This window comes from Phaseolus vulgaris, chromosome 3 (assembly GCF_051622355.1).
Source record: "Phaseolus vulgaris cultivar YP4 chromosome 3, ASM5162235v1, whole genome shotgun sequence".
NCBI lineage: Eukaryota > Viridiplantae > Streptophyta > Magnoliopsida > Fabales > Fabaceae > Phaseolus > Phaseolus vulgaris.
The window spans coordinates 37,454,600-37,526,688 of NC_143500.1; the positions used below are offsets into that span (position 1 = coordinate 37,454,600).

A 72,089-nucleotide genomic window follows, 5' to 3' on the forward strand; every position below is an offset into this window, starting at 1 on the left:
GATGTAAATACACACAAGAAAATACAAAATCTGACAGTCTCTCAATTAAATAAGAGATCATTATCATGTCTGACAAAGAAGACACTAGTAACGAGTACGATTGAAAGGCTTCCGAACAAATTCAGCAATTGGCAAAAGTTGTTTACTCGCTCAACAATAATGGTAAAAGTGACATGTTTATAAATGTTGCAGGTCTGTTTGTCCATAACTCGTCTATTAATTTTGCCTTTACGAAACCATGAATTTTGGATAGTGGAACAACCAATCACATGGCATATGATTCATAATTTTCCACACACAGTTCATCATCATTTATTCCAAATGTTAATTTGTCCACAGACACAATTAAATTCAATAACAATCACTCTCAAATATATGTTCTTTGTGTTCCTTCTTTTAATTTAATTTAAATATCATGTTCGTTAGTAAGATGAACAGTTCACTAAATTGTTGTCTCATTTTTTTTTCCACATGGTTGTGTTTTGGTTTTGCAGGACTTGGTTACAAAGAGGATGATTGGCTCGGGTAAACAACATGCAGGCTTATACTACATGTCCTTTCTTCCAAACTAAGCCCACGCATCTCCAATTTTGACTGACCCTGATTTATGGCACAAAGGCCTCGGAAATCCTTCTTCGGCCCGTCTACAACTTGCATCTTCATTACTACCTATTAGTCAAAATCCCATCCCTATTCATAATAATTGTATTATTTGTCCCCAAGTTAAACATGTACAAGGCTACCCTTTCCTTTAAGCACAGTAAAATCTCATTCTCCATTTAATTTATTGCATTGTGACATTTGGGTCCTCATAAAACCCCAACTCATCTTGTAAAACGTTTTCTCACTATAGTTGATGTTTATATTAGATGTACTTGGTTATTTCTTATGAATCACATGTCTAAAACCCAAGTAATTTTATTCGCGTTGAAAACTGATTGAAATTTATTTCAATGCATAATTTTTTCCTCAAAAAATGTATTGAATGTCAACACACTGCATCTACCCTCCTCAACAAAATGGAGTAGTAGAACGCAAATATAAACACATTTTAAACACACCACGAGCCCTCCTATTTCAGTGTTTGTAAGTGGATGTTTATGGTCACCCACTCTTCATGAAAAAAAATCATTTTTTTAAATATGGGTCATATATTACGTACTAGAACTGGTTACCCAGCCACAAGTTCCTCCACATGTATTGGCACACGCAAAACTTGTTACCCATGTGCCTATAATTGGTTACGTTTATGGTCACCCACTCTTTATGAACAAAATTCATTTTTTTTAATATGAGCCATATATTACACCGGTTAGATGACTTAGTCAGTGTAATATGGGTCATACTCATGGCAGAACTGACTCCCACCCTACCAGAACTGGTTACCCAGCCACAGGTTCCTCCACATGTACTGACACACGCAAAACTAATTATCCGCGTGCCTACAAGTGATCACTTTTGTGCCTGTGACGTTTATGGCTACTCACTCTTCATGAAAAAAAAAATTTGAATATGGATCATATATTACACCGGTTAGATGGTTTAACCAGTATAATATGGACCATTCTGAGTAAAAAAAATAATATATTACACTAATTATTACTAAAAACCGGTATAATATTTTATTTTTTACCTATTTTAAAGTTCGCACGTCACTATTCATTCTTACCTTATTTTAAATTTGTCACGTCACCAAACACAACAATATTAGTGTCCGAGTGTGTTAATATAATCTATTTTATGTTTTTGAATAATATTTAGTTATTCTTTTTATGAAGGTACATAGGTAGCAAAATAATATTAAATGGATATTGTATGTGTTGATAAAGATTGGTCTGGTTGTTGATAAACGAGGGACCACTAATAATTCAATAATTTACAGCATGCAAAATGTGCGACTTTGAAACAGTGTGCTGTTATGAATTTATATGTATCTATAAATTGTCCATCCCATCGATGACCCTGCAATACCTCAAACCTTCCCACGTCCTCTTATAACACCAAGGAGTGCCTCTCTAATTTTCCATTTCTTCTCTCCGCACCACATAACAAAAATTTCTTTCCACTTTCCACATTCTACGAATCAACCAACTAACATGTCTTCCTTTGTTCTTGGGACGACTTTCCTTCCTCTCTTACATTCTCATGATAAGCACTGCAGCTCCCCAAGTATTTCAACCATCACCACCAAAATCTCAGTCACCATTCCACAAAGGGTATGGTTAATGATTCTAGCACCATTAAAATTCAAAAGCTAAATTACTAGTGGAGACCAGGGTGGTAGCAGTAATTGGTATTTCATTCTCATTTTCAGATTAACCAAGTGATAGCTGCTGGAGGAGACAATGTTTGTGAGGAGGTGGACAACACAGTGCTGAAGAAAAGCTACGAACCAAATCAACTGTTGCGGAGATCTCTTAATTTCTCAGAAGAGAAGCCATCCACGCCAATACTGGACACCGTTAATTATCCAATCCACATGAAAAATCTATCCATTCAGGTAGCTAGAGAAGTATAATTCACTTGGAGTTGGACTTAATTAACTTCCTCCTTCTGCTTCGTCCTATCTCTACTCTCTTGCTGATTTTCTTTTCCAGTTTTTATGAGAGGAGTATTATTAACATGCGTAGTTTAATATCGTTTTTATTTCTCTTGATATTTGTAATTGAGTACAATAATTGTAGCATTATATTATAATCAGGAACTAGAGGAGCTAGCTGATGAACTCCGGGAAGAGATTGTTTACTCAGTGTCAAAGACTGGCGGGCATTTAAGTTCAAGCTTAGGTGTGGCAGAGTTAACTGTGGCACTCCATCATGTATTCAACACTCCCCAAGACAAGATCATTTGGGACGTTGGTCATCAGGTAGGTACCCAAAAGTAGTAAATATATAAATATTGGAGGACTATGAACTAAGTGGTATTTATCATATATCATATAGTTTTGATGTTTCTAACCAGTGACCAATGTGGTGGATTGGCAGACCTATGCTCATAAGATTTTAACGGGAAGAAGATCCAAAATGCAAACAATTAGACAAACCGGTGGACTTGCAGGATTTCCCAAGAGGGATGAGAGTGTCCATGATGCTTTTGGTGTTGGTCATAGTTCTACTAGCATTTCAGCTGGCTTAGGTAACAAACAATATATAATTAATTCTTGTCTTCAATTATAGTTCATTACGAAGACACTGAGTTGATGCATCTATAAGTTTAGACATGTGTTAAAAAATGTACAATTTATTTAAACATGAATAATTATAAACGACATCTGCGAAAGCGATGTTACGCAAGAATTAATTATTGCTTGTATGAGTGAGACATCCATGAACTTGATGTGTATTTGTCTTTATTATAGTACGCCATATTTATTTGTGGCCATTAAAACTGATGAACTTTTCATTTTTTAATGATCAATTATCACTTGAGTTTCAGGGATGGCAGTGGCTAGAGATTTGATTGGAAGCGATAACCACGTGATTTCAGTGATTGGTGATGGAGCCATGACAGGTGGACAAGCTTACGAGGCGATGAACAACGCTGGTTTTCTTGATACCAATCTTATTATAATCTTAAATGAAAACGAACAGGTTTCCCTTCCCACTGCCACCGTTGATGGCTCAGCTCCACCAGTTGGAGCTCTTAGTAGAGCCCTCGCGAGGCTACATACCAGTTCTAAGTTCCATCAACAACCTGAACTCGCAAAGGTATTGAACTATGAAGCTTGTTTTAGACACGGACGATATTTATTAAAGAAAAAGCTAAATATATAATAATTATATTGAAGAAGAAAAATGTATGCAAGCATAAAACATGACGTAGATAGTTCTACTTGTACTGGAACTAATATTTGGTGAGAAATGAACAGAGCACGGAGCAAATTGAAAGCCAAGCACATCAATTTGCATCTCAATTGGATTCCTACAGTAGAGGGATGGTAGGTGGTGCTGGTGCTTGTTTATTTGAACAGCTTGGGCTCTTCTACATTGGCCCAGTAGATGGTCATGACATGGAAGACCTTGTACACATACTGAATAGTGTCAAGGGCATGCCAACACTTGGACCTGTTCTCATTCATGTAATCACTAAGAAAGGAAAAGGTTATCATCCAGCTGAAGTTGCTCCTGACAAGATGCACGGTAAGTGACTACATATATATATCACTGCGTCCTCCATAAGATTTACATAGTGCAATCGGCGTAATGTGTTCTATTGTTTATCTGTGTAGGTGTTGTCAAATTTGATCCCAAGTCAGGGAAGCAGTTCAAATCCAAAACAAGTACGCGGTCTTACACACAGTATTTTGCCGAGTCTTTAATAGCAGAAGCTGAAGTTGATGAGAAGATTGTTGCCATCCATGCTGCAATGGGAGGGGGTACCGGGCTTAACCTGTTTCAGAAGCGCTTCCCAGAAAGATGTTTTGATGTTGGGATAGCAGAACAACATGCTGTAACCTTTGCTGCGGGCCTAGCTGCTGAGGGCTTTAAACCCTTTTGCACAATTTACTCTTCCTTTCTACAAAGAGGTTATGATCAGGTCAGGAGTCATGAAACTTTCGAGAACTGATCCAAACAATCTTTTTTTTCTTTCTTTAAGTTGTTTGCATGCTCGAAATTATTAGTGGAATCTACCCTTTTGACACTTTGGCCTTGTTGTGTTTAATGTGGTCCATTCAGGTAGCACATGATGTGGACCTTCAAAAGCTTCCTGTTAGATTTGCGTTGGACAGAGCTGGGTTAGTCGGTGCTGATGGTCCAACTCATTGTGGAGCATTTGACACAACATTCATGGCTTGTTTGCCAAACATGGTGGTCATGGCTCCGTCAGATGAGACTGAACTGATGCACATGATAGCCACTGCTGCGGCCATAGATGATAGGCCCAGTTGCTTCAGGTACCCAAGAGGGAATGGTATAGGTTCCATTCTTCCACCCAACAATAAGGGCACACCACTAGAGGTGCTTATTTCAACTAGTCCTTTTAAATCTCCCAAATTTTCTTGTATTTCCCCCCTATATTGCTTGTTTTTTTTCTAATTGACAAATGAAATGTAGGTGGGTAAAGGAAGGGTGTTAAAGGAGGGAAGTAGGGTGGCTCTTGTTGGTTATGGGACAATGGTCCAGAGTAGCATGGAAGCTGCTAAGGTTCTTGAAGATCATGGCATCTCAACAACTGTGGTTGATGCACGATTTTGCAAGCCTCTAGATGGAGATTTGATGAGGCAACTCGCTAGAGAGCATGAGATTCTTATCACAGTGGAAGAGGGATCTGTTGGAGGATTTGGTTCTCATGTTTCTCATTTTCTGGGATTAAATGGTCTTCTTGATGGTAATCTTAAGGTGAGACCTTTTTGTGGTACACTTCTTTGTGTGTATATGGATTGTGTATGGTGTATTAATTAACCAGTGGTTTTCTCATATGGAACAGTGGCGAGCCATGACATTGCCTGACATGTATATAAACCATGGATCTCAGAAAGATCAAATTGCAATGGCAGGGCTGAGTTCAAACCACATTGCAGCTACAGCTTTGTCATTAACGAATGTGAATTGGGATAGACGTTTGCTTCTCAACCTACAGATTTGAATCTTAACACAAGTTGTGGGCTGAGTCCCCTAAATACATGTACATTAGTAGCAATCATATCATAAATAGTATAATAATAAAGTAATAATTACAATGCTTTGTGTAAACAACGAACTTCTTTCTCCTTTATCATTTAACTCCCAGGTCATAAAGGATATATTTTGTATAATATTTGTGATAGAGTTTGATTTAATCTTTCTTTCCAACATAATGTCAATTTTATCTTTATGTTCAAAATAAACACATGTTCTAATTCTTCAAGAGTCATATCTCTTTACTCCACTTCATTTAAACGTTTCCTCAAAACTTGTCTTAATTATCATTTTAAGTATTGTGGCTTCTCTTGTCCTTTGTTGCTTGTTTATATATTTTTTTTTCATATCTTTTAAGCCAAAACTTTGTGTAGTAAAATACTTGGTACTTTATTATATAATTCTACGAGAACTTTATACAAGAAAAACACAAATGTTTTAAGTTAGTGTTTTATTTAAAGATAATATTAATAAATTATCTTATTAGAAAAATCATGCTTATAAAATATAAAATTTTGAATCTAAAAAAATATTAAATAAGACTTGTCTTTTAAAAGAACCATGCTTGTATTTGATAATAGTGGTTATCAAGCATGCTTATAGTTGATGTTGGTTTATGTATAATTGACATTTCATTAAAGAATGATTAAGATGATAATGAAATCTAGTCTTACACTGATAGAGTTCGTGGGGGAGACCTTAAGATGATTTTACATTCATGAATGAAGTTTTACCGTTGAAATCGGTCATTGGAGGTGAGTTCAAACCACGTTGCAGCTACTGCTTTGTCATTAACTAGCACTTGACCAGTTGTGGGCTGAGTAGCAATCATGTCACCAATAGTATGACAATAAAGTAATTACAATGCTTTGTTGTAAACAAAGAACTTCTTTGTCCTTTATCAGTTATCTCTCTCAATGAATGAAGGATATATTTTGTTGACAATTATCTTTTAGAAATAAATATATAAATTATATGATAATGTTGAGCTAGTAATGTGAGGCTATCAAGTAATTATGAGATGTCTTCTAATTGAGATTTCTAAAGCAAGTCAATGCACTTGACTTGATGTCTTCTCGCATTGAATTGACCTTTTTCATTATTCCATTTCCTTATAAAAAGATGATAAAATAAATTATGAGAATGTTGAGCTAGTAATGTTGATATTATGCTACGCGTTGATGTTAAAGATCATTATTTAGAATTATCGAAAACACAGACGTTGTTGTATTTGTGTATCTGTATTTTTCTCTTCAACTCAACTTTCATAATGATAAAAATTTAACATACATACATGAATAATTTTGGATGAGGCAAAATTTAAAAACAAAAAATAACATGTAAAATAAAAATGATTAATCAATCTATTTTTTCTTTTCCTCTAGTTTGAGTTTCTCTTCTTCTTTAAGGGTGTGTTTGTTTCCATGGGGGAGGAGGAGGGGGAAGGAGGGAGGGGTTGTTTTCTGTGTTTGTTTCAAGGGTTTTGAGGGTGGGGGAGTGGATGGGGGAGAGGGTGGATGGTTTTTTTCACTCTTAACAAAATGAAGAGATTTGGAGGAATTGATGTGGATTATTGTATTTTTACCAAAATATTCTTTTGCACTCATTTTATTACAATATATAAAATTCAATATTATATAAATTTATTTATTATTTATAATTTCAAAAATATTTAATTATACTATTAATAACAACATATAATTATAAATAAATAAATAAAAAATTATAATATCAACAATATATATAGTTATATAAAGTAACAAATGAATATAATAATAAATATTATTTTCATAAATTTTAATGTATTTGATAAATTTATTTCAATTTAACACAAAAATATTTTCATTATATTTTTTAATTTTTTTATTAAAAATATAAATAATTATGAATATTATATATTAAAAATATTTAATTAATTCAAACTTAAAAAAAATCATAATTTATTATTCAAATATTTTTTAATAACAAGGATAAATTTGTAAATTTACAATAAACCATCCTCACAAATCCACACTATCATCCCTCAATCCAAACAACCTCACACATCCTCTCTAATCCTCACAAATCCACTCCCTCCCCTCCTCACAAATCCCCTCCTCAATCCAAACAAAGCCTAAGTTTTTTCTCTTCTTTCATTGGTGGTTTTGGAATCCGAGAGTGTAATGATGTTCACAGGTTAGAATTCACTTTATCGTAGATACAAAAGAATGATGAATTTATCAAAAAATATAGTTGCTTGAAATGGAATGGAGAGAGTGATTGGAAATAGAGGTTATTTTATTTGATATGTGAGATTTGGTGTGAGAGTATGTTCTATCTTTCTTTATGTTATTACCTTAAAATAAAGAATTAAATGAATAATGAGGAGTAAGTTTATATATAAAAACAATCCCTTAACATTAATTTAAAAATTAAAAAATAATTTTATTTTTAAATAATTAATCTAAAATGACAAAATACTCTATTTGTTCTAATAAAATGAAATATATAAAATAAGAGTAGAATAAGAAAGAATTTGTTTTAAAAAAAACAATTATAAGGAGAAATTCTCTTTATATAAAGGTATAATATACAGAGTTACAATATTTATTTTCTTCCTTTTTTATCTTTTGTCTTTTTTACCATCAATAATTTTATTTATTAATTTCTTAGTATTTTTATAAGTTTAAATATTAAAACTGTTTAAATACATTATTTAAAAAAGCAATTATATATTAGCTATTATAATTATAATAAAAAAATTAATATTAACAATATTATTATTCTTATAATAATAAAACTATTATTACTAATTATAATTATAAATATAATAATATATTATTATTATATGACTATTATAAAAATGTATTTTTATAATAATATATTAACTATAATAATTATAACTAATTATAATAATATTTTTAATTATAATAATATTGTTAATAATATTTTTTTACAAGTATTAAATATAGCTACTATCTTTTTATAATAATATATTAATTATAGTAGTTAAAATAATAAAATTAATATTAATAATATTTATAAGACCCAAAATATATTTTAATAATACATTTTAAAGTGAATAGAAATTCTAGTCTATAAATTGAAGTTATACACTTATTTTATTAATTTATTATAAAATCTCCAATTAAAAAATTCTCTACATTCCAAGTAATTTATAAATATGATCTTAACCGAAGAAATTTTACCAAACTAAGATATAATGAGTTAAAGGAGTATAAATAATATTCAATCAATTGAACTCAAGTTTGGGGAGATTAAACCAATCATATTTTGTTTTGGATTTTCTTTATGTTTTAGAAAGAGGGGTTGTTTTCATGGTATGATTGATTTTATAGAAGTTTATCTAGATTGCGAGATGGTTGGAAGTTTTTTTTTTAAAGGATTATCGAATAGAAAATTAATGCGCATTAATTGTAATAATTGTCTACGCCACTCAAGCAATGTGTTGGTTGCTTAAGTGATGCATTCTATAAGTGTTGGCTCAAAGATAGATCGAGAGAGAAGTAAAGATGATTCTCTCTCCACTTAAAGCATATTGCTCAAGTGTTGAATAGAACACTTGAGTGATACAATTTGTGACTCAAATGTTATTCTAAATGCTTAAGCATGGAAGATGTGGTGTGCACATGTTTTGAATTTGTATCAATGAGTGACACATGACATGGGTGCTTAAGCATTGACTAAGCATCCTAAGACAATGGATGTGTCTTATGAAACTTGTTGAATTATTAACAATAAGGGATTGTTGCTCAAGTGTTGTCAATAACAGTCAAGCATAGTCTATAACATTCAAGCAACAACTAATCACTGAATAAAATAGAACATAGAAGGTTTTGTTCGTAGATTGCATTTCACTCAAGCAACAAGTATCTCACTTAAGTGAGATGGTTAATACTTTGTTTATGTAAAGATAGTTTCTCAAATAAGAGAAACTCACTTAAGTAATGGTACGTTAGAGTGATGATGATGATGTCATATTTTAGTTGATGTTTTTATATATGTGATAAATGTTTTGTTGATAGTATGTTGTATAAATACAATAATTTTATATATTTCTTAAAGGTATTGAAATACATACCATGATGTACACATGATATGTGCCATAATTGGATGGGTCTTCATGGATGGTAGACATTGTGATTGAATCACTTGTATACTTGTATATATGTTGGTATATATTTATATAATGTTTGTTCTGGATTGATTTTGGATGTCTGATATGCATGACCCTTGATGGTATCACACTTTAGGTATCGATGATAAACATGATTATAAATTTTAAGATTAATTTAAATTATCATTAAATAAAAATATTAATAATCTTTTAATTTCATTACCATATGCACGAAAATACTTTTATGTGTTACTCTTTTTACTAGATTTAATCTCCATTTATGAATTTTTTTTTTTTTGTTAAATTCTATATCAGAGTTACTAAAGTATTAAAAGATAATTGTGCATTAATAATACATAGTTACATGTTAATATATTTAATTTTCTATTTTAAATTATTGGGCTTTGTTTGTTTGATCCAACTTTCCTTTTTTGTTTCAGCTAGGTCTTAATCATTTTCTTATATATACACCATGTATTTTACTCTCTAATATACAAGTGAATAAAAGTTTCTTTTATATTTATTTTTCTCTACAATTAGGGTTCATCAAAACCTCTCTTTCTTCATTACGATTACGTGCGATTACGTACGCTACATTAAAGCATCACATCAGACAAGGAATATTCATCTTCATTTACTGTAATATGGTATCAGAGCTCTTCGAATGAAGAGTTCTGTTGCGCTTCTCTCTGATTTTTATTTCCCTCTTTGCTGTTCTTGGTTTTTTTTTTCTGTTCTCTTTCAAAATCTTGATTGGTTTTAAAAATCTTTTAGGCAATGTTTAATGAAAACCCTAGTCTTCATAGTCTTAATAGTAGTCACACTATTACATGCAATTTTTGTGGTAAATATGGTCATACTGAGGCTGTTTGTTTTCACAAAGTGGGTTTTCCTTCTGGTAATGTTAAAACCTCAAAGTTTTCTTTTACTAGAAAAGTCTGCACTTTTTGTAATCGTCTTGGCCACACTGTTGACACCTGTTATAAAAAGCATGGGTTCCCTCCTGGCTACAAATTCACCAATTGGACATCCCAAGCCAATAATATGATTATTACTGACACTTTTTCTGAGCTTTTTCCTAAAGAACAGGATGTAAAGGGGATTCAACTTACATCACAACAGTGTCAATTCCTTACCAACATTTTGCGTCAGCAAAACCTTGAGGATCCTGCCCCTCACACTCAAATTAATCAAGTCGGCACCATCTCTACGGATGAAATCCCCAATACTGAGCATTCTTCAACAGGTAAGTTTCTCTCTTCACTATCTTCTATAAAAGAATCTTGGATTATTGATTCTGGTGCCACTGATCATGTTTGTCACAATTTGAACGTTTTTACTACTTATACTAAAATTAAACATGTCTTAATTAGTCTTCCAAATGACCAAACTATTTATGCCACATATTCTGGTTTAGTACGTTTTTCTGATAAGTTTTATTTGTTTGATGTGTTATACGTGCCTCATTTTCAATTAAACTTAATATTTGTTTCTAAACTCACACACCAACTTAAATGCACTTTAACTTTCACTTCAACCCACTGCATTATACAAGACAATCTCACTCAAGAGAGGATTGGTACAGTTAAAGCCACCGCTGGCTTGTACCTTGTCACTACCTTGCCTGCTTCTAGTCATTCTAAACCGCATTATTTTGCTCCTTTTATTAATTGTAATATCACAGACAAAACACTATGGCATTATAGACTAGGACACCCTTCACATGAAAGATTACATGTCTTAAGCAAACAATACTCTTTTATTACTGTTGATACTCATCATGTATGTGACACTTGTAGTCGTGCAAAACAGAGAAAACTTCATTTCACTTTAAGTAATACTGTTACCTCTTCTATTTTTGATCTTGTACACTTTGATATTTGGGGACCATGTTCCATAATTTCTATGCAAGGTTTTCGTTATTTCTTGACTATTGTTGATGATTACTCGCGTTATACTTGGGTTATTCTGCTGCATAACAAATCTGAAGTTCGTCAGCACATCATTAACTTCACTGTTTTCGTTCAAAATCATTTCAAAACTAATATCAAAACGATTCGTACTGACAATGGTGTTGAGTTTGCTATGTCAAATTTTTATGCTTCAAAGGGAATTATACATCAAAAATCTTGTGTTGAAACACCACCACAAAATGGCATTGTAGAACGTAAACATCAACACATACTAAATGTAACTCGGACTTTACTTTTTCAAGCAAATCTTCCTCCTATTTTTTGGGAATTTGCTGTAAATCATGATGTTTTCTTAATAAATGTTATTCCTACTCCATTACTTGATAACATCACTCCTCATGAAAAGTTGTTTGGAAAACCATATAACATTTCCTTTCTAAAAGTGTTTGGTTGTCTCTGTTATGCTAGTACCATTATTGCACATAGGAAAAAATTAGATGATAGATCTATCAAAGGTATTTTTCTTGGCTTCCCGCAAAATACAAAAGGTTATATTATCTTAAATTTAAAGTTTCATAGCATAGAGATATCAAGACATGTAATCTTTCATGAAAACCACTTTCCATATAAATTGGACAGTGGCTTGCCTAAGGACCCTAACACTTTATCTCTCCCTATTTCTAATGCATATAATTCTGCTTTTGATTTTTTTTTCTGATACTGCACCTCTTGTCGAGCCATGTGCCTCTACTCCTGCACCCAATACTGTTCCTCCACCAGCCTCATTATCCTATGATCTTCCAACAAATAGTGTCTCTGCTCCTGCATCCAACATTGCACCTCCATCAGAATTATCACCGCCTGCATCTCCAGGAAGCATCTCACCCCAATTTCCAAGAAGATCAACTCGTCCTCACCGACAACCTGCCTATCTTGCAGATTTCCACACTGCAACCAACACTGTAAGTAGTAGATATCCTATTCATAATTACTTGTCTTACAATTCCTTATCTTCCAATTTTAGAAATGTTATTTCCTTTATCAATTCTCATCCTGAACCTCGGACACATAACGAAGCCTCCAAACATGCTTCTTGGCAATTTGCCATGCAAGATGAGCTTCAAGCTCTTGCTGCTAACAATACTTGGCAACTTACCCCTCTCCCTCCAGGAAAGAAAACTATTGGTTGTAAATGGGTATATAAAATCAAATACCATTTTGATGGCACTATTGAGCTCCACAAAGCTAGAGTTGTTGCCAAAGGGTTTACCCAACTTGAAGGACTGGATTTCTTAGACACTTTTGCACTTGTTGCTAAACTCACTACCCTCCGCCTTCTGCTTGCTATTGCCACTACCAAAAATTGGATTTTAAAACAACTTGATGTCAATAATGCATTTCTTCATGGTGATCTCCATGAAGAGATATACATGACCCCCCCACCTGGCCTCTCTCTTCCTTCTCCCCAGCATGTTTGCAAGCTTCAACGGTCTTTGTATGGCCTTCGTCAAGCTGGTCGCCAATGGTACGCCAAACTTTCTACTTTTCTTTTATCAAATAATTACTCTATTTTTGTTGCTGATCACTCTCTTTTTCTTAAATATAATAATGATAAACTCACTGTTATTCTTGTTTATGTTGATGACTTGCTCTTAACTGGTGATGACACAGAGGAAATCAATACAATTACTGCATCCCTTCACCATCACTTCAAGATAAAAAATTTAGGTAATCTCACTTACTTTTTGGGACTGGAAATTGCTCGCAACAGTACTGGTCTTCATTTAAGTCAACGCAAGTATACTCTTGATCTCCTTCAAGAAACTGGCATGCTTGACTCTGCACCTGTGGCCACTCCTATGACTCACACCTCCCGTCTCTCTCCCGACCAAGGCTCACCTCTCGATGCTGATGCCACTTCTCAATACAGAAGACTCCTTGGACGTCTAATTTACTTAACCAACACGCGACCAGACATCGCCTTCGCTGTCCATAATTTAAGCCAATTCATATCTGCACCTACAACTCATCATCAGCAAGCTGTCTCACGTCTTTTGCGTTACCTCAAGGGCACTCCTGGTGAAGGACTATATTTTTCTCACACTAGTTCACTTCACCTTTGTGGGTTTTAGTGACTCTGACTGGGCAACATGTCCTACCACACGCAAATCTGTCACTGGATATTCCATCTACTTAGGAGACTCCCTAATATAATGGAAATCAAAGAAGCAGCCAACTATCTCCCGCAGCTCCTCTGAAGCCGAGTATAGAGCCCTTGCCACCACCACATATGAGTTACAATGGTTGTCTTACCTACTGTAAGAACAAATCTGCCCTTCAAATAGCTTCCAATCAAGTTTTTCATGAACGAACCAAACATATCGAAATTGATTGTCACCTAGTTCGTGAAAAACTTAACTCTGGTCTCCTCAAACTACTACCCATTACTTCTGCAATGCAAGTTGCTGACATATTCACCAAGTCCCTTGCTTCCGCACAATTCTCTACTCTCAAATCCAAGCTGGACCTGACAAATATCTACTCCCCAGCTTGAGGGGTGTTAATATATTTAATTTTCTATTTTAAATTACTGGGCTTTGTTTGTTTGACCCAACTTTCCTTTTCTGTTTCAGCTAGGTCTTAATCATTTTCTTATATATACACCATGTATTTTACTCTCTAATATACAAGTGAATAAAAGTTTCTTTTATATTTATTTTTATCTACAATTAGGGTTCATCAAAACCTCTCTTTCTTCATTACGATTACGTGCGATTACGTACGCTACATTAAAGCATTACATCAGACAAGAAATATTCATCTTCATTTACTGTAATTTTACATAATTGATTATTACATAATTAACAATGCATAAATTATTCATAGTATTAATGTTCTACGACAACAATGTTTATATAAAAAATCAAAAGAAAGTATGATGACACTCTGGATGCTTAATGTAATCCATATCATTCACTGTTAATATTCATTGATGTCAATCATATTTAATAATACTTTTAAATTTTCATTTTATATCTCCTTGTTTTTACAATTTTTTAAGTTGGTTGTATTGTTTTTTCATTGTAATAATTACAATTTTATTTAAATATTATTTTAAATAAATACTCACATTAATCTAATTTTTTTATTAGTCATAAATAAATTTGACTTAAAGGATATTGTTGAGCAATCACTTATAGATTGTTTCGATGGAAATTTTTGTATTGGTTAGATACGAATATAACTATATGATTATTTTTATTTTTAAATCGGGTATGAGGATTCTGATGAGTTTGTATATAATTTTTATATTTATAATTGTTTTTATTTTAAATTGTTAAAATAAATTTATTTTATTAGATAACTTAAAAAATTTATATTAATTTATATTTGATTTTTAGTTTTTTAACTTATGATTTTTTTTTCTCCAATTGTTCTATTGTTATATGATATTGTGATTTGGTATTTATATAATTTGAAAAAAAAAATTATAGGATAAGTAGTTTCTCTAAGCCAAAGACTTAAAAACAGTGATACTGTAAACCTTAGCACTGGTAACTTCAATACAATCTCATATTCACAAGTCTATCTGTGATATCTCGAATCTGAATATTAACTTTAGCTATTAAAACTATATATATAGGCTAAAACATTTTTTGGTGAGAATAACTTGTTATGCGAATCAGACTGCAAGCCGAAACCAAAATCAAAGTCCGTCTTGTAATGGACTAATAAAATAAAAATTATAACTAATAAGTTATATAAGCCTACAAAAATACTATTTACACCAGGCTTTTTGCTCTATGCATTGTTTTAAATTTTTTTACAAAAACACCCAATTATTTTCCTTTTAGTATCATGAAAATAAAAATAAATAAATAATAATAACTTGTGTGAAATTTATTTTCTTATAAAAATTTGGTAAGCGGTGTGAAGAGAGAAAAGATGCCGTGAAATAGCAGCCAGTGACTTTAACCATAAAACATCGTTCGAGGGCGCAAAGATTTAAAGACTTGAATTTCTCTTAAAATACTCTCGGTAGTTTCATCTTGCATCCCTATATTTTTCTTGATGCACCCCATGCAAAGATAAAACTGTCTTTATTATTTTTTAAAAATCCTAAAATATATTTGAACTGTAATTCTTATTTTACATTCTAGATTATGGAATTTGAAAAAATTTCGGAGCACTTCCAATAAAATTTTGGATCCACTAATCCATAATTTAAAATATGTATTTTACATTCAAAAAAAAAATATTTCGGATCCACCAATTTGTAACAGAAATATGCATTCCGGATTCAAAAATTCATAATTAAAAAAAAAAACATTCCAGAACCACCAATCTGTAACAGAATTAGGCTTCCAGATTCAGCCATCTAGAAATCAATAATTTATGCAAAATTTGCTTCCAAAACACATCCTCATCCGAAAAAAAAAAATCAGTTCCGGATTGATGAATCCGTAGCACACTCCCAGATCTCGATTTTTAGTAACCAAGGTGCCCTTTTTCAAATAAAAGGTCAAGGCCTATGTCAGGATTTAGCAAATTGTGGGGTGCAGAAATAAAAACGTAGGAGTGCTGAAATAAAAACGTAGGGGTGCAGGAAGAAGAAGCCGTCGAATTCCTTTCACTGGGCCTGCCATCAGTTTGCGATAAAATAAAACTAAAAGAGGCATAATGAGTGAAATATTTAGATGGTTAAAACTCAACTACTACTAAGTGGCCTTCTCCAGTCATTAATCAATATTTAATATTAAAACAATTAGTAATTATGTGTGTGCTTTTAAAAATTTATATGTATAATATTGAAAACACCTGGAAATAAAATAAAACTCTATTGTTAACAGGAGGAAGAAGAGAGACAACAAAATATACAAAACCCTACCTTTTAAACTATTCTGTCTAAGTTTAACTATATATAAATATAATATATGAAATAGGTTTGAACCATGTTATGTGTTACAAATAAAACCTTTCTATGCTTCGTGTCAGATTTATTTCCAAGGGATTTATGAAGTCTCAAGTGACCTTTTATTAGGGACTATATCTACTATTTTAGTTATATGGATAAATGTCTCCAAATCAATTCAGAAATTAACTTATTAATTGTTTTTTTATGGACCCAAGGGTGACCTCTCCCTGGTGCGAATATTTTTTCGGCTGCTGCTCTTTAGATGATTTCAATTTTCTGTTTTTACTAGATTATTGGTCTCGCTCGCAGGTGAAAGAGTACTTATAAATGTTTCTTCGATATTTAAAGTTAGTGTTCGATTTTTGTATGGTTTGAGTAATATATGTTATTATAATGTGTATTTAGTTTGAGTGAAGTCAATTTATTTTATAGGATTAAGTTGGATATGTGAATTATTTGATTATATTAGCATGAGTTCTGTTGTTAAATATTTGTGTTAGTCCAATTTTATTGACTAATCGCGCTTAGAGATAAGTGATGATTATGTAGAAAATACTGTAGATCAAAGTGTGTTTTGTCCTATACAATTTATTAATGTCTTAAAAGTGTGGAATATATATATATATATATATATATATATATATATTAAAAAAATTATTAAATATTCATAATTTTTTAATTTATGAAATAGTATTTAATTTATTTAATATAGTTATTATTTAATTAAATTAAAAATAATTTATAAATTAAAAAAAAATTATAAATTAAAAAAATTATTTATATTTAAGATAGTTTATATTATTAATAAAAATTTATAAAATATATTTAGTATTTAATTATTATTATTCACTATTTTATATTTTAAATTAATTTTTATTAATATTTAAGAAATTAATTTAAAATTTAAAATATTTATAATTAAAATCTCATCACTAATTTAAATATCAATTTAAAAATTATTTTAACAATTTTTATTATAATAAAATAATTTTAAATATAAATAATTTTATAATTTCTAAAATAATATTTTATCAATATAATAACTATTTTTTTAAAATTTAATTATTATTTAATAATTTTTTATTAAAACTTACATTACTGCTACAGTGGAATACGTACTGTATAGATAATATCTTAAGAAGCTTTGACCACCTACTTTCTTTACATGTCAGTATCATATTAAATTATCTTTAAGTAAGTAATAAGTTAATTGAAATTTATGACGATTTAGATGTATTGTAAATAGTTTTTAAGATACAATTTATAAAAATATTATAACTATTTATTTTATTAAAAAAATTTAAATAAATTTTTTATTACTAAAATATTATAACTAATATTTTTTATTACTAAATATTTTAATCAATGTAGTGTAATTTGATGTTAGTTATTAAATAAGTAAAATTTTATCAAAATAAAAAGTTATGTTAATTTATATAATTTTAATTAAAATGTAAATGTATTAAGTTGTGTCACTTTAGTATAATTTTAGTTTAAATATATTAAAACTGTGTCATATCACTAATATGATAAAATTTACTCATTTTAATAATTTTTAAAATTTTATTTATTTTTATATTAACTTATAAAATTGTACTAAAAAGTCCTATTATTTCACATATACATCAACACACATCCCCCGATAAGAAGAAAAAGAAGAGAAGAAAACTTAATCCAAAAAATCCAAGAAAATCTCTTACAAAATCACGTTTAAAACAAAATTGAGAATGAGATTGTTGTGAAGTATTGTGAAAACACGTTGAGATCAAATGCTTGAAAAGTTATTCAGAGACTATCATTAATTATTGCAGGTAATGCAGAAACGGTGAGTTTGCCCTTTGGGGTAGGGAAGAGCAAAGCTGTAGTGTTGGCTCTTGTTTTTTTCTGGACTTTCTCCAATTTTCGCACAAACATAATACGTCTAAGTATTACACTAATTAATAGAGTGATTCTTAAAAGTCAGAAGAAGACGAAGGTAGCCTTTTAGAGTTTGGTCTAATCGGGTATGAGAATTAGGGCACTATGAAGAAGTATGGGAAGGCAATAATAAATGTTATATATATGTTGGTGGCGTTACCCCGCGTCAGTGCCACCAAGTTTCTTCTGTCTCTGTCGTTGTTTACGCCATTTTCTTTTTTCACCATGCCACCGCCCAAGAAAGTGACCTAAAGCTATGGTGTGCCACCATTATTGCTCTCTACTTTCTTTTTTTATGATCCTTAACTTAGAAGTGAGCAAATTTAGATACCATTTCACAACCGACTTTCCATTTAATTACAATATCTATTTCTGGACCCTTCTTTTTCTTTCAGCTGCCCATTACCTTCTTTATTATTATAAAAAAGAATTAAGATAAAAAAAAAGAGAAAAATGAAAATAAAAGATATACAAAAATACTTCTTTTATTTTATTTTATTTTTTTAAATTAAAAAAATATAAATATATAAAAGCAGTATATTTATACTAAATCTAATCAAAGAGATAAAATATAAAACAAAAAATCAATAAAAACTAAAATAAGAACAAATGAAATAAAAGTTAAATATATGTATAAAAAACAATAAAAAATAAAAATAATATTAAATTTCTTCTAAAAGTCTTATAGACATGTCTTTATTATTCATATTAACTTAAGAGTAGTTAACTTTCACTTTTTTTTTATCATTGCTTTAGGTTGCTAGGGTTTCTGTTAATTTATAAATATCCTAAGTTACTACTTCAGGCATTTAAAGTGATAATTTTTTTTTGTTACAATTTATATTCAGATTACGTTAAAAAAACACTACATGTGTATTCATGTTATATTCTAATCAATGTACGTAAAATTATTTCATAATTTATCACTTTTCACTTACTCAATTCTGAAATTAATCCTAACTTATTCTTTTATTAAAACATGTGTTGAATTAATTATGGATTCATTGGGTCAGTGTTCCAGATATAATAAATTGTTATATATTTTTAAAATATAATAATGTAATTCTTTCAAAAGTTTAATTAAGTTCTTCATCAAATTTTAAATGTAGAAAACTTATCATAGGTATTATGAGTGTTGTTGTCAATTCACAGTTTAATTTTTATGTTAGCAATACTTATTTTATTAAATATATTACAAAATTTACTCCTTATAATTGGATGAAAGGTGATGTGATTACGTTTTCAAAAATTAAATTTTTTTGATGTGGAATTAATGATTATAAATAGGACTGAATGAAATAAAACAAATGAATAATGAGAATAAAAAAGATGAAGTCTATTCTTTATCCACACATTTCCCGCCGCAAACCCATCGTCTTTCAAATTTAGAAAATCTTAATCCTTTGTAGTCCAATTTAAAACCGAAACAGATATGATAAAAGAGAATACAAGTATTTTTTATTTGGAGTGATCCGTTTATGCATTTTAATTTTTTATGAATAGTTTTTTAAATTTAAATATTTTTTAATTTCTTATATTTTTTTGTTTGAAGACTAAAATCAATTTTAAAAAATTATTTAAATTTTTCAGTGTTTAGGAATAAAAAAATATAATTTTAAAATTTAAGAGATTAATATAATTTTAAAATTTTACAGATTAAAGGAGAATTTATTTTCAATTTAAGAGAGTAAAAATATAATTAGATATAAATTCTAATATACTATTAAGAAATCAAGTACGACTTTCATTCTACCCATAGTTTTACAGGTTATTTTTAATATTTTCTCTTGTAGAAGTATATTTCACACTATTTAATTAAAAAATATCTCAATTTTTTTTTTCTATCCTGACTTGTATACTTAATATTTTTAACGGGCTATCATTTTTATTTGATTTTATATTGAGTTTCAATTGTTTTCTAGAAAATATTAATAGTTATGTCAATTTATTTTATATGATATCCACCTATTTGTTACATTTATTTTTTAAAAGATGAAAACGTATTAACAATAAATAGGTATTATTTCTCTAATTGTATCAAAAGTTTTATCTACATATTGTGCAATACATTTGATTTTAAAATAATATTAAAATAAAACTTCAAAATATAATAAGTACTCTTACTATAAGAAAATCATTAAATATAAACTAATTTTAGATACCAAAGATAATTAGTTGTTATATTGACAAAATTAGATACTATTTTAGAGACTACAAAAATTATTGGTATCTAAATTAGTTTCTATTATTGATAAATGATTTCTAAATTTATATCTAATTAAATACCAAAGTTTTAGATATCAATTTAAAAACTATTTATCAATAATAGAAACTAATTTAGAAATCAATAATTTTTTTAGTATTTAAAATAGTATCTAATTTAGTCAATATAAAAACTAAGAATTTTTTTGTCTCAAAAAGTGGTATCTAATTTTCTCAATAATTTTTGTATCTAATTTTCTCTTAACTGCAAGAAAATTATCAAATATAAATAAATTTTAAAGAAAAATAAAATTAGTCATTATATTGACTAGATGAGATAATATTCTAAAATAAAATTTGATATCTAAAATAGTTTCTATTATTAATAAAATTTATAAACGAATTTCTAAATTAGTATCTAATTAACTACTAAATTTGAGTTAACAACTTTAGAATATACCAAATTTTAGTTACCAATTTTAGAATATAAAATAATTAGTTTTTTAAAGTCTTCTCTCTATTCTCACTCGCTCAATTTCACTTCTGCCTCTCAAAATTTGATCACTCTTCACCGTAAACGAAGTGCCAAGGATCATTCTCAAAATTTCGAACAACCTCTTGCATGAACGGAAATTTTTCTGGAGGAAAATAAAAATTTAGGTAAAAGAAGCTTGTTTAGTTAAACTAAGTTTAAGACACGATTGACTTTCTTTGGAGAGCTTTTTATAGCATGATATTTCTTTACATGCTACATTTACGGTTCTTGGGTTGCATTTTAAGTCTTAAGTTTTGAGGTTGCATGTAAGAGTAAATTTTTTCAACAAAAAAGTGAAGAACAACTATTCCAATTGCATCTAACAAACTTTGTGGAATCTGAAGAAAATTTGTTGCATTTATGTCTAATTTTATTTAGTTGCATGCAAAATTGAAGAATATATTTTGCATGCACATCCAATCATTTTCCAGTAAAGAATAGGAATAATATCACACTACTAGAAAATCATTAAATAGAAATTAATTAGTTGTTATATTGACTAAGTTAAATACTATTTTAAAGACTAGAAAAATTATTGATATCTAAATTAGTTTGTACTATTGATAAATAGTTTATAAATTGGTATCTAATTAGCTACCAAGGTTTTAACTACCAATGATTTAAATTATAAAGTTGGTAGCAAAGTTGGTAACTAATTAGATATCAATTTATAAACTATTTATCAATAATAGAAATTAATTTAGATACCAATAAATTTTTGTCTCTAAAACTGATTTTTATTTAATAATTTTATTTTAGTCTCCGTTGAGTGTGAGACTCACATGTTTCCTTATGATGTTAAGTCATAACATTTGTTTCTATATGAAGAACTCGGATGAAGAATAAAAGTTTCTCCTTATTAGTCTAATTTGAGTCTCTAATGTACTTTGAGTCTTGAGATGTATGTATGATTATTTTCAATTTTGAAAAGACGAGTCTTGTAACTTGAAATGGTATTATATTTTCAAAAATATTAAGACATAGTTATATTTGAGTATCTATGTTTTAACATAATAGGTTTCATCTAAGTCGTTAAGTGAATGTATTATTTGAACCACTCTAGTAAGTGCTTCTCAAGCAAATGTATCATCTAAGTTTCTCCAATTAGTACTTCGTTTGCTACCCTCTCTTAATGAAACTATTTTTACTCGAATAGAAATAGTGTTTGATGTTCTTAATTAAGTGATGTTTTTGTGGTTGGTCGATTAACCTATATATATGTTATTTATTTATTTTATATTATATTATATTTAATTTATTAAAAAAAATTATTAACTTATACTGTTTACAAATTTATTTTAAAAATTTCTATACTATATTTTTGTAAATTAAAAATACAATGAAATGTTTCTGAAGTAGGTTTCTACATTTCTTATTTACTCATCTTAATAAAAAAAATATCCCGATTTAACTTATATTATTTAAAAACTAATTTTAAAAAAATCTATATTACATTTTTGTAAAGTAAAAATATAATGAAATGTTTATGAAGTTCTCTTTATATTTAGATTATATTACTAAATTTTATTAACATGACTTGTGTAAACAAATATTATTTACTTGCTATGTTGGTTATTGGAATTAAATAAAATATCTAAACTGTTTATGTAATAAATATTTGCAATTTTTTTATATTTTTCAATTTTTATAAAAAATATTTTCAATGAATGTTTGGAGTTATCTGTACATATTAGACATATAAATTAACCGTACACTACAAACTTTTTATGTAATAAATATTTGCACTTTTTTATATTTTTCATTTCTTATAAAAAATATTTTCAATGAATGTCTGGAGTTATCTGTTTAGATCAGACAAATAAACGAACTATACCCTACGATCAGCACGACCGAGACCTTGACTCAACATTCGGTCGAAATCGATCAACATAACCAACAATGAGATTGACTAATGATCTAGTGTTTGTTAATCTTTTTTTATTAGTCTCATTTATGAAAATGGACCCACAATAATTGTATAAATTAGCACATATCCCAAAGGATCAGGTACGCAATCATCTAATCATAAATACTGAGTGTCGAGTGTTAAAGTCGGACTTGAGCGTCAGAGTACCTTTTGTTGGTACCATCCGAGTGAGCCTGGAGCTAGCAAGGAGGAAGAGTGGCGTGGGAGTTCAGCTGAGAGGAAGGGGTGAGGTGCAAACCGATCGACCGACCAAGGAGTGTTTGAATCGTTCTCTTGGTTTCAATCCTGTTCACCGGTATAGTCAGCACGACCAATACCTTGACTCGACATTCGATCGAGACCAACTGACATAACCAACAACGAGAGTGACTAATGACCCAGCGTTTGTTAATCTCCTTTTATTAGGTCCATTAATGACAATGGACCCACGATAATTGTATAAATTAGCACAAATTCCAAAGGATCAGGTACGCAATCGTCTAATCCTAAATATTGAGTGTCGAGTGCTAAATTCTGACTTGAGTGTCAGAGTACCTTTTTCCGATACCATCCGAGCCCGGAGCTAGCGAGGAGGAGGAGTGGGAGAGCGAGCGCTTGGGAGTTCAGTTGAGAGGAAGGAGTGGGGTGCAGACCGACTAATCGAGGAGTGTTCGAATCATTCTCTTGGTTCCAACCTCATTCGAGAACACGAATTGTACACTATTATCTAATCTTTTTTATACCAATAATTTTTTTAGTCTCTAAAGTTGATTTCTATTTAATGATTTTTTTTATAGTAATACACCACTCTACACATTCTTATAAGATAATATGACTTACTTTTATCTTTATTTATGACACATATTATAAATGCACAAATAATAATGTAAATTATAGTTAAATAAAAAAAATATTTTGATAAATTTTATATTGTATTTATACTTATATTATCTACCATCAAACAACGCACAAAATACATAATTATTCTATAGTTTGAGAGTTTGTCCTAAATTATTATGCTTGTGTTGCATATCAAACAATTCACTGAGAAAAGATTACTCTTAAGGGAGTACCAACCACAATACGGATCCAAAACTGGACTTTGCTGCAGTTTATATCACAGACATATATTCAATAAAGATGCTGCAGTTTCAAATGTTGTAGTTTTATTTAGCCATATCATATATAATGCTACGAGGAAGACTCAACGGAAGAATGCATATCTGTGTTGCAGCATGAGAGAATTTAAGAATAGACAAAGAAGTAACATTTTTAGAGCAGTGTACTGACTCAGTGAAATCCTCTAAATATGATTTAGATCTTCACGTAGTAGTGTTGCATGGCGAAGGTCCCTCTATTAAAGGATCAATTCTTGAATTGTTTTCTATAAAAAGATAGAACACCTCCAACATTTAACAGTATCCTTTTATCGTCAATTAAATTTTTTTTTAATGAAAATTCTAATAATATGATTCCTAAAAAGTACAAAAAATATTCAATTCATTTTTTTCATAAATGATATGTTCATCGTGGATAAAGCTTATTCCTACATGTATACATAGAAAAAACTATTTTTTAATTAATAAAAGCGTAATTTTACTTTTAATCTTATTATTTAGGGTGAATATAGTTTTGATCACTAATTTTTTTTTAAGAAAGTTTAACTTATAAAATTTAATTTTTTTAAAGATTTTTAATGATAATAAATATAACTAAATATTTAATAATTTGTTATTATTAAAACATGATTTTCCTACTAAACCGTTACACATTAATATCTCATCACAGAGTAGTAAATTTGAGCTTAACCATAACAACCTTCTAAATTACATAATCATGTTTTCTTTAATTGAGAATCAAATAAAGTTTTCTTTAATTTTCAGTAATTAAGCCATTAATAAATTAACATTTTCAAAAAAATATAAAAAATATTTTCACTCTCTCTGGTTATAAAAAAAACTTTTACTTTCATATTACTTTTTTATAAAATAATAAAACATTCCTTATACCACTTTATGATAATAATGCTTCAAATAACTTTTATGGACATTTATATTTAACTTAATGTCAATAACTCGTGAATCTTTAGATTTATTTCTTCTTTTTAAATGAGTTATATGTCAAACACGTGAATGAGTTGTACTAGAAGTTGATATTTTTTCTTAAAGGTATATAGGTGGATGATAGTTTATACTTTATACATGCTCATAGCTGGCTATTCATTCGCTTTACCCGCCCTGAAAACCAACTTACCTTAGACCTACGTTTCAATTCTTACCTTAATCTCAAAGGGATACCCTATGGTAGGTGCCCTTGTTCTCCTATATTTTCAGTGTAAAACAGTTTAAGAAGGTAAATTTAGATACACTTGCAAATTGATAACAGTTGTTAATTACCTAGAATTTCTATTTCAATTTGGTTCCGATGATATTATAAATTTTAAATTTCCTCAACTTCTTAATATCGATTCTAGTAAGGTGAATTTTCTACATACTTATATATTATAATTTTGATCATATATAAAATTTATAATACGCTTCCTCACACTAAAAACATAAAACATAAAAAAAATAATACGATAAAATCGATAATACAATAAATACAATTAATCTTACTGAAATAAATTATTAATAATTATCTCTGCATTCCAACTCTTGTTCTTTTACGTACCCACAACTTGAAGATCCAAAAGAAATTATTTTCTCTAGTATAAAAAAATTGGCACTTTGTCCAATTTTCTCTGGAAACATAAAGTATAAACCGTCCCCACCGGAAGATAATTTCTAATATCCTGGCTTTGTTTGACTTTTATCATAACGTCTTTGATGCAATGATTCTGACTCCCACTATACAATATTCGCTTTGTGCCTCTTACAAATTATATCTTACACTTTCCACTCTATATATTATCTCTGGACATCATTTCTTGTAATTGCGAAAATGGAAGTAGAAAAAGCTGCACCACCATTCACATTTGGATTTACTGATTTCAATGAAAAAGGAGGGAAATAGCCCACTCTCATGCCAGAAAAAGAGAGATCATTTACATTACACTGTGTTTGGGGAATTATCTCTTTGTCTCCCATGAACAGAAACAATTTATATTACGTTTAGGGGATATTCCAAGCTGTGATTCTATTGTCCAAGGAAATATAATTAATCATGTCTTCAATCATAATCAATTATTTTTCTTTAAATAAATATAATTTTTCATTTTGCTTTGGAAATCATACTAGTTTTATTTTTGTCGTATTAATTCTTAAAAATTAAATAAATAAATAAAATTTAAAAATATGATTTGTTAATTTTTTAAAATTTGTAAAAAGTTATATGATTTATTATTAACAATAATAATAATATTTTATATAATTAAAAATCTAAAAATAAGTTTAGAAATTCATTTGATATTATGAAAATATATTTTTAATTTTATTAGTTTTAAAAATCAATATGATTATACTTTACACACAGAGAGTTAAATTTTTACTAATTAATTGTGAATAATTTTTGAAGATGTATAGGTATTAGTAAGTTTATAAAAAAAATGGTATTTATATTCTTTAGCAATCAAGTAAAATTAATATCTAAATCTATATTTTTAGATTTCATTATCTTTTTAAGTCATTGTTTATTTGTAATATTAATAAAAATTCAATTTTGTTCCCAATTTTAAAAAAGGTGACAATCTATTTTTCATCCAAACTTGACTCAACACCTTTTATCAGGAAATCAAATTTAACAAATATAAATAAATAATAAAGCAAAAATTTCTTTAATTTTTATTAATTAATGTATTCAAACACTATTTATATACATTCTTAAAAAGATATAATTCAAAGATATATAAGTAATTTTTACAATATTAATTTTTTACAATTTTTTCCAGTTAGATTAATCTAATTCACTACATATTTTCACTACATATTTTCACATCACTTTCTACTCAAATTCTAACTTTTCCTACATTTAAACCGTCTCACTTTCCACTCTCTTCCTTTTTTTTCTCTCTTTCCAACCTCATCCTCATTAAAACAAAACAACAATTTTGTGATTTACAGATTTTTTTTCCCAAAATCATCAAACCACACTTTTTATAAAACATAAAATAAAAATAAAAATGTCATGATCTAGTTATCATAAAAATAAGAATTGCTTTCTGTGGTGCCCTGCAGTATGACACAACAAAAGAGAGAAATATATGTTTATTAAGATTTTTATTTGGTGAATGGTAGGTTACATGGAGCAACCTTATATTAATATAAAGTGTATGATATTATTTTACATTTTCCCTCTTTGTCTTTGGCCATGCTCACCATCTTCCATGCATTGTGTAACCACGTTGCACATCACCAGATTTAGACACCATTAAATAATGTGAACAACCACACTGCAATGCCACAATCTCACTGTCCAACACACGCCCATCATTCGTTGAATTTGGATCTCGTTATTTCTGCATGTCAAATGAATAAAAAAAAGGGTTTCTTCATGATTTTTCTTTGAACAAATTCCTTCGTCTTTCGCTATATATGAATGACATGAATGACTTTGAGATCATAATGCTTTGTTGTTGTACAAATTAACTATGAGGATATTATTATTTTTTTAAAATTATCATGATTGCACCTTGTTATGTTTTTGAGACAGTAATGGTGTCGAACAGAGATGTAATAGGGTCTTAGAACAGTTAATTAGGGTTTTCGAAAACATGTGGTAAACATGACATGACATTAGGGGGGCATTTGGTGCAATGTTTTCCTACATTTAACAATCACAATTTTTTTTTAGTATCATATAAATTGGGGAAATCATGATATTACTATAATCGTTTTTTAAAATCTTACTAGCAGAGAGTAATTTATTTTTGAGTTACAACCTATTAATTAATAGAGATTTTTAATAAAACTAATCAAAATCTCAACAAAAATATGGAGATAATGTACAAATAAAGTCTATAAAAGTTATTTTTGTTTAGGGCTTTTCTTAATAGTATGTCTTCTTCAAATAAAAATTATCTATTATTTACTCTTTATTATTAATTTTACTTTGAAATATTTTTAAAAAAATAAAATTTTAAATTATATATAATTTTAATATATTTAATTATTAATCATTAAAATATAAGGAATAATTATTACTTCTGTTTCAATAATGAAATTTCTGTTATTTTATATTAGAAAATAATTATGCAATAATAATTCAAATTTATAATATTATAATAAATTTATTTTTTTTGTCACATTTAAAAGTATAGAAAATAATTTTTATTTTTCTTTTAGAGATACAATTTCTGTTTTTGGAGCATTAGAAAATAAAATAAGTTTATTTTTAAATACAACGTTTAAAAAATAAACTATGTTTTAAAAAACTATAAATTAATGTATATAACTATTTTTTTAAATAAAAATATATTTTCTAATTAAATGATTTGTTTGAAAAGTAATGATTTTAAGTTTTTATTTCTTATTATTTTAATTAGGTTAAGTAATATTTTTTATTTTAACGTTAAACTAATCACACTCCAATATAAAAAAATAAAAATAATATTTAAAAATTTCAAGATGCAAAATTTAAAAATATAGAAAAACCATATTTATATAAAATAAAAATATATCAATTATTGTATTTTTTTATATATCAATTATATAAACCATATAATTTTTTTTATTTTACGACATATATCATATTCTATATATATATATATTATGATTCAAATTTCACATGTTATATTTATTAAATGCTCATCTTGGATTCAAGTGAATAAAGATAATTTTGGTTTATCTTGTTTAAATTAGAAAAAAAAAACTCTCTCCTCTCAATTAATTATTGTATTCAAATTGCAACTCTTACTAATTTTATCAAGAGTTTGATCAATCAATTTGATATTGTCGAATTTTTGGTATTGTCAATTGACTTAAAAGGGTTTTATTGTTCAACCCAATTTTTGACACTGTCATCGACCTAAAAAGTTTGAACGTTCAACCTCATTTTTGGTACTCTCAGTTGACTTAAAAAAGAGTTTCATCGTTTAACCCAATTTCTGACACTATCAGCCTAAAAGGCTTGATTCCTTACACTATACCAGTCATCTTAAAAATGGTTTGATTGTTCAGTCCAATTTCTCGCACTGTCAGTTGACTTAGAAGGCTAGACTGTTCGACCTAATTTCTGGCACTGTGAGTCAACCTAATTCCTTGTACTTGAAATAAGAGCAAAAAAAAATACAAATTTGAAAGATTAGATAATATGAATTAAGATTCAGATAATAACATATAACTAATTGGGACCTATAAAATACATATCTCATCATTATGAGTAAGGAGACTCAACTTATACTTTTATTTGAGATAATTTAAACTTTAAAATTCAACAATTACATTTTTTTAATTAAAGATATTGCTTCATGTTTGGTTTTGGTAAAAAAAGTTTAGTTATACAATAGTGTTTTTTCTATTATAAAAAAATAGATTGTGTTCTTATTCAAAAGCGGCCGAGAGAAATTGAACAATTCACTCATTTGTTTTGGTCGGTACCTGTTCCTTCTTCTACTTCTCAGACTCATTCGGCTCACTCTTCCTTTCTCTACTCTCGCTCCTTTACTTCAATCAAACTTTCCTTCTTCCTTAGTTCTCGGTCGAAAGGACACCTGCAAAAAGTTATCCGACACTCAAAGTGAGTATTCAGTATTCGATACAATAAATGCGTAATAAATGACGTACCGTTTTCTTGAAAGATATGCTCATTTATATGTTTGTAATGGGCTCCGTTGCTGTTGAACCGAGATTAATGTATGAATTATGATTAAGGATGTATTACCTAGTTTTATACACAAATTAGCCTTGTTAATCATATCTTGATTTTAATGTATTTTGAACATGTCGGTCGACAAGAATCGAGTATTGAGACTTATGGGACTCGTCTAGTTTCAACAAGTAAAAATTGCTTTATTATATACAATATATAAAAATAATAATTTTTTTTTTCTAAAAAACATTCTTCTAAATAAATTGTTTTATTATATACAGTCTATACAAAATTACGATTTAAAAGTATAGATATGTTTTAGTCACTTAAAAAATATTAGTTGTTTAAAATAAATTGTATTGATTTTAAATAAATTAAATTTATAAAATTAAGTTTTTAACTTGAAGACGTGGTTTTTTAAAATAAAATTACAGATTAAATACCATTTTAATGAAAATACTTAAGCAAGTCACCAGTACATTCCAGAAAAATAAAAAAGTTATCTGTCATGTTCCTCTATTAGATCCTTTTCAATTGTCAGATTTTTTTTTTGTGAGGAAAAGTTTGCTTTTTATATTCTTTAAATTTTAAGATAACGTTTTATTCAATTATGTTATTAATTTAGTTAATAAAAAATAGTTAAGATAATATAAAAAAATGTAATAACACATAAGTGTATAAAAATAAAAAAGTATAATAGTTAAATTCACTTAAGACTACAATAAATTTGAAAAATTAAATACATTTATTTTTATAAAAAATCTTAAACGGCTATTATAAATTAACATAAGTACTATTTACCGTTCAATATTTTTTTTTTCATTTTGACTGTAGGGATCTTCAATTGGAAGTATAGAGTTGAAGGAATCAGTTTTTTACTGTTGCTAATTTGGTTTGAGATTATATTTACTTAATTACATAATGGAGACAAATGTAAATATGATTACATACAAATTATTATTTTGTGGAATCACAAGATGAAAAACTTGTGTGTGAAAAAATTTCATCTTCCTGTCTTTATTACTAAAAAGTCATGTTCCCTAAATATAAAACATAATAATAAAAAGTTGGTTTGAAAATTATTATAATGACAAAAATTAACAAGAAAACAAATCAAAGAGTAATTGCTTTAATTGGAAAAATAGGGACTAATTTTAGTCTTTTTTCATTCTTATGTGTTTTTTTTTAACATGTTAACATTATGTTCTCTGATTGAAATTGATGTCATTAGTTCCTCACATATAAAATTATTAAAACTGTTTCCTAAATATTAATTCCTCACGTATTTATAAAAACAACTTATAATCATGCTCTATTTCAAGTCTATTCCTAACACTCAAATATGTTAAATATTGTTCTTTAGGTCAGAACTCTAAAAATACTTTGCAATCAGATTTAAGATTCTCAAACATGTCACGACTATTTAAAAGCAAAACAACAATACCAATAATCAATTAAGAACAAAATATTATATCATATTTATATATCACCTCAACACATAAGAGTTCGAACGGATTACTCTCAATCCCAAATGGTAGAATTAGTCACACATACTTCTAGCACATTCTATTCTCCCAATCGGTTCTAAATCACTCAATGGTGTTTTTCTCTCAATCTAGCACACTAGGGTTGTGCATATAGCCCCCTATTTAACCTAATTGCTAGAGTTAGGTGATTTCCTGCGTTGTGCTTTGCGCTTGTTCATAAAAACATAAAATTAGCCTAATTATTCTAACGCATCCTCGTTGCTGAGTTTGACTTTTTTTTTCTCTCTTTTGTGTGTTTTGGACCTTCTAGCTTTCTCCTTTCAGCATATATCATTCTTCTTTAGTCCAAATCTTCATTCTTCCCTAGAAACCTGCAATTAACACCAAAGAATAAAATGTTCTTATTCAATTAAAGATCATAATAAATGTAAAAATGTATAAATTCTTAAATTAGAGATTATTTTATTGAAGAAGCTTGGAAAGTGAATAAAAACAAAAGTGACTGGATGTAATTCAATATGAGATGAAATCTTTGTATAATAATCACACTTATGACTTGGTAAAATTGCATAAGAGCAAAAGGACTTTAGAGAATAAGTGAATTTTCAGGGTGAAGTAAGGAAATGTGCTACATCTCTATGGTACAAAGCTAAATTAGTGGTGAAAGACTTTAGACAATAAAATGGTACCGAATGGAGAAATTAGTTTCACATTATTACTCTATTTTATGTTTTTCTTTCTCTATTCTTTAAATTTTGAAACCGTTATTTCTCTGATGTACGTTCTAAACACTTACTTTTACATTTGATTTAACTCTCTTGTATTGATATATTTGATCTTAGTGGAAATTGATTGAATGACTCATGTTGATAGATTTTCACTTAAGTTGAGAGAATTTTTGCATTATAAATATTGATATCTCCTTTGTCATTTATATTTTTGGTCTTCGCATATGTTTAAAATTTGAAGAATTATTTTCAATGCATAATTTAATATTTTTTATTATTAAATTGTTGTTTAGTGTATAAGTTTTCACATAAATTAGTTGTTTCCATAATAACATAATAGGTTAATTATGTAAACCCATTGAGCATTTTAAAGAACTATAAAGATGTAATTATTTAAAAGTACAAAGGTTTTTTAAAAGATTACTTCAAAAATTATAATTAGTATATACTGTAACATCTTCTGTTAGCCTTTTTTTGGTTATCAAATTTAATTATTTGAATTTTGATATAAATGTATTTAAAACCGTGTATTAAATAAGTTGACAAGGTATCATGATTTATTTAATAAATAATTCAAACTTTTCTTCCAAATTTTAATTTTAAATGTTAGCCTTTTTCTCTCCTAAGAAAAGTAATTAAATTTGTTAGGTCAATTTTATCTTCATTTATTTTTATCTCAAGCAATAAAGTATACATATAAAAAAAAAAGATGTGAATTATGTTGGCTAAAGGGATTGTGGTGGAAGAAATAGTTGTAGAAGAAGTTATATATGTCCTCAGTTTAGGCTAGGAGAAGTTAAACTAGAATAATTAAATGTGTGTTAACTTTTTATTGATGGTATGATAAAATATGCTTATGTATCTTGGTATGATTAATTATTACTCAATAATTTACACTATGCAACTCTTAGTCGACCTATTGAGAGATTGCAAACAACCCTTTCAAACTCGAATTGTACAAGTTAAGAGATATTGAAAACCCACACCTATACATATTGTTGGAGCAGGTTAGAAGAATCAAATAAGCTATTTTTTATATACTGACTTTTATTTTTTAATATTACCGTAAGAACATTCGAGCAAGTGTTAGTCTTCTTACATTTTATATTTTATTTTCATTTTCTAAACTAATATTTTAAAGGGATCAGTTAACAACTCCAAGTAATATATATAATTTATCTCTGATGTTTGAAAACTAATTTTCTTAAAGAAGTGCTTAATTATGTAGAACATTCCATTCCTATGCCTATATAAAAGTAAAAGCCGCATCTTACCTTATTGTTTGACTACACATTTCTTCTCGATTCTTTACATTTTAGGAAGCAAGTTTTGATATCCAAATGAGATTAATACATCTATAATAGGCGAACGTCTGCTTCCAAATCACAAAACATTTTATTTTTAGAAAGAGTCTAAAAGTGTATCTCAAAATTCAGTCAAAATCGTATGAAGGTATGAGCCACAAATTAAAATGTACTTGAAGTAATTAACATCTGTTGAAGATAACCAGAAATTACAACTGGACAAAATATTTTTCATTTGGTATAATATGAGCCACCAATTAATATGTATTAGTAGTTTATTAGAATTAATTTAGAAAAAAATTGTTAGATCATACTAAACAAAATATCAATTAAGTCAATACCTTAAAATTGTTCCATTCTCTTCTCTCTCATGTATCATGTTTTACCCCCACGTGGGTTTGCTGTTGGCTATTCCTGCCAACTTTAACATGTCTCCCCTTCCCAATTGTGTCTCCTGATATTTCGATTGTTGGATATGAGGCTCTCATTAATGATCCAAGGGCAAACATATATGTGTTTAAAGATTTTAATTTCCTTGCATTTATTATAAAATAAATTTAAATACTTTATATTATTAACCTGATTATGATAGAAATAAAAATATCATACACATTAAATTAAGATGAAATAATAATATAAAATATAAATTAAATTAAATTTTGTTAATGTAAAATAATGTCATAATGTTATTTAATAATTAATTTATATTAGTTATGTTAAAAATTATTGTTAATTTTTTATTAGTTGATAATGTAAAAGTAATTAAATTTTTATTTTAAATTGTAAATAGAAAAACATTTATTACAAGACCTAAAAAAATAGTTTCCGTTTTCTCAAAGATGACAGGGTTGCTTGAAAAAGAAAATTATCCTCCTGAATCCATTGCGATGGTTTTAGTAAGAAATAAAAATGTTAAAAAGCATAGTGATTGCATCTAATGTCCGTGACGGGCCCACGTCGGCACAGACACAACACGATGACAACTACTACTCCGCAATACATATCTATTCTAATATTGTTGGTCTGAGCGAACCAGTTATGTGGCCAAGAGAGAGCCACGTGTCCCGCATTGATTCGTCATCACCTAGATTTCCTCTCTGCGACCAGTGACTAATATAGATAATAGAAAAACCGCACCCAAAGAAATCAACTTACTCACTCGTCTCCGCGTTTAGGTTGCTCTAATTCTACTCCATTCCACTTCTCATTGGGAACAAGAGAGAGAGTAGTACCGTTAGATTAGCGGCGTTTTTCAAAAGTGTTTTTTTCTGTTCAGACCATGGGAATTGAAAGAGGAGGCTTGAAGGGGTTCAGGAGCGGCTGGACCGTGCCGCCAAAGCCATGTGACTCCTGCAAGTTGGCTTCGGCGGCGCTTTTCTGCCGCCCCGATTCCGCTTTTCTCTGCATCGCCTGCGACTCCAAGATTCACTGTGCCAACAAGCTGGCATCGCGCCACGAGCGCGTCTGGGTGTGCGAGGTCTGCGAGCAGGCCCCCGCGGCTGTCACGTGCAAGGCTGACGCCGCCGCCCTCTGCATCACCTGCGACTCTGACATCCACTCTGCCAACCCCCTCGCGCGCCGCCACGACCGCGTCCCTGTTGAGCCCTTCTACGACTCCGCCGACTCCATCGTCAAGGCCTCCACCGCCGCCTCCTTCGGCTTCATCGTCCCCTCCGACGACGCCACCGGAGCCTCCGATGCCTTCGCCCATGACGACCCCGACGCCGCCGCCTGGCTCATCCCCAACCCCAATTTCGGGTCGAAACTCGTGGACGCCACTGACATGAAGTCCAAGGAGATCTTCTACTCAGAAATGGACCCCTTCCTCGATTTCGATTACTCAAACTCCTTCCACAACAACAACTCCGGAAACGACAGCGTCGTTCCAGTTCAAACCAAACCTTCCTTCGCTCCTCCCCTCATCAATAACCACCACCAATCAGAAAGCTGCTTCGACATCGACTTTTGCCGCTCCAAGCTCTCCTCCTTTAACTACCCATCCCAGTCTCTCAGCCAAAGCGTGAGTAGTATCACTTAGTAACAAATTTTAAATATTATACATAAATTTTTTGTCCTACAGTGAATTTACTTGAGAATTAAATTATGTGACAGGTTTCGTCGTCGTCGCTTGATGTTGGAGTGGTGCCGGATGGGAACACCGTGTCGTACTCGTTTGGTCGGAACAGTTCGGAATCGAGTGGGATTGGTTTGTCCGGAGTAAGTGGAGGACAAGGGGCGACGCAGTTGTGTGGAATGGACCGTGAAGCGAGGGTTCTGCGATACAGAGAGAAGAGAAAGAACCGAAAGTTTGAGAAAACCATTCGATACGCATCGCGGAAGGCTTATGCGGAAACCCGGCCCAGGATAAAAGGGCGGTTCGCGAAGCGAACTGAAACTGACTCGGATGTGGAGCGTCTCTATAGCCCTGGCGCTGCGTCGCTGATGCTTGACAGTCCATACGGCGTCGTACCATCGTTTTAGTAACTATAAAAGAAAGAAGCATGGAGGGAGAGTGCATGAATCTGGTGTTGGGAAGTCTTAGAATAATGATTAGTGATTCCGTGGGATTGATTATTAGGGAAAAAGGTGAAGAATCGGTACGAACGTGATTCTTAAACGGAACGCGATGGGGAAGGTTGTTTCATTAAGATGGAGATGAAGATTTGTCTGGATGGAACGGAAAAGCCCGTTTACTTTTTTTTAAAGAACTTTAAAGGGGCTGCTTCTTCATCTTCTTCACCTGTGTAGAATTAGAATCTGTTCTGTAAACTCTTTTCACTGCCTTACCTGCTATCTTTTTTAGTATAAAAGTCTCTTTTTTCTATCAGCCCCATCACGGATCTCTTTCCCCCTTTCTATTGGCTGCCATTTCCAACTACATATATATATCAACTTTTTTATTTCATCGTCATCAAAGCCTTTCCTTTTTTAACGGCTTATACGCATTCCAAGGTCACACCAACTCTCATCTTTTCATTCCTTTCCTGTTCAAATTGTACTTCTGCTTTAATCTTTTATCTTAATATTGTTTCACCATTTTCATTTTAAGACTATAATCCATTTTACATTTACTCTTTTTGCTTTCGTCATTGTCTCTTACTTTATATATTGCCAAATCATAAATTTAACAATACATTTTTCAAATCATAACACATAATTAACAATATTTTAAATGAAAAATATAATCAAACAAATAAAAATATAGACTTATATATACTCGTTGTGGTTAGCCTAGTGATGGATGTTTAAGTGGTTGATACAATTATAAACAATATTTACGTTAATATAAGTTAAATTTTGTTCTTATGGTTGTATTAATAAAATCAGGGGTGGACTCTGAGTGATATAAGGATATGGTCACTCCAAAATTTTTAAACATAAAAGTTGTTTTTTTCTCCCCCACTGGAAAGAAAAACAGTTGTGGTCCCCTGTTACATAACTCTCCCTCTATCACTATAATTTATCTTATCAATAGGAAATCAAAATAAATTTAACTTATCAACAACAAATCAAAGTAAATTATTCAATCAAAGGAAAGGAAATGAAAGAGGAATACACATAAGAGAAGGAAAATATCATTTATATTTCAGTTCTATTTTTGCTTTTTTTTATAGACTTACGTTGATTGTAATTGAAGTTAATTTTTGTATGTAAATTAAAAGAGTGAGGATAATAAAAGATTTAATAAATTCAAAGTAATTATACACGGAAGTGAATCAAAGATTGCAATTTATATGATTTTCTTTTATTTTTATTATGACTTTTATTTTGATAAAATCAATATTTATTTAGAACTAGTCTATCAATTTTATTATGAATATAAGTTGACCTTCCTAGTTGTTGTTTCCTTTCTTTCCCATATTAAGGTTAGGAATGAAATTTATATATATATATATATATATATATATATATATACCAAAATTAATTGCTTTTTTTGGAGAGGTTCAGATAGAAATATTTATCAGTCGAACAATTGAATTTCTTTTTTTGATTTTTTTTTGTTTTTCTTCCTTTGGTAGTTTAGGTTTTGATTTTCAATCGAGAACACATACAAAAGATTACCCAATGTTCAAGTAAGTGTTCGAAATTCGGATGATACAATAAATATTGTAGTAATGACATATATTTGTCTTGGTTATAATGTCTATTTATAGTATCTTATGGACCCTTTCAGTATTGGACCTTGATTAAAGTGTGCATCATCATTAGTATTTACATTACCTAATTTTCATAAGGTTTAATTAATGTTAATACATATTTTAATAAATATGCTTAAACTTGTGTCGTTCGGTCAGTACCAGATACCGACACATACAAGAATTGTTTGACGGTACAATTATCTTAATTTTCAATTAAATGGACTAATCTTTATAAACAACTTTTACTTTATAAATAAGGTTAATATTGTACCAATTTGAAGATGACATCAAGATTAGACAATAATAACAAAAAAAACATGGAGGTCAAGAAGTTTAAGAGTTTGAAAATTTCCACAATTACATCCCTACTCAGTTAACTTCATTGTTTGTTAACTAAGATAGAAATTTACTAGCTCTTTGAATATCAAACTCAATTTTGCTAATTGGATCTTTCAACATAATTGTTCATACTTTTCATTGATATTCTTTGTGTAAGGTAGTTTTCTCTTTAGAGTATTCATGATATAGTGTCTTGGTTAAAATGAATATAAATGACATCTTTTATATATAAAAATTTAAATAGAAGTCGTCTTAGAAAAAAAAATTAAGTTATTACTTAATTGGTTATTTTAGAAAAAAAATAGTGAAACAATCACTTTAATGACGACTTTAGTAAAAAAAAATAAAAAATCAAAGACTTTATAGTGTCATCTTAACTTACTACTTGTCCATGTATGTATTAGTTTTAAAAAAATACACATTTATGCAGTTTATGTTGCACAAAATCGGTGCAAACACTTCTTAAAAGCGTAATTTGAGTATTTGAAAGTGTTCAATAAGTGACAAACAGTAACTTCATACACTATTCTTGCGTTTAAATTCTTATATACATACCTCTAACACATTTAGAGCATGACGTGTATATAGTTCCAAATTTTAGCATATTTTTAATTATGAACAAAAAATTATTGTAACTTATTTTCTCATAGGTTTAAGTCGAGGATGGTTAATCTGAGTCTTTGTCCAAGGTCGTCGTGACGGTGGGCTTCCCGAGGTCTAACGTGACATTGGCGGCGCCGAATGCGTGACAAGACGTGCATTAATGATGGGGTTTTTTGGGCATCATTTGACGAGGACCGTTGGATCGAGGAAGATCTAATGATTGAGATGAAAGTGACGTTTTGTCTCCCATGTCCCTCAAAGGCTATAAATAGTGGTCCCCTACAATGTCGAGTTACTGCTCTCATTTGCTCTAACATCCAAAACCCTCAATCGTCTTGGCGCGTTGCTTACCCTACGTCCTGAAAGGTTAATCATGTCCTCCCTGTCTCGTTCATCTTCCTCTTCTTCTTCTCCTACGTCTTCGTCTTCTTCTTCTGGTAACTAACTACTCCAACAAATACATCATGGCACCCTAAAAACAAATTTAGAGAAAAAAATAGATAAAGTAGTAGATAATGTCAAACTAATATGATAATTAATCATTGAGACCGTATTAACCTAAGACCCAGTAACGTGGAGACCTAACTCATCTCATATAAGTAGGTTGACCAACATCATGTCAAGATACGTATTTATTATCATTTATCACACTCAACCACCATATACTGAACTCTAACTTGGATGTGGGGGTGTCTTTTGTAAATACCTCAAATTCTAACTAGAGACTAATATCCAGAGAATGAAGACCAAACTTAATTAGAGGATAAGACCTTCTCGACCCAAGCAGAAACAGAGACACGCTAAGAAACCTAAATTAAAATAATACAAAAACATTTAGTTAAAAAATAAGTAACTTATTCTTTTTAAAATAATAAAATAAAATTGAAGTATGTTTTGAAAAATACTCCGCATAAAGTGATAAGTGTCTAATTTCAGTAATATTTCATATTAAAATATAGGCACTTATGAGGATTTATTGCTAATTTATATATAAAATAATCCTTAATTTATGAATTTATACCTTTTTACATTTTTTATGATCTTTATTTGAATAAGAGTATTTTATTCCCAAATTTGGTGTTAATTGCATATTTCTAACGAAAATTGGAGATTTGGATTAAAGATGAATGATTTGAGCTAAAAAGATAAAGATAGAAGGTCCCAGAATGGAAAAAGATGCAAAGAAAGATTGAGCCTTTTTTATGTTTTATCATTTAGCCCATTAGCGCGACACAATAAACAACCCAACCCTAGAAAACTAGGATAAATAGAGGGCTAGAGGCTCAACCTTAGTGTGCTAGATTGAGAGGAAAACACCATAGAGTGAATTGTAACCCAATTGGGAGAATGGAAGGTACTAGAAGTATGCGTGGCTAATTCTACCCTTTGAGATTGGGAGTAATCTGCTCAAACTCTTATGTATTGAGGTGATATCTTATATATTAATATTCTATTCTTGATTGATTATTGGTATTGTTGTTTTACTTTTAATTTTCCGTGACAAATTGAGAATCTTAAATCTGACCGGGAGGTATTTTTAGGGTTCGGACCTAAACAACAATACTTAACATATTTGAGTGCTAGGAATAGACTTGAAATGTTAATTGCTATTAAACGTCTGAGCTTCGTTCTAAGTTGTTCTTATAATTATGCAAGGGATCGATAGTTAGGAGACATTCTTAAGGATTTTATATGCGAGGAATCAATATAAATGATTTTTATACGGGCATCAATTTCAATCAAAGAACTTAATATTGACATGCTAATCAAAATACTTGAGAGTGAGAAAGATGAAACTAATCCTTATTTTTCCAATTGAAACAACTAATTCTTTGTCTGTTTTCTTATTGACCAGTGCCAACACAATTAATTCAAAACTCTTTTAATTGTTCTATTTTTATATTTAGCGATTATTGTACTCGATAATTCACTGTTCCTTGTGGGATCGATATCTGTCCTTAGGACAATTATTACTTCTGACAAACGCGGTGCACTTGCCGTAAAAAGTCATCATAAAGTCGCATAAACTTTCATTACATCAATATTTCAACCCTTGTTTATCAATATGTTTATCTTACTTTCCTTCTTTTTCTTTTTCCATTTCTATATTTTTGTATCATCGTTTTTGTGCAACTTTTAAGGCTTTCATCTTGATCTTCATACTTTTTTATCATCTTTATTTGATACTTTGTTTATGGCTTCTATTTGGTTATGGGTCTTGGGTCGATCCTTGGTCATTTAGATAGGAGGCCGGTTGACTTGGGTCGTCTTTATGCGTGGTTTGTTCTAACGAGCTAGGGCACCTTCGTTCTGCCTCGTCTGTGTGTACCTGAAAAAGAAGAACAAAGAGGCGCCCTCGCGGCCGTTTGCACTCCGACGTTCAAGTCAGCTAGCGAGAAACACCAAAGTAACTAGAAACTGTATAGTAATCTCAACAACTGGAACTGTGTGACTAAACTGTGTGGCCCTAATTGCCTTGTGCTCACAGTTGGGTGTGTCGTCAAGAACAACTAGGGACTACTGTTCTGAGTAACTTTATGAGAACTAGGTTAAAACTCATGCAACTGTGAAAACGTACCTCACTAGGGTTTCTTCGTGCCCTTTATATAGGTGGAAACTAGGGTTTACCTTTGCGTTGCTTGCTATTATCTAGGGTTCCTTGGAGAAGGTCCTTGCGCCGCTACTCCTGGGATCTGAGCGTATCTGGCACATGGACTTCCCTTATCTAGAGTGCAATGATTAACCATGTGGCCGCTTGGGTTCTAACTTGGGCGCCGTATCTCTTGTGCCATCATACTATTTAGATGCCCTAATTAATCACGTGTCATGCATGCAGCCTTCCTTGAAGATCTTTTATGAGTACGTGGGCATAGTCACGTGCCCCTTTGACTTAATCGTTTATTCTGCACGGAGGGACCCACAGTGCCGCCACCCAACTTAGGGTTATCCCATCATGTGGGCCCCCCTTTCTGTGAAATGCTTACGTCATGCGGGTTGACTCTTCGAGCGATGTCTTACTTAGGCGACGTCCTCTTAGGCGATGTCTTTCTCTCGGATAGTGACATGTCTCGGCGATAACCGACTATGCATATGCAGAACCCCGCTTCTACATACGGCGACTATGTTGACTTTTTGACCACCTACCTTTCTCTTGTCCACGTCATCACACCCGATGACCTGGTCGGTACACAAGCCCCCCAGTCTTGAGCTGATAACTTGCTTTCAGCGAAAAGACTAAAGCTTGCCCCCTGCTGCCCTCGCGGCGTTTTGATGACGTGTCATCCTTCGATCGATTGACATGACATTTCTGCATCGCCGGCGCAACGTACCCTTGAGGACTCTGACGATGTGATATTCTCTGAGTGAGACAGATGCCCTTTAATTCGTACTTTTACCTCGCGACATGTGGCCCAATCATAAGCCGCTTGCTTTAACGCCCTTTACCACTTCAATCGTGATGCTTGAATCTTTGAAAACCCCGCATCTCAACTTACTGATTCTACTTCTTTCGCATCTTCCTTGCACTATTCATCTTCTTCCCAAGAACTCCTTGTTTTACATTCTTTCTTTGCGGCCTTTCCTTCTATTGCGTTACCCTTGACCTCCAGTTTCCTCACTGCCAGCACATGCTAAATTGTCCACAAACCCTTCTTCCTCCCGAGTGAGTCACAAGGATCTTTATCCCTGGGCTTCGAGTGAACTCCTTGACGAGTATTCTTGCTTGCTTTCTACCAGGGCCCTGAGGGAACACGTGGGGGAAGCGTGTTCCTATGACCATCGTGCCTTCGCAAAGAGGCACGATGATGACATCGTCGTGCTCCCTTGTTCCACGGGGGAGCCGGTGTGCGGGGATGAACGATCCAATAATGGGGTCCCCTTTTTTTATTTTTACCAAGTAGTTTTTAAGGGCGTCGGCGTACGCCTTCCCTTTTTCAGGTTCGAGAGGGAGTTGTTAACGGAGATGAACACCGCTCCAGCCCAACTGTACCCTAACAGTTGGGCCTTCGTGAAGGCCTTTGACATTTTGTTTGGCTTCCTTGGATGTGCACCTTCTGTTGACATTTTTCTTCACTTCTTTGAGGTGAAGAGGCAGAGAAACAATCTTTGGATAACTCTTAGCAATGTCCCTGGTAGGATTCTTTTGACTCCTTTCCAGCAAGCCTTCACAGGGTGGAAAGGCAGGTTCTTTAAGGTATGCTGTTCCAGCTTGGTGCCTTCTGCTCTGGACGGCTTTCCTTTGTACTGGACAAAGGACGCCAGGGCCTTGAAATCTAAATCCCTTAAGAAACTGTCTTCAAGGGATCAGGAAGCTTGCAAGATCCTGGCGGGTGTTGGAGGATTTGATGCGGCTGCTTTAATAAGCTTGGAGTATAATGCCGAGCTTCTGGAAAGATATATATGTGTGTGAGGCTTTCCTTACGACCTTCCCACTTCTTGTTGGATCTCTTGTATGATTTTGCTTGGAAATACTTTCTTTCATGTGTGTCTCTTACTAAACTTTACTCCTTTCTTTCACATAGGTTCAAAGATAAACGAACATCAGAGGACGCTTCTGACTCGGGCTTTGCAGTTCGGAGACGAGGCTTCTTTGTCATATTGCTCAAACTCTAGGGGCCACTGATGAGCGATATGTTTCTCGCTTCTCGTACAACATTAGGATGTGTGCGTAGGGTTATATATTTCATCTTGCACTTGTCATAAACTCCGTTTGTAACCTTAACGCTGGTTTACTTTTTCTTTACGTTAAATGTTGTTCGACTTATTTTGCATGCTTACGTTTTTTGCCACGTCGCGCGCGTTACCTCTGACATTCCCTTCGTTATGCTTGGCGTGAATTTTTAGATAGCGTTTGCTTATTTCCTTATTCCTTAAATACCTTACTCATGATCACTTCATCCATGGCTCTGCTCGACCTTCGTTTTTCGTGCGGGATGCTCTCTCGTTTGAGTTTTATTATTCAAACCCTCGGCGTTTTCGCCCCCCGAGCTCATCGGGACAGTCGGCGATGTCTTGCTTGTAGAGGTGTCAGATCGCCTGGTTTCTACTTTGGCGACGATACTGTCGGTGGTCGCACATGTTGAAGATCGCCTCTGCGCGACCGGCGACTATGCGTACTTTTTGGTCCCGTTATCGCCCTCGATGACTCGACTGGCGTGCGGGTCGTGACTCTCTTGGCGAAGGGATAAGTTAACTACGGCGATCTACGTGGCTTCGCGCTCTAAGGCCCACGCTGGTTACTGACTTGACACTTCACCAACCCCCTCCCATCAAATGACACGTGGACTCATTGATGGTTGTTATTTCGTGTCGTTTGCGCTTCCCGTAACCTTCGAAACTCTAAACTTCTCACGCCACTCCACTGTTACATTATCTTTCTTCTTCACTTTCAAACTTTCCATATGCTCTGGTGAACGCTTCGTCTCCCTAATCATCATTTCCTCGCGCGCCCCTTCGATCATCAAAAAGGTAAACCTTTTATCACTTTCGTTGGTGCTCACCGAATTTTAATCGGCTTGCATCATCCCTTAACTGCTTGAAGCATACGTTGTGGCTGTTTGTTCTCTGTTTTGTTTTTTCCTGCGTTTTAGGTTTTTCTTTCCCTTTCTGCGACCCCTTTGTTCATGTTGATTTCCCTTCCTGTTTTCGAATCGAATCATTCTTTTTATCGACCCTCCGCTTTCCTTTTCTTACTCTCCTTTCGTCTTTCCTGCAGTGTTCGATGGCTCGTACAGGGGCCACTCCTGCCCCCTCTCGAAACCCTCCTCCAAAATCTCGCAAACAACCTTCGTCAGGAAACCCCTCCACATCTCGTAACCCACCTAGGGATCCTGCCATCCATTCAACCCGGGCTCAGAGGCCTGCGCCCTCTCGTCCTAACCAATCGCAATCAACTCCCCCACAAACTAGTGCCACCGCACGCCCCATTCCTGATTACAAACTGTTGTACCCATGGGCTCCTCCTGCTCTGCTGAACGAGACTTCCTTGATTAACTCTGAGGCCAATATTCTTCGCTTGAGAGATAAGACCCACCTCACATTCCATAAGGAGCATGACGACAAGGTTGTTATCCGTCCTTGTCCTCCCGGGAAACCTGTTTGTACTGATAACGATGGCAACGATGGCCACCCTTTCTGCTTTGTCTATGCAACCGTGTTTAAGAAGGTTAAGCTCAGGTTCCCCTTTACTCGCTTTGAGAGGGAGCTCCTGACCGAGCTTGATATTGCCCCTGCCCAGCTGCATCCCAACGGCTGGGCGTTTGTCAGGGCATACCAAATTGTTTGTGCGCACCTAGGCCATCCAGCCTCTGTAGATGTGTTCTTGTTTCTGTTTGAGGCTAAAAACCCAGGGGATCGCCTATGGGTAGCTTCAATGGGATTGCTGGGAGATCCATCCTTTCCATCTTCCAACAATCTTTCAAGGATTGGAAGGGTAAGTTCGTTCGTGTTTGCTGTAATGATCAGAATCCCACACTTCTCGATGGGTTCCCCTTGTACTGGGTTGACAAGGGAAAAAATGATTCCCAAGATCATTTTCGGAAAGCTAGGAGTCCAGAGAAGATGGGGGAGCTCGATAGAGACTTGTGCAACTTCTGAAAAGAAGTTGCCTCCACCAATACTACCTTACCCACCCCCTCAATCATCAAATTCGAATTCTATGAGGATCAACAAGACTTTTACATAGGTTTGTCCCTCCACTCTATCTAGATTTTTCTTTCCTGTGCCAAGTCTGCTTTACTTCTTTATCAAACTCGTTCGTATTACACTGTCCTGCGCTCACTCTTGTATTGCTAATTACCTGTATCTGTAACTGGATTGATTTGTGAACATTGATCACTTCGTGCAGATATAATGTTGGGGAAAGATCATATGGCCAGACCGCGTTCTATAGTCAAACGCCACAAACTCGCTGCGGGTTCTCAAACCGTCCCGAATTCTGTAGCGGAAGCCGCCGTTGCTCGAGGCGAGCTTCCTCCTGTGGGCTCATCTTCCCTTATCGCCCCTCCTGCCCCTGCGAGAAAGAAACTGCCACCAAAGAGGGCCAAGAGGAAGAATCCCACAATGGTGTCGGATGAGGAGGATGACGAGAGCACTGAAGATGGACTTATCTGTAAGAGGAACAGGGCAACCGTCACCGAGCTACCCGCAAACGAGAGTACAGGCCCAGATTACGCAGAGAATCCCCCCAGCGTCTCCACACCCTTTGAGAGCACTGGGGATGCTCTACCATCGAACACCTCAGCTGCTGGAGGCGTTCTGGAGCAGACTGCGGACATTCAGTGGTCTCCCCTGCCTGTAGTGGAGCCAGACGTGTCGCCGCCACGTCCTGATGTTCCCCTGGTCGTCCACACTTATGAAGGTGGCGGCGAGAACCAACCCTCGACTCCTCTCCCAATCCCTGCTCTTCCAGCCCCTGTCGAGGAGGTTTTGAAAGCCCACGCCGCTTACCTTAGCGCTATGACTACCGAGTGTGTAGAGAAACGCCTTTACCAGACGATGGGCGAGGCTTTAAGGGACTCCTTGAGCCAGTGTTGCGAAGGACCAAGTCCAACAACTTAAGCGTGATCTTACGATGCGGGGATTGGAGTTTTCGCGATTAGAGAATGCTCTGAAGGACGAGTTGCGGAGCGAACGTAAAAACAGCGCTGAACTAGACAAAAAGCTCAATGCCAAACTCTTAGAGGTCACCGAACTCGAGGGCAGACTCGTGCATCAGCAGGAGAGGATAGCGGACCTGGAGGAAACTCTCAAGGATAAAAAGGCCTACGCGGATGAGCTCGAGGCCCAGTCAATTGAGAGGGAGGATCTGCTGGGTAAAACCGAAGCTGACAAGGATCAAAAGGCCAAGGATCTGAGCGAGAAAGATAAGGAGCTGAACGAATCTGCAGCAAAGCTTGCCCAGGCGCTTGAGGAGAACGAAAAGCTGAAGAAACAAATTGAAGAACTCGACCTCAGCGCCGCAAACGTTCTGACTTCCGGGTTTGGCGCGGCCTTGGAGCAGTTCGCTTGTACTTACCCCGACTTGGACCTCTCCCAGTTCTCAATTTGCCATGAAGTGGTAGTCGGCAAAATTGTACCCTCAGATTAACGTTTTCATTTGACGTTTTGTTTAGAAACATTCTGGAAGACTTACATATTCGACCTCTGTCTATGTGCAGCGAATCTGTTTGTAATGACTTCTTTCATTCGGACCGTGTTAACATATGCACATGGTTTACCTTTTATCTGTTGTGCGATCACTTGATAACTTGGTGGGCTCTCACTTAAGCCAATTAACTTAGCGCAAACTGATGCTTAATTTTCTGGCAATCAACTTATTTTAAACAAACGGTTAGTCTATAGCAATAACATTTGACACGAAATTACTTACTGAGCAGTAGGCGAGAGTCATTTTTAGTATTTGAAATCTCGCTTGCCTGATCTGCCAAGTGACATGTGTATTTCTAGGTCATCGCCTAAACTGGGTTGGCCTGATTCTGCACTGAGGACTTTCGAACTTGCCTCAATTTGCTTAATCGAAGAGGTCTTGTATTCTGTTCTTGCCTGAATTCACTCTGAGGTGAGAAGGACTTTATCTGGCCTGGACTCGCTCGACGGCGAGAAGGACTTTATCTGGTGCCTCAACTTGCCCGGGGGCTACCTTTTCCCTGGATGCACTGAGGACTTTTAATCTCATCTTGCCTGAACTCACTCGAGGGTGAGGAGGACTTTATCTGGTACCGGGGCTAGCTATTCATACTTGAGGAGGGGGCGTCCCGAAGGAATCCTTTAACCCCTGCTCAAGGACTAGGCGCCCGGGTTTGAACTGTTATCTGGTACCGGGGCTAGCTATTCATACTTGAGGAGGGGGCGTCCCGAAGGAATCCTTTGACCCCTGCTCAAGGACTAGGCGCCCGGGTTTGAACTCACACTGGACGTACTTGTCATCTTGCTCTGAACTCTCGCCTATACTCATTCTTGGCGAGTAGGACTTCTCATTCTGTTCTCGCCTATACTCGTTCTAGGCGAGTAGGACTTAAAACTTAACTTTCACCTCCGATTGCCGGGTGGTGACAAGGATTTAAAAACTTTATACTTGTGCTTCCGATCGCCAGATGGCGATGAGAACTTAAAATCTTTATACTAGTGCCTCTGATCGCCGCTCGGCGATGAGGACCTAAAGCTCATATTACACCTCCAATCGCCAATGGGCGAGGAGGTTTACAACTTAACTTGTGCCTCCAATCGCCAGGCAGCGATGAGGACTTATACCTTATCTCTCACCTCCGGTCGCCAACTGGCGATGAGGGTTTACAATTTTATACTAGTGTCTCTCATCGCCAAGCGGCGATGAGGACTTAAAAAACTTTATGCATGCGATCTGAATCTGCCCTAAATTACACAAGGACGACAAAGTCTTTTGTTTAAAAACTTAAAATGATAATCATGCAAACTCAATAACTGGGAAAACTTAATAGACTCGAACTTTCTTTATTGGGTGGCCTCATTAAAAAACCCTCCTTAGGGAAAAAGAGCGCCACCTTTAAAAACTGTTTTCACTTAACTGTTCGAGTTAACTGCTACTTACAGTGCTTTAACTGTAATAAAACTTGAGATGGGTAGCGTTCCAAGTGCGAGGAATCGCCCCTCCCTCCAGTGTTTCCAAACGGTAGGCGCCGTTCCCGAGTGCTTTAGTTATTCTAAACGGTCCTGTCCATTTGGGTGACAATTTATTCTGCATCTCGTATAGGTGGGCCTTCCTCATTACCAGGTCGCCATCTCTGAACTGCCTTGGCCTTGCCCTAGAATTGTACTTGCGCTCGACTCTTCTCTTTATTGCTTCAACCTTTACCCTTGCCTCCTCCCTGACCTCATCCAGCAAATCTAAGTTCATCCTCCTTTCTACATTCGAGTCTTCCGCCACGAAATTCTGGAATCTCGGCGAGCTTTCCTGGATTTCAATTGGGATCATCACATCGCACCCGTACACCAAGCTAAACGGGGTTTCGTGGGTTCCTGATTGCTCAGTGGTATGATATGCCCATATTATACGGGGAACTTCCTCAGCCCAAGATCCTTTGGCCTTCTCCAATCTCCTCTTCAAACCTCTCAGTAGAACCCGATTAGCTGACTCCACCTGCCCATTCGTTTGTGGGTGTTCCACAGAAGCGAACACCTGTTGAGTTCCAACATCCTCGCACAGCTTCTTCAACAGGTGACTTGCGAACTGAGTCCCGTTATCTGATACCAAACGCTTGGGCACACCAAAACGACACACAATATTCTTCCATACGAAATTCTGAATCTTGTGCGCGGTGATCTGGGCTACTGGTTCTGCTTCAATCCACTTCGTGAAGTATTCGACTGCCACAACCAAATACTTCATCTGCCTAATCGCCAATGGGAAGGGTCCCAGAATATCGATTCCCCATGTGTGGAAAGCCCAGGGACTGTAGATTGACTTTAACTCTTCCGGAGGCGTCTTGTGCCAATCGGCGTGCTCCTGGCACTGCTTGCAACATTGGGCATATCTCTTGCAGTCTTCCCTCATTGTCGGCCAATAATAACCTGCACGGATGGTTTTTGTCGCCAAGGCTCGACCTCCGATGTGACTCCCACAAATCCCCTCATGGAGCTCGGCCATAATTCTCGTGCACTAAAAGGGAGTGTGTGAACCCAAACCTGTACAACTCGCCATCGATAAGGGTGAACTTGCTGAAGTTCTTTTTTTACCTTCCTAGCTTCCGTTGGGTCCATTGGGAGTACGCCATCTGCCATGTAGCGCTGGTATGGCGTTATCCATGTGTCTGGCTCGTGGACGGCGCAAACTTGCGTCATCTTTGCCTCTCCCACTGGATGCGCTCTAACCCTTGGCGTCCTCAAGGTCTCCTGAGATAGAGACTTATGACCCCTCGCCATCCCTTCCCTTGACTTGCAGACTTGGAGAACTTGGTGGTCCATCACGAACGCTCGAGGTGTCTTTAGGGTTTCTTGTATGACAGTCCTCTGCCTGCCCCCCTTGCCCGAACTGGCGAGCTTGGCTAGCAAGTCAGCTCGGGCGTTCTGCTCTCTTGGCACGTGCACTACTTCGAACAAAACAAAAGACCTCCTCAACTCCTGCATATACTCCAGATAAGCTGCCATCTGCGGATCCTTAGCCTGGAACTCGCCAGTTACTTGGCCTGTGATTAGCAATGAATCGCTCTTGGCCATCAGCACCCTTGCTCCCATATCCTTTGCCAACAAGATACCAGCGATCAAAGCCTCATATTCTGCTTGGTTATTGCTGGCATTAAAGGCAAACCTTAGGGACTGTTCTATCAACACGCCGTTGGGTCCTTCCAGAATTATCCCGGCCCCACTACCCAACTGGTTAGAGGACCCATCCACTGAGAGCACCCAACGAAAACCATCTCCGGCGTTCTGCACTGTTTCAGAAGATAGCTCGACCACGAAGTCAGCGAAGATTTGGCCCTTGATCGGTCCTCGGGGCTCATACTTGATGTCGAACTCCGACAACTCTACCGCCCATTTTACCATTCTTCCAGCCACATCTGGTTTCTTTAGAACCTTCTGGATAGGTAAGTCGGTCATCACCAACACTGTAAAACTCTGGAAGTAATGGCGCAACCTCCTCGCCGAAAACACTACTGCCAGTGCTGCTTTCTCCAAAGTCTGATATCTCACTTCTGGGCCCTGCAACACCTTGCTGACAAAATAAACGGGTTTCTGAACTTGATCTTGGTCCTGGACGAGCACCGCACTCAGCGCCTTCTCGGTTACGGCGAAGTATAACCTGAGGGGCGCTCCCATTTGAGGTTTGCACAGAACCGACGGGCTCGCCAAGTACTCCTTGAGCTTCACGAAAGCCTCTTCACACTCCTTTGTCCAGACAAACCTATTATTCCTTTTCAAGCACTGGAAATACGGGTGACCCCTCTCTCCACTAGCAGACACAAATCGCGATAGGGCGGCCATCCGACCCGTGAGCTGCTGCACCTCCTTAACCGTAGCAGGGCTCCTCATCGCCAAGATGGCCGCACACTTGTCAGGGTTTGCTTCGATCCCTCTTTCGGTCAAGAGAAAACCTAAGAACTTTCCTGCTTCCACGCCGAAAATGCACTTCTCAAGGTTCAGCTTCAGTTTATATTTGGCTATCGTAACGAACAGCTCATCCAAATTAGCGATATGCTGGTTTTTTTCCAGGGATGTTACGACCATATCATCAACGTAAGCTCGTACGTTCCTCCCAAGCATAGGTGCAAGCACTTTATCCATCAGCCTCTAGTACGTGGCCCCCGCATTCTTCAGCCCAAAAGGCATCACCTTGTAGCAATAGCACGACTTCTCCGTCATGAAAGGCAATTTTTTCCTCGTCCATGGGGTGCATCTTAATTTGGTTGTACCCCAAGAATGCGTCTAAGAAACTTAACAACCTACACCCTGCTGCACTGTCCACTAGGGCGTCTATACTGGGCAAAGGATAGGAATCCTTTGGACAGGCTTTGTTTAGATCTGTGAAGTCGACACACATTCGCCATTTCCCATTGCTCTTCTTTACCAATACAACATTGGCGAGCCATTCCGGATACTGTATCTCCTTGATGTGGCCTGCCTTGAGGAGTTTTTGCGTTTCATCTCTGATCGCCTGTCTCCTTTCTTCATTGAATTTTCTTCTTCTTTGTCGGACTGGTCTGACTTGAGGGTCCATTGCTAGACGATGACATAAAAAATCGGGGTCGACTCCCGGCATATCCGAGGCAGACCACGCGAACGCGTCCAGATGCCTGCCTATCACCTTGGCGATCTGTTCCTTGTCTCACCGTCTAAAGTTTTCCCCAACTTAAAAGTTTTGCCGCCGATCTCCCTTTCGAGCCAATCTCCAACTGGCCGAGGCCTCTTCTCACTAGCGAGCAATGCTCTCACAATGCTTGACTCCCTGGCGGCTTCCAGGCAGTTTTCCTCCTCCTCTACTCCAGCGTTGCTCTCAGACCTCGGCTCGACATCTTCCATGGTGACGTCGCCCTTGGTGGTTGCTTCCAATGCCACATCCATAACCACGTCGCCTTCGACGTTCCCCCTGACGCTGCATCATAGCCCGTCGGTTTTTATGCTCATGCCCTGCACCAAGAGGTGGTGTTGTGGTCACATGGCACACTGATCGCCTGTTCTTGAGGCTGTTTTCGTAGCATCTCTTTGCCTCCTCTTGGTCAGATCAGATGGTGACGATCACCCCTTCCATTGAAGGTAATTTGACCTTCATGTGCCTCGTGGAGGGTACAACTCCTATCCTATTGAGTGTTGGCCTTCCCAATAGGATATTATATGCTGAGGGGGCGTTCACGACAAGGTATTTGATTTTTTCCGTGCGCGAAGCGGCCCGATCTGTGAACGTTGTTCCCCTGACTTCGACTTGATCACCCGCAAAACCGTATAAGCAGCCCCTATATGGCCTCAGTTGGTCCGTAGATAATTGTAGCCTTTCGAAAGTCGGCCAGAACATCACGTCTGCCAAGCTCCCTTGATCGACCAAGACCCGATGAACTGTCCTCCTTGCCGTGACGAGCGAGATCACAATGGGATCGTTGTCATGCGGCACAACATCCCTGAGGTCTTCCTTAGTGAACATGATGTCCACATCGGGAGAATGGTCCTCAAAAACTTCCACTAACATTACGGACCTCGCATACCTTTTACACTGTGACGTAGTACACCCGCCACCCGAGAACCCACCAGCTATGGTGTGGATTTCACCGAGAACGGGCGCCTCATGCTGCTGCCCCTCACTGCCCCCCGGTTGCGAGCCTGATGGTCGTCCCGCCTGTTTCTCCATCAAGTAATCCTTCAGGAAACCATTCTTCACGAGCTCATCCAACTGATAGCCAAGCGCCAGACAGTTGTTAATATGGTGCCCGAATGCTTCGTGGAATTCGCACCATGACTCCTTGCGAGGTCCCAGCACCTTGTCAGCTTTAATCGGCGGCCTCAACCTGACGGCTATGCTGGGTACCGCAATCAGATCTTTGAGTTCCATCACGAAGTTGTGCCTCGGCGGCTTGCTTCTCTCCCTTCCTCTACTCTACCCTTAGGTTGGGTCCTCCGTGGCTCGTAAGCACGTTTTCTGTCAAAGTGTTTTCTTTCTGTGACGGCTTGGTGAACCCGAACAGGTTGCGTGCGTATTTGTGCCTTGGGACGCGTTGGCGCAGTGGTTGTGCATTTCTCGTACGTTTCACCTTCGGAGGCAATATGTTCTACCGCTTGTCGCCTTATCTCGGCGAAGGTTTTGGGGCGACTGCGGTAAAGCGTTTTACTAAAAGATCCGGGACGCACCCCCTTCTTGAACGCGTATACAATCATGGGTTCCTCCTTGGTGCCTACTTTCACTACCTGTGCCCCAAAGTGGCTTATGTATTCTTTTAGCGTTTCGCCTTGGAACTGCTTGACGTCGAAAAGATCGTACGAGACTGGGGCGGGAGTTTTGTTGGCCAGGTACTGTTCTCTAAATAGTTGTGAAAGTTGCGCAAAGGACGTGACGTGGCCCTCTGGGAGGCTGATGAACCAATCCATGGCCATCCCTGTCAAGGTGCTCATAAAAAGCTTGCACCTAACGGCATCTGAACCGCCTACCAGCAACATCTGTGTGTGGAACGCCGTGAGGTGTGCTTCAGGATCCTCCATTCCCGTGAAAGTCGCTTTGGGTCCTGTGAACGTATTGGGGATTGCCGTCTCCAAGATTGCCTGTGAAAATGGTGTTGTGAATTCCCTGGGTGGGGATGCAGCCTCCGATTCGTCTCTGCCACGCCATCTATGGCGTAACTCCTCGTTGGTGCGGTGGAGTTCCTCGCTTCTTGCTTGAGAGGCTGTTAGGTCCGCCTGCATGCGCTCCTGTTCTACTTTTGAGGTTGCCACTGCGTCTTGTAGCCCATGCACCATGGCCATGAGTTGCTGTAGGGTCATCTCTTCACTCCTAGCGCGTGCTGGTCGGGTGGTCATGGCTCTCTGGGGATCCTCTTGACTTATTCTGGAATCTGGAACTGAAAGCTTGTGTGGTGGAACCGATGTTTATATCGGCCCCACGGTGGGCGCCAGATGTTCTGGCCGGTTGACCTGGGTCGTCTTTATGCGTGGCTTGTTCTAACGAGCTAGGGCACCTTCGTTCTGCCTCGTCTGTGTGTACCTGAAAAAGAAGAACAAAGGGGCACCCTTGCGGCTGTTTGCACTCCGACGCTCAAGTCAGCTAGCGAGAAACACCAAAGTAACTAGAAACTGTATAGTAATCTCAACAACTGGAACTGTGTGACTAAACTGTGTGGCCCTAATTGCCTTGTGCTCACAGTTGGGTGTGCCGTCAAGAACAACTAGGGACTACTGTTCTGAGTAACTTTATGAGAACTAGGTTAAAACTCATGCAACTGTGAAAACGTACCTCACTAGGGTTTCTTCGTGCCCTTTATATAGGTGGAAACTAGGGTTTACCTTTGGGTTGCTTGCTATTATCTAGGGTTCCTTGGAGAAGGTCCTTGCGCCGCTACTCCTGGGATCTGAGCGTATCTGGCACATGGACTTCCCTTATCTAGAGTGCAATGATTAACCATGTGGCCGCTTGGGTTCTAACTTGGGCGCCGTATCTCTTGTGCCATCATACTATTTAGGTGCCCTAATTAATCACGTGTCATGCATGCAGCCTTCCTTGAAGATCTTTTATGAGTACGTGGGCATAGTCACGTGCCCCTTTGACTTAATCGTTTATTCTGCACGGAGGGACCCACAGTGCCGCCACCCAACTTAGGGTTATCCCATCATGTGGGCCCCCCTTTCTGTGAAATGCTTACGTCATGCGGGTTGACTCTTCGGGCGATGTCTTACTCAAGCGATGTCTTACTTAGGCGACGTCCGCTTAGGCGATGTCTTTCTCTCGGATAGTGACACGTCTCGGCGATAACCGACTATGCATATGCAGAACCCTGCTTCTACATACGACGACTATGTTGACTTTTTGACCACCTACCTTTCTCTTGTCAACGTCATCACACCCGATGACCTGGTCGGTAAATCATCGTTATTTGATACTTTGTTTATGGCTTCTGTTTGGTTATGGGTCTTGGGTCGATCCTTGGTCATTTAGATAGGAGGCCGATGTAAATGAATAATGTAAAGGAAATAGCATAAGACGGGGATTTTGATTATATAGCATTAACCAGACAGTAAAGAGAGAATCATAACGGTAGACACGGGGTTAAGACTAACTCCATATATACTAGGTAAAACCTCACATATAGACAAATCAAAAATTAGGTTAAGAGCACACTTGTTCTTGAGTACCTTGAATGTTCTGAGTTTAGGTCGTTTATTGGCCTGTCTAGAACATTTTGGCGCCCATTATGAGGTTAGGTAAAACTTTTCCTACCTCCACAATATATATTTAAAATTTTCCTTATTCTATACGTAAATTAAGTTGAGTATTTCATTGAGATTTATGTTGATTGAAAATAAAAGTGTTTATTCAATATACTATATAGGGTGTACAAGTTTGAAATTTGTAGGAGCATGATTTGTCCAATACAAAAAAATCGATGTTGATCATGGTGCCAAGCTGATGTGATTCCAATAGCCACATAGAACAAGATTCTTGACACTTTGAGGAATCACCTTGAGCTGGAAAATGTAGAGGCACTTTCTTAGAAGTTGGATCATGGTTCTAAGATCAAGAACTCACCAATAACAAGTACCAAATCCCAAACTCATTTGGTTGAACCAAATATTGTCAAATTGAATCAACATAGGCAAAAGAAAAGAAGAGACCGAACAGAAATTGAAACAAAAACAAAAGAGCCGAACAGATTTAAGAACAAATAGAAAATAGATGCTGGAAAAAGGAATAGCCGAACCAAAACATGCTCAAGAACACAAGACAACAAAAGTAATTGAAAGAGAAGAAAGGAAGGAGAAGAGAATGCTCATGAAGATGGAAGATAGGTTGGATGATCACGCCACTAGAAGTATGGATGCTCCTAGATGAGTGTGGAAGCCGCCACTTGAGGAAACCATGGTCCTTCAAGATAAGACTAGAGTAGAAGCACAAAAGCTCTCCAAATGCTCACTCCAATTTTGAGTATAGTTTCTTTAGATCAAATTCAAATCTGAATTTTACAAGGAAGGCACCTCTATTTATAGCCTAAGGTGCTGAAAAATGAAAGCTAAACAATTCAAAATTCCCTCCAAAAGCCATCTAGAACCGGCGCTAATTGCCAAGCAAGGAAGGTGTGATCCCTTCCTTTACTTTGGCACCCCCTATTCTACTCCTACACCTATCTACTAATACACCCCCCTAAAGCTCCTATTTAAAAACCTAAAAGATGCTATAACAAAAAGAGGTTTCTAAGGTTTCCCTCTAAGCACCTTCAACTAAAGACACTACAAAAAGAGAAAATAAATGTCCTCTAGCTCCCAAGGCTTTGAACATGCTTCTTGTAATCCTTTGAGGTGGACTTTGACCTCCATGGGCGTCCTCCATTTGTGCCTCCACCTCTTCTTGAGCTTGATGAGTGGCCTCCATGTTCTCTTGGGCTTGATCTCCATCATACTCCCCGAGTTGGAGAGAATTCGACCACGAATTCTGGAGACCTACAGAAAAAGGAGTTAGATCGCTGACATTAAAAGTATGACTACCTAAGAATGTATCAGGCATATCTAACTCATAAGCATTGTCATTAATCCTCTTGAGGACTTGGAAAGGTCCATCCCCTCGAGGCATTAGTTTGGACTTCCTTTGAGTAGGAAAACGATCCTTCCTCAAGTGAAGCCAAACCCAATCGCCCTCATCAAACAACAATGCTTTTCTCCTTTTATTGGCAAGTTCAGCATACTTGCCAACCTTCTTCTCAATTCTCTTCTTGATGTCTTTATGCAAAGTTTTCACAAAAGAAGCCTTTTCATCCCCATCTTTGCACAAGACATCGTCAAGAAGGGGAATAGGAAGAAGATCAAGAGGTGTTAGGGGATTAAACCCATAGACCACCTCAAAAGGAGAATGGGAGGTGGTAGAATTTACTACTCGGTTATATGCAAACTCAACATGGGGTAGTAAATTCTCCCACACTCTAGGATTCCCCGAAATAAAGCATCTCAATAGTTGTCCCAAAGTTCTATTCACCACCTCGGTTTGACCATCAGTTTGTGGGTGGCAAGTGGTAGAAAATAAAAGCTTAGTTCCAAGCTTGCCCCACAAGGTCTTCCAAAAGTGACTCAAGAACTTAGGATCTCTATCGGACACTATAGACTTAGGAATCCCATGCAAGCGAACCACTTCTTGGAAGAAGAGGTTTGCAATGTGGCATTCATCATCCACTTTGTGGCAAGGAATAAAGTGAGTCATCTTTGAAAAACGATCCACTACCACAAAAATGGAGTCCTTTCCCTTTGATGTCTTGGGTAAGCCTAAGATGAAATCCATAGATATATCTACCCAAGGCATTGAAGGGATAGGAAGAGGAGTATAAAGACCATGGGGATGCATTTTAGATTTAGCTTTGCGGCAAGCTATGCATTTATCACACAAACTATGAACATGTTTATGCATATGAGGCCAAAAGAAATGTTCATGCAACACATCCAAAGTTTTAGCAACCCCAAAATGTCCCATTAAGCCCCCCTCATGAGCTTCTCTAACAAGAGATAATCTAATAGAGCATTGGGGAACACAAAGACGTTTTCCCTTAAAAAGAAAGCCATCTTGAATAAAAAAGTCTTTGTGTCCTCCCTTAAGACACTCTTGATAGAGGAGAGAAAAATCAAGGTCATCATGATAAAGTTCCTTAATGTGATCAAAACCAAGATATTGAGAGGTTAAAAGATTTAGCAAGGTGTATCTTCTAGAAAGAGCATCCGCCACAATATTTATTTTGCCTTGCTTGTGTTTGATCACATAAGGAAATTGCTCAATGAATTCCACCCACTTAGTATGCCTCTTGTTAAGTTTGTTTTGGCTTTTCAAATATTTAAGAGATTCATGATCACTATGTATCACAAACTCTTTGGGAAAAAGATAGTGTTGCCAAGTAAACAAAGCCCTAACAAGTGCATATAATTCCTTATCATAGGTGGAATAGTTGAGATGACTTCCCTTCAATTTCTCACTAAAATAGGCTATGGGGTGGCCCTCTTGAAGGAGAACAGCCCCAATACCTATGCTTGAAGCATCACACTCAATCTCAAATGTCTTAGTGAAATTAGGAAGGGCCAAGATGGGAGCATTAGTCAATTTTTCTTTCAAAGTATCAAAAGCATTTTGTTGTGCTTCTCCCCAATGAAAGACCACATCCTTTTTCACTATGTCATTGAGTGGTGCGGCAATGGTACCAAAGTTTGGGACAAATCTTCTATAGAAAGAAGCAAGCCCATGAAAACTTCGGACCTCATTCAAAGATTTCGGTGTAGGCCAATTTTGAATGGCCACCACCTTGGTTTTGTCCACATGGACCCCTTTACAACTCACAACAAACCCTAGGAATTCTATATGATCAAGAGCAAACATACATTTAGCAAGGTTAGCATACAAATGTTCCTTCCTAAGGGTTTCCAAAACTTGCCTAACATGCAACCTATGGTCATTCAAAGATAAGCTATAAATGAGAATGTCATCAAAGTAAACCACAACAAACTTACCAATGAAAGGTCTAAGAACATGATGCATGAGGCGCATGAAGGTACTTGGTGCATTAGTTAAACCAAAAGGCATAACTAACCACTCATATAAACCAAAGTTGGTCTTAAAAGCCGTCTTCCATTCATCACCCGGTTTGATACGGATTTGATTGTAGCCGCTTTTAAGATCAATCTTTGAAAAGATTTTTGAACCATGTAATTCATCCAACAAATCATCTAGTCTAGGTATGGGATGCCTATACTTAATGGTTATGTTATTGATGGCCCTACAATCCGAACACATTCGCCATGTGCCATCCTTTTTTGGCACTAAGATGATAGGCATAGCACAAGGACTCATGCTATCTTGCACCCACCCTTTTTCAATCAAAGCCTCAACTTGTTGGCGAATTTCCTTGGTTTCACTTGGATTGGTCCTATATGCGGGACGATTTGGTAAAGAAGAGCCCGGTATCAAATCAATTTGGTGCTCAATCCCTCTCAAAGGTGGAAGTCCATTTGGAGGATCTTGAAACACATCTTTGAACTCTTCAACCAAATTTTCCAAGCAATGAGGACTATCAACAAGTGTTTCTATGCTAAGAGTTCTAGGGATGGCTAAAAAAAGAGGATGATGAGCCACTATTTCCCTTTCAATGTCACGCCTAGACACAAGAAGTGTAGGCTTAGAACTCTTATCTTTTCTATCTTTTTTATCTTTTTCACTCTCCCTCTTTTTCTTCATGATAACTTGGTCCTCATGGACTTCTCTTGGAGAGAGAGATTTTAAAGTAACCTTGTGACCATGGAATTCAAAAGATAATTTGTTGGTAAAGCCATCATGTAAAACTTTTCTATCAAATTGCCAAGGCCTTCCCAAAAGAACATGAGTGGCTTCCATGGGCACAACATCACATAATACCTCATCTTTGTATTTTCCAATGGAGAAATGGATGAGGACTTGTTTATTAACAATTATTTCTCCTACTTCACTAAGCCATTGTAACTTATAGGGCTTTGTATGAGAGATAGTAGGCAATCCAAGCTTATCTACTACTCTTGTACTAGCCACATTTGCACAACTGATGACTTTTTACGGCAAGTGCACCGCGTTTGTCAGAAGTAATAATTGTCCCTAAGGACGGATATCGATCCCACAAGGAACAGTGAATTATCAAGTACAATAATCGCTAAATATAGAACAAAACAATTAAAAGTGTATTGAGAGTGGTTGTGTTGGCGATGATCAATAAGAAAACAGACAAAGAATTAATTGTTTCAATTGGAAAAATAGGGATTAGGTTTCATCTCTCTCACTCTCATGTATTTTGATTAACATGTCAATATTAAGTTTTTTAATTGAAATTGATGCCCGTATAAAAATCATTTATATCGATTCCTCGCATATAAAATCCTTAAGAATGTTCCCTAACTATCGATCCCTCGCATAATTATAAGAACAACTTAGAACGAAGCTCGGACGTTTAATAGCAATTAACATTTCAAGTCTATTCCTAACACTCAAATATGTTAAGTATTGTTGTTTAGGTCCGAACCCTAAAAATACCTCCCGATCAGATTTAAGATTCTCAATTTGTCACGGAAAATTAAAAGTAAAACAACAATACCAATAATCAATCAAGAACTGAATATTAATATATAAAATATCACCTCAATACATAAGAGTTTGAGCAGATTACTCCCAATCCCAAAGGGTAGAATTAGCCACGCATACTTCTATCACCTTCCATTCTCCCAATTGGGTTACAATTCACTCTATGGTGTTTTCCTCTCAATCTGCCACACTAAGGTTGAGCCTCTAGCCCTCTATTTATCCTAGTTTTCTAGGGTTAGGTTGTTTCCTATGTCGCGCTAATGGGCTAAATGATAAAACATAAAAAAGGCCCAATCTTTCTTTGCATCTTTTCCATTCTGGGACCTTTTATCTTTATCTTTTTAGCTCAAATCATTCATCTTTAATCCAAATCTCCAATCTTCCTTAGAAATCTGCAATTAACACCAAATTTGGGAATAAAATACTCTTATTCAAATAAAGATCATAAAAAATGTAAAAAGGTATAAATTCATAAATTAGGGATTATTTTATATGTAAATTAGCAATAAATCCTCATAAGTGCCTATATTTTAATATGAAATATTACTGAAATTAGACACTTATCACTCTCCCCAACTTAGAATCTTGCTTGTCCTCAAGCAAAGTAAATGAATATATTTGAATTTAAATATCAAACAGCTTAATTCATTAAACAACAGATCAAATTAGAAATTTATGATGTTTCCAAATTCAAATATAGAAAATTATAGACACAATCAATTTCCAGGATCAAATCAAAACAAATAAATGACAATTCATCAAGGAATATCTTCTCATATGCTCACGGGTAAGTGTTTCTCTATATTTTCACTGAATCATAACAAATCACAGTTGCTTTTCATTTCATCTTCAAATCACAAACATATTAGAAACATGAATCTTGAGGTCTTTTCCAGGGTTGTAATGAGGCTGGGCTTCCAAAAAATATTGGTTTTTCTTAGATAACAAAAGCACATCTTAAAGAAGAAGAACATACCTACAATTCAATTATAGAGAACATATATGTTATCTAATTACCACTTTCTTTTGATATCACCTTTTTCCTCATTTTTTTTTTCATGATTTTCATGAAATTTTTCTATCTTTCTTTTCTATTTCTTTTTCTTCTTATGTTTCTGTTTCTTGTTTTTTTTTCTTTTTTTTTTCAATAATAGGAAAAAATTCTTCCTATTTTAAACTTTTTGAACTTTCACAATCAGAACCAACCATTCCCTTTTCTATATGTATTGCATCTATGTTCTCCTTCCTTAGACATGCTAAAGGGTAGGAAATTATATCAATAAAGGTTAAGGTGCAATATTAACAAAAAAATTCTTGGCCCAAAGGGGATAAAAAAATGGAATACTAATATAAAGGTTGGCTTTTTGGCCTTGGCTCCTACTTAACACAAACAAATGCCTCAATCATCTTCATGCTCTTTTATGATGCAACAAAAATAAAAATTAAGCAACCACAACTGTCAATTCATCAGTAAAACTCTCAAAAACTGTTTCAGGTTCACACACTCACTTGGTTTAAATGGTCTCATTCCTTTTTGTCTTGTCATTATTTGTCCTAATCAATTATCCTGTTAAATTTTCATGTATCATAATTTTAACTACATTTAAATAGGGATTCAATCATATTTTCTTTTCTAACCTGTGTCTAATTCATCTCACTACTTAATATTTAAACACAAATTCTTTTTTCCACAATTCAAAATTAATATTCTAGTTCTTTTTAATTTGAAAAAAAAAATAAACTAGAAAACAAACAAATTAAAACTGAAATTTAGTCAAGAAAGATAATTCAAGACTTAAAATTACCAAACTAATAAAACAGGAAATTTATTCAAAATAAGCAATAAAAACAAACCAAACAAATAAGCAAATAAACAGAAAACAAAATAACCGAAAAATAAAATAAATAAAATAAGAAAAAATTCAAATAACTGAAAAGAAAAGAGAATTAGAAAGATAAAACCATATTTTTGCTCAATCCTCTCTTCTTAAGAAATCATCCAGCTTTTTGTTAAAAAATTTATCTACAGTCTTGCTTCATTTGCTGGATCTGCCCCCCTGAATAATAGAACCTGTCCCCAGGTCAAAAATACATAACCTACAAAATGATTAGGAGGCATATAGGATTTTTTTTTATTATTCTTATTTACTTTTATTTTTTATTTTTTATTTTAAATAAAATCAGCAAAGGTAATAAAACAACATAAAACTAAAATGTGGACTGGGTTGCCTCCCAGTAAGCGCTCGTTTAACGTCATCTAGCTTGACGCCTGTTTATTTCAAGATGGACAACTCTCTTTGTTGCATCATGTTGTATGCATTCTTCCTTGTTACAAGAACATCTTCAACCACACGATAAGGATCTTTGATGGATCTTTTTGCCAACTGCATCTTGGTGGGTTGAACCTCCAAATCGCCTAAATACAGTGCAGCCTTGTCCACAGATAAAACGCCTATAGACACGGGAAGATTAAAACCTCCTAAGTTCTTAGAATTTTGAAGCAAGTCCCTTTGAGTCATGATACTGCATCTAGCCTCCAACTCTCTATTTCTCTCTTCAATATAGCTCCTATTCTTCAGAAATCTCTCAAATGTTGAATCTTGCTTCAGATTTCCTGCAAAATAATTCCTAGGGAGCAATTTGTCAAAGAATTTTCTGTCCTTCTCTGTTTTTGAAGGAGGATGAGGATATGATAAATCTTTTTCAAGAACACTTCTCTCCTTATTTTTAATTTTTTCTTCCTCACTTCTTTTCATTTCTCTCTCTAACTCCTCAGTCTCATCTTCTTTTTCAGCTATTACCTTATTGCAATGCTCTTTTGGGTTGGTTTGGTTGTCAACTAAAAACTGACCACTTTGTATTTCTTCAAATTGTTTAGCCACTTTTCCCATTTGGATCTCTATATTCCTGATTGTTGCCATGCTATTTTCTTCCATTATGACAAGCTTTGTTAGGGCTTCTTCAACTTTACTCATTCTTTCAAGCATGAATGGATCCTCAACTTCAGGTGAATTGTTCAGATAAGAACAGTGTCCATTAGGATGATCACCTCCACAAAAATCACACATGATTGAGTGACTCTGGCTTTGAGATGAATGCACAACATATAACTGTTGGGACAATTTAGCCATTTGTGCGGTTAGTTGCTCAATCTGTTGTGTCAGAATTTTATTTTGAGCCAAGAGTGCATCTTCTAACGAACCTTCCTTCTGAGTATTTTGTTTATCATGTTGGGATTGATAATCAGTTGACGCCAATGCAGCAATAATCCTTGTCGCTTGTTCTACATCAAGAGTCATCGTTGTGCCTCCAGCTGCAGCATCTAGGAGCATCTTTGTGTCAGATCTGAGACCGAAGAGAAATATGCTCAGTTGAGCAATATCTTCAAACCCATGATTTGGGCATTTTCTAAGTAACATTTTAAATCTTTCCCATGTCTCACAGAATGATTCATCTACTCCTTGTCTGAACACAGAAATTTCAGACTTTGCTTTGATGTAGCGAGAAATTGGAAAAAATCTTTGCAGGAATTTTTCCTCTACCTCCTTCCAACTAGTGAGACTCTGATTTGGAAGTGATCTGAGCCAATCCTTAGCCTTTCCTGCCAATGACAAAGAAAACAAACGCATATAAGCATTTTCAAGATCACTTGATTGAAAGCCCATTGTTCCCACCAATTCATAAAATGTAGACAAATGTGAACATGGATCCTCATGATCCATTGCTTTGAATTGATGAGTAATGATGATAGTGAGAAAATTAGGATTTATTTTCAAGGCCTTAGCGGTAGCAGGTATTGCGATACTAGAATAATGCCTTGGTCCTTGGTACATGACATAATCTCCAAGTGTCCTCTTAGGAGGTGGTGCTTGCTCTTCTGCCATGTTGCTTTCTTCCTAAAACATATTAGTGAGAAAAAAAAACAGAGTATTTTTTTTAAAAAAAATAAAATAAAATAAAATAAAAACAAATCTGCAAAATAAAATAAAAATAAAAATAAAACACTAAAATGACGTTAAGAGAAAAATAACAAAAATATTAAAAACAATATATACAGATAAAACCAAAACTAAAAACAGAATAAAAGAAAACATAAAAACAAAAAATAACGTACATAAAAATAAAAAATAAATACTAGGAATAAAATAATAAATAAAATAAAGCTAAACCAGAATAAAACTAAAAAATATAATTGTAAACAACTAACAAAATTTCTAACTAACTTACGTAAAAATAAAACTTAAGACTAGTAAAAATAATAATTAAAACAAATAAATAACAGTTACGTAAATCTAAATAAAACTACGTAAACTAATCCTAAAAAAAACTAAAATAAAATATAATAAAACAAAATCAAAATCAAAACAAAATAAAATAAAAATAAACTATATTAAATAACGTAAAGAAAAGAAAAGAAAATAATATAAAATCAACAACTTTCTTTTTTTTAAAACAGCAAATCTATAATAAAATAAAATCAAATCTAATTTTAATAAAATAAACAAAATCAAAACAAACAAAAAAATAAAAATAAAAATAAAATATTTACAATATTTAGGAAATTATACTCAACAAATCAAATCTGTTCCCCGGCAACGGCGCCAAAAACTTGATAACTTTTTACGGCAAGTGCACCGCGTTTGTCAGAAGTAATAATTGTCCCTAAGGACGGATATCGATCCCACAAGGAACAGTGAATTATCAAGTACAATAATCGCTAAATATAGAACAAAACAATTAAAAGTGTATTGAGAGTGGTTGTGTTGGCGATGATCAATAAGAAAACAGACAAAGAATTAATTGTTTCAATTGGAAAAATAGGGATTAGGTTTCATCTCTCTCACTCTCATGTATTTTGATTAACATGTCAATATTAAGTTTTTTAATTGAAATTGATGCCCGTATAAAAATCATTTATATCGATTCCTCGCATATAAAATCCTTAAGAATGTTCCCTAACTATCGATCCCTCGCATAATTATAAGAACAACTTAGAACGAAGCTCGGACGTTTAATAGCAATTAACATTTCAAGTCTATTCCTAGCACTCAAATATGTTAAGTATTGTTGTTTAGGTCCGAACCCTAAAAATACCTCCCGGTCAGATTTAAGATTCTCAATTTGTCACGGAAAATTAAAAGTAAAACAACAATACCAATAATCAATCAAGAACTGAATATTAATATATAAAATATCACCTCAATACATAAGAGTTTGAGCAGATTACTCCCAATCCCAAAGGGTAGAATTAGCCACGCATACTTCTATCACCTTCCATTCTCCCAATTGGGTTACAATTCACTCTATGGTGTTTTCCTCTCAATCTGCCACACTAAGGTTGAGCCTCTAGCCCTCTATTTATCCTAGTTTTCTAGGGTTAGGTTGTTTCCTATGTCGCGCTAATGGGCTAAATGATAAAACATAAAAAAGGCCCAATCTTTCTTTGCATCTTTTCCATTCTGGGACCTTTTATCTTTATCTTTTTAGCTCAAATCATTCATCTTTAATCCAAATCTCCAATCTTCCTTAGAAATCTGCAATTAACACCAAATTTGGGAATAAAATACTCTTATTCAAATAAAGATCATAAAAAATGTAAAAAGGTATAAATTCATAAATTAGGGATTATTTTATATGTAAATTAGCAATAAATCCTCATAAGTGCCTATATTTTAATATGAAATATTACTGAAATTAGACACTTATCAACAACTACCCCCATCCACTATCAAGGAACAAATGTTGTTTTGAATAAGACATCTTGTATGGAAAATATTTTCCCTTTGACTTTCATCAAAAGGTTGTGAAACTTGTCCAAGAAGTCTTCTCACAACTAACAAGTCCCCTTCAAGTGGACATTCGCTCTCTTCCTCACTAGATGCATGAGAATGCAATGAATGCTTTGAAGAATCCGAATCATGCTCACTAACTACAATGCCCTCATACATGTACATACTTCGTTTGGAAGGACAATTTGCAGCAATATGACCATAACCCATACATTTAAAGCATTTAGTGTTAGATGTTCTAGTGGGAGACTTAGGTCTAGATGTTGATGGCTTAGATTCCTTGGGTTTGAAAGAAGAATCTTTGGAAGGATGTTTAGAAAAAGAAGTTTTGTTTCTCCAAGACTTGGAGTAGTATCCATTATTGGAAGCATTTTTAAAAGAGTTTTTCTTAGCAAGTTGGGCTTCCACCTTCATTGCAAGATGAACTAAAGAGCCCAATGATGAATACTCTTGTAACTCAACAATGTCTTGGATATCCTTCCTAAGACCACTCACAAACCTAGCAACCATGGCTTCTTCACTTTCTTCTAATTCAATTTTAAGCACAAGCGTCTCAAGCTCCTTATAATATTCATCCACATTTAGCGTGCCTTGTTGAAATCGTTGGAGTCTCAACATGAGGTCTTTCCTAAAATGTGGGGGCACAAACCTAGCGCGCATATGATCCTTTAAAGAGTTCCAAGAGTCCACGGGAGGACCCTTGTGATAGATAATGTCCTTTACAATCCCATGCCACCATTTCATGGCATAATCACTAAACTCTAGGGTGGCTAGCTTGAGCTTATGCTCATCTTGGATCTCATGGATCTCAAATATTTGTTCACACTTAGCCTCCCAATCTAAATACACATTTGGATCACTAGAACCATTAAAACAAGGTAGTTTGACCGAAGGAAGCTTGGACTTTGCATCATGGTAGAAGCCATTGCCGTAGTGAATTCTTTCCCCTTGGTGATGATGTCTTTGTCCATGGACTTGGGGTGGAGGTCTCCTTCTCCTATGCTCATCTTCACGGCCAACATCATTTGAAGAAGCTCTTGAAGATGGTCTATGAGAATGATGTCCATCATGGATAGAAGGAGATGGTCTAGTTTGTTGGACCTCCATCTTTTGCAATTTCTCCTCCAACCTTCTAATTGTTCTTTGAGCTTCATGTAATTCACCAAGAATTGAAGCTTTGGAAGGAGAATTCTGCTTGTAGGATGCATCACTTGAAGATCCAGCCATTTGTAATTAAAAAAAAAAAAAAGCAAACACACAAAACAGCAAACAAGTTAAAAATTAGCAAAAACAGTGAGCTTTGCAATTGAAACTGCCGAAGTGAATTTAAGGCTGAAAAAGATATCACTCTCAAAGAAATAATGTTCTTGCTCCAATCTGATCTTGAGGCCTTGGAATCCTCAAATGAAATATGTCAAAGCAAGCACACCAATCTTAAGAGCAAACCACCACAAAACCAAAGAAACAATAAAGACAAACAAGAAAAGGTATAAGCAAGGAAAGGTAATTGCAAAAGGAATACTATATGTAAGACAAACTCAAAGAGTAAGAATGAAAGACAATCAAGAAAATAAAGAACTCAATGAGAAAAGTAGGCACACAAAATAATACCTAAGGAAAAGCACTAGAGTAGATGAAGAAAACAAAAAAATTTAGCTACTGGAAAAAAAAAAATTTATGCAAACTGTGTTTCATATTCACTGATTTAACTGGAACGTTGTAGAGCGAACTGGATTATGAAATTTATACCACAGAAACTTCAAGATGTTAACTCAATAATGGCACTGGAATCAATTAAAAACAGTAAGCCAATTGAGAGAAATAAATTTTTTAAAATCACTGCCAGATTACCGTATTTTTTTTCGGCAGGAATGTACACTTTTTTTTATTTTATTTATCATTTTTTGTGTACTTCATATTTTTGAATGATTCTTTTTTATATTCTTTTCTAACACTTTGAATATCTCAAATCCAGAATTTCAGAATTTTACAGTACGTAAATCAGTTGCAATAAGGAAAAACAGTAAGCACTCTTTTCAGAAACAGAGGAATCCTAATAGGAATAAAAAAACAGAATGATGAACTAGCAAAGACATAATAGAAAATGATGTAGTGGAACTTGTATAGGTCTAGAATACAAGTATGAACTCAATTCTAAAAAGAAAATGCACAAAGGATCAACATCAATTCAGAAAATTATATGACACCAAAGCAAGAAACAATCAAAACAATAAAAGTACTACTAGAAGTAATGACATACATGGAATAACATGACTAAGACACAACTTGACATGATTCAAAAATTAAAAGACACAACACAAATTGTAACAAATGAAAGGAAGCTTAAGGTAAACTCTAGGAAGGATAATGCCATTCCAAAAGAGCAACCATACTCATAAGAATTATGAGTGCCATAAACCTTTCCACAAACACTTGGAGCAAAAGAAAAACAGCAAGAATACTCAATTAAAATTCTAAAACAGCAACTAAAATTGCAAGAAATTAAAAAGAGCTCTTGAAATAAAGTGCACACAACTCAACAATTAAACAAGAATGAACCTAAGACTCATGATACCACATGATGTGATTCCAATAGCCACATAGAACAAGATTCTTGACACTTTGAGGAATCACCTTGAGCTGGAAAATGTAGAGGCACTTTCTTAGAAGTTGGATCATGGTTCTAAGATCAAGAACTCACCAATAACAAGTACCAAATCCCAAACTCATTTGGTTGAACCAAATATTGTCAAATTGAATCAACATAGGCAAAAGAAAAGAAGAGACCGAACAGAAATTGAAACAAAAACAAAAGAGCCGAACAGATTTAAGAACAAATAGAAAATAGATGCTGGAAAAAGGAATAGCCGAACCAAAACATGCTCAAGAACACAAGACAACAAAAGTAATTGAAAGAGAAGAAAGGAAGGAGAAGAGAATGCTCATGAAGATGGAAGATAGGTTGGATGATCACGCCACTAGAAGTATGGATGCTCCTAGATGAGTGTGGAAGCCGCCACTTGAGGAAACCATGGTCCTTCAAGATAAGACTAGAGTAGAAGCTCAAAAGCTCTCCAAATGCTCACTCCAATTTTGAGTATAGTTTCTTTAGATCAAATTCAAATCTGAATTTTACAAGGAAGGCACCTCTATTTATAGCCTAAGGTGCTGAAAAATGAAAGCTAAACAACTCAAAATTCCCTCCAAAAGCCATCTAGAACCGGCGCTAATTGCCAAGCAAGGAAGGTGTGATCCCTTCCTTTACTTTGGCACCCCCTATTCTACTCCTACACCTATCTACTAATACACCCCCCTAAAGCTCCTATTTAAAAACCTAAAAGATGCTATAACAAAAAGAGGTTTCTAAGGTTTCCCTCTAAGCACCTTCAACTAAAGACACTACAAAAAGAGAAAATAAATGTCCTCTAGCTCCCAAGGCTTTGAACATGCTTCTTGTAATCCTTTGAGGTGGACTTTGACCTCCATGGGCGTCCTCCATTTGTGCCTCCACCTCTTCTTGAGCTTGATGAGTGGCCTCCATGTTCTCTTGGGCTTGATCTCCATCACAAGCTAGATGCTTGGTCCAAAGAAAATCCATGTTGATCATGGTGCCAAGCTAGATGTTTGGTCCAAATAAAATCCATGTTGATCATGGTGTCAAGCTAGATGCTTGGTCCAAATAAAATACATGTTGATCATGGTGTCAAGCTAGATGTTTGGTCCAAATAAAATCCATGTTGATCATGGTGTCAAGCTAGATGCTTGGTCCAAATAAAAATCCTTAATCAGATGAAGAGCCTCATAAGGTATCAAAAAATCCTTAATCAGGTGAAAAGTCTGGTAAGGTACCAAAAAAACCCTTAATCAGGTGAAGAGCCTGGTAAGGTACCAATCCTTAATCCTTGGTAAGGTACCAAAAAAATCCTTAATCTCTGGTAAGGTACCAAAAAAATCCTTAATCTCTGGTAAGGTACCAAAAAACTCCTTAATCTCTGGTAAGGTACCAAAAAAATCTTTAATCCCTGGCAAGGTACCAAAAAATCCTTAATCCTTGGTATGCTACCAAAAAATTATATTTTTTTTGCAGTTGAAGGAAATGACGATCTATCAGATGAAGAAAATGCCAACAACCATCGGTCCAGTTTAAGAATGAGATGTCAATCCTGTTTAGGAATGAGATGTCAATCCCACTCCAGTGACGACATGTGGGCTTGGGAAGGCAAAATAGTCAGAGGATCATGGGCATGTTGGGTTATGGGCTTGGGCCGACCCTTGGCGATTAAGGAAGGACCTCGATCTAATTATCGCGGGTGTAGCCCAACTTGGTGATCAAGTACAACTTTAAGCTAGCAGTAGCCTTATTTGCCTGCGCATAAGGTTGGGGGGCATATTGGGTTATGGGCCTTTGGTCGACCCTTGGTCATTTAGGTAGGAGGCTGATGTAAATGAATAATGTAAAGGAAATAACATAGGACGAGGATTTGGATTAATTAGCATTAACCAGGCAGTAAAGAGATAATCATAACGGCAGACACAAGGTTAAGACTGACTCCATATATATTAGGTAAAACCTCACAGATAGACAGATCAAAAATTAAGTTACGAGCACACTTATTCTTGAGTAGCTTGAATGTTCTGGGTTTAGATCGCCTATTGGCCTGTATACAAAAACTTCCATCTTCCATCTTCATCCTTTTGCTATGATCGTCTTTTCCATTTAGAAATTCAACTTCAGTTCGATACAATAACAACGTTACTTTGTATAACTTTCTTTTTAACTTGTACTGATTCACGTGTTTTTGTTTAGATACATAAATTCGAATATATTAAATTTAAATACATAGACTGTAACAACACCTTTTCTTTTTAAAAAGCAGAAACAAAACCCTCTCCCCCTCACGCACAGAATCTCCATTTCTTTCTTTCTCCACCTCTTCCTTCTATCTTCTCTCTTAATTTCTCACTTCATACCTCATCTGTTTTAGAATCTGATCATACCACCCTGTAGCTGAGGAGTTAAGGAACATTTCTACCCGATCAGATTTTTAAACAAAGTAAGTTCATTTTTACTCTAAATATCCTTTGTTCTCTGTTTTTCCTTAGGATTTAGTCATCAATCTTGGTGAGGTCAGTTGAGAAGTTTATTCCTCTCAACTTATTCTATTATATACTGAATTTTTGTTCTGTTTGGATAATTTGCATTAGGCCCGTAAATCTTGAAGCTTATCCAAACGGTGGGGAATAAAATTCTAAAAGTTGCTTGGAAAGCAAGCAATTGAGGTAAGGGAAGCTAATTTAATTTTTTTATAGCACCCTAGGATAGAAGATCTGAATGCGGAAGGAACGTGGTCCCAATATTGAATTTCTCTTGCAGGGGTGTTATTTGTTTATATATTGGGTTGTTTGTTTATATATTATTTGAATTTGTAAAAATATTATATTTTGATGGGTTAATATTTGAGTGTTATTTTTTTTATGTTAATTACGCTTTTGAATATTGTGGATCACTTTTTGAATGATATTATATGACGGAATGGTATGGAATTGAATTCATACATTTGGGATAATGTATGGACTGATGTTTGCTGTGTATTAAGTATTGATGTCTATGTGGTAACAGAGATCTCCGAACTTCACTGATGATCTAAGTCACATAGACTAAATATCAGGTGGTGAGAAGCTGATGGGGGAGTTCATGCACACCGTGACATATGAGATGCACGGCTTGGGTTGTATTGAACTTACCCTGATCCTTTTTGTTGGATTCCCTGGTAATCTTTGGATCAGGTGTTAGTCTCTGGTAGGACTTACTTAATACAGGTCTTCTAGAAGACTTTGTTTGGTGAATATCTTGGATGTGTAGATCCATGTGAGATCCATGTGATTGTTTTAATGTTGGGATTTGAAGAAGATTGTATAATTTGAGAAATTGATCATGTAACTTGGTTTTCTCTTTTGATTTAATTGCGTATATTATAAAATTCTATTTTCACTAGCTTACCCTTGCTTTTCTTGCCGTGTTTGAACTGCGATGACTGTACTACGTACACGAGCAGCTGATCTTACAGGCGTCTGAGGATCAGAAGAGTTTTAAGGCGTTGATTTTGAAACTTATATGTAAATTATGGGGTGTTACATTTAATGGTATCAGAGCGGTTCATCCTTAGGATAACCTGAGGGTAATGGGTTTATTTTGTTTCTCCTGCGTGTAGATTTTTGTTTACGTCTAGCCTCAAGACTTAGTTAAAAGTTTCTAATAAGATGTTTGACAAAGTTGTTTTTCTTGAAATCTTGTTTCTGTTCGAGTCAAGTTAATTGTTATGAATAAAGATGAAAGTATTAAGAATGAAAAGAATCTTGATAGAGTGGTGAGGGTGCACACTCATGACTAGATCAAGGTTATTTTCTATCTTAATTCTAAGTAGCTAGAGTGCATTTTAGGGATAAGTTTTGATTGGTTTTTACTTGTTTCGTATGATTATTTCTTTGAAGTTAATTTGTCTTAAAGATGTAGTTGGAAGTTTTTAGTAATTTCTAATCCAATTCTTTATGTGCTTAGTAGATGGCACGTAGACCACCTACTCCTCCTCCACCAGTA

At 34.7% G+C, this 72,089-nt stretch overlaps 2 protein-coding genes and 1 pseudogene across 2 annotated transcripts; all 3 read left to right on the forward strand.

Annotated features, from left to right (window-relative positions):
• Positions 1-1,961: 1,961 nt before the first annotated feature.
• On the forward strand, positions 1,962-5,847 carry LOC137807368 (1-deoxy-D-xylulose-5-phosphate synthase 2, chloroplastic). The gene is made up of 10 exons (XM_068607982.1): positions 1,962-2,216; positions 2,315-2,500; positions 2,702-2,866; positions 2,985-3,135; positions 3,436-3,707; positions 3,869-4,139; positions 4,229-4,536; positions 4,677-4,958; positions 5,055-5,339; positions 5,428-5,847. The coding sequence occupies exons 1-10, from the start codon at positions 2,097-2,099 to the stop codon at positions 5,584-5,586; spliced, it is 2,199 nt and encodes a 732-aa protein (XP_068464083.1). The 5' UTR covers positions 1,962-2,096; the 3' UTR covers positions 5,587-5,847.
• A 28,568-nt stretch (positions 5,848-34,415) lies between these two features.
• On the forward strand, positions 34,416-36,457 carry COL5 (CONSTANS-like 5). Its single transcript, XM_068607983.2, has 2 exons — positions 34,416-35,406; positions 35,499-36,457. Exons 1-2 carry the CDS (start codon positions 34,666-34,668, stop codon positions 35,865-35,867), a joined length of 1,110 nt encoding a protein of 369 aa, XP_068464084.1. The 5' UTR covers positions 34,416-34,665; the 3' UTR covers positions 35,868-36,457.
• A 26,632-nt stretch (positions 36,458-63,089) lies between these two features.
• On the forward strand, positions 63,090-63,195 carry LOC137812098 (small nucleolar RNA R71; annotated as a pseudogene).
• Positions 63,196-72,089: the final 8,894 nt, after the last annotated feature.

Coding starts and splice junctions, on each gene's coding strand:
- LOC137807368 (XM_068607982.1), top strand. CDS start 2,097: ATGTCTTCCTTTGTTCTTGGGACGACTTTCCTTCCTCTCTTACATTCT. Junction 2,217..2,314: donor CAGTCACCATTCCACAAAGG/GTATGGTTAATG, acceptor TCTCATTTTCAG/ATTAACCAAGTGATAGCTGC. Junction 4,959..5,054: donor ATAAGGGCACACCACTAGAG/GTGCTTATTTCA, acceptor AATGAAATGTAG/GTGGGTAAAGGAAGGGTGTT.
- COL5 (XM_068607983.2), top strand. CDS start 34,666: ATGGGAATTGAAAGAGGAGGCTTGAAGGGGTTCAGGAGCGGCTGGACC. Junction 35,407..35,498: donor CCCAGTCTCTCAGCCAAAGC/GTGAGTAGTATC, acceptor ATTATGTGACAG/GTTTCGTCGTCGTCGCTTGA.